Source organism: Crinia signifera, chromosome 19, assembly GCF_055691185.1.
Source record: "Crinia signifera chromosome 19, ASM5569118v1, whole genome shotgun sequence".
NCBI lineage: Eukaryota > Metazoa > Chordata > Amphibia > Anura > Myobatrachidae > Crinia > Crinia signifera.
The window spans coordinates 40,631,173-40,703,261 of record NC_139226.1 but is presented as its reverse complement, the minus strand read 5'-3'; the positions used below and the strand labels follow the sequence as shown (position 1 = coordinate 40,703,261).

Genomic DNA, 72,089 nt, shown 5'->3' with positions numbered 1-72,089 from the left:
GATGAACCTCCATCCCTTGATCCCTCAGCAGGCACATCAAAATGCAGTGCCCTCCTGTTCCTCCTCCTTGCTCTGGCATTGGTCCCAACCGGAGCATAATCCAACACCTCCTCATAATGCTGGGGAGTTATATCCATCTCCCCAGCATATACTGAACCACCCCCAGGGGGCAGCCCTGCCCGGCCTCTGCCACGCGCAGGCCTACCCCCCTGGCTGAAACAGGGCACCTGCGCTGCTCCTGACACCCTATGTTGCCCTCTGCAATATTAGAGTTTACACCCCTAGCAGCGCGAGTCCCTCGCTGCTGCTGTCCAGCACCCTGCACCGCCGCTGACCCCTGACCCCCGCCAGCCCGACGCGAACGTATAGCGCCGGGCTGACGGTGCAGAGATCCCTCCGCCGCCTACGCGCGGCCTCTTCCAGCAGCCGGCGCTCCATCACACTCAGGCCGCCCGCGAGCTGCAGCAGCCGCGGGCTGCCGTGTCACTGAGCGACGCCCGCGAGCTGACTGGGCACCTGCCGCGGGCGACTCCCTCCTCCCACGGCGCCCGCGAGTTGATCGCGCCGCAACCGTGGTCGCCATTACTCGATGCCCGTCAGCAGACATAAAGTCTGCCTCGGGGCCCGCCACCCGCGCGCTGACTGAGCATCAGCCGCGGGTGAACGCAGCCTAGCAAGCGGTGCAGGAGAGCCTGACAGGCCTCTCACCGCATCTCTACCAGGCGGACGGGTGCGCACTCGGGAAGGGACAGAAGCAGGACCAGGCCCTGCTTGCTCCCTAGCCCTTGCCCTCCCTCTCGCCCCTGAGGTAGATGGCACCCCTGCTCCCTGAAGGAAGCGAGCAGGGACACCAGCATCCCTCCTTGGCCTGGCAGACATTTTCACAGAGAAAGTAAAAGACAAGGAAAAGATAGAAAAGCTATTTAGGAGATGAAAGGTGAAGTAGGTGAGGTAAATTACCAGAAGAAATAAGAATAAAAGAAATAAAGGATAGATATAGATATAGATGGTGAAAAACAGTGATATATGGTCTCTGAATTCAACACAGTACTTATCAGTCCAACGTTTGAAATCAAAGAGGCAGAATATTCTAGAATCTCCCCTAATCCTAACCTTAACCACACCCATAACAATTCCTAACCAATAACAGCTTGATACATAACAACCAATCCGACCTTCAGAAAAACAAAACACCCCATCCCTTGTTGCCGAGGGCTTCTGGAATACATTTCATGCATAGGTCATAAAACTTATGTCACTTCATGCACACAAGGTGCACTCCATGATCTTTCTTTTCGATATTAAGAAATCTGACAGCTCTCTGAGCTCCTCAATTGAATCCATCCCACCTCCATCATCACCAGTCATACCATACCAGCAATGTGATCACCCCCACCACCTTTATCCCACCCCCCAGCCACCACCTCATCTCTCAATTTGAGGTCAAGTGAAGCAGCTATGAAATTAACTTCTTGTACACCAATACTGATCCAAGGATGGCCGGGACATACTCCCCTGTCATTTTGGGGACAGTGACAGAGTCGTATGGAACCAACAAAACAAAAATATTTGTGAGATCACCACTGAGCACTGCAAAAGCTGCTCGATAGTGGCAAATTTATTTAAGGCTGACATGAGGTCATAGGTTCCAACTGCATCTTTTGAAAGGTAATTTCTGTGCTAGAAAATTAATTTAAAGCTTATTTAATATCATCTTATGATATGGCAGCGCCGTTATATCCCGCAGTAGGTAAGTAAGCTTCTTTTCTCGATTTTGATGTCCCTGCATATTTATATGGCTCCGCTGACTCTATTTGTCTTTCAGGTGCTGTACCATCAGGCCCCTCTGGAGTTACCCCCTCACTAAAGGAAGTCTGGTCAGCCCAGAATGTATTAGCCAAATATGGCGATTCTACTGTACCACCTAATACTACATATGGTGAGTATGACCCGGCCATTCCCATCAGGGTTGCCTACCCTCCCAGAATGGCTGGGAGGTTCCCGAAAATCAGGTCCTCCTCCCAGCCCCCCAGAAAGATGGGCAACCCTCCCAGATACTGCCGGACCGCCAAGCAGACCTTTTAAAATAAGGTTGAATTAACAAATTAAGGTTTAGATACACATGTACTGTCCCTGCATTTTAAATCTCAACATCAATGCAATATCAATTTTATCAAGAATGACTATGATATCAAGGGGTAGATTTATTAAGCTCAGTGAAGTGATAAATTGTCTGGTTTTTATCACCGGCCAATCAGCTCTTACCTGTCATTTTTCAAACCAAGCCTGTAGCTTCACAGGTAGGAGCTGATTGGTCGGTGATAAAAACCAGACAGTTTATCACTTCACCGAGCTTAATAAATCTACCCCCTAATCACCAAATGCTTGCCCCAGGTGGTTTAAATAAAGACTTTGAACTGAAATGGTTCATTATATGTGAATTATGTATTTTAGAAAAAGTATTTTTTGTAAAAAAAAATGTAGTTATATATTAGAGGCAGTATTGTAATAAACATGTATATTTTTTGTATTACAAGTTAGGAGTACTTCATTGTAATGTAGGCACACATTCTAATCTATATATCTATTTTTGTATTGCAATAATCAACAACATGGCGCCGGGAGAATAAGATCATGTGCAATGTGAAAAAGAAGACTCCGCAGCCGGTACAACAACATTTCCGCTCAAAGAATGAAGGTGGAACGCTAACTGTACCGGAAGTGTAGCACTTTGGAGCGCCTATGTCACTTCTGCTTCCGGTGCGGTCGGTAAGCCTGCTAATGCTTTGAAAGCTAGTCTGCTACAGTACCTTGTGATTGCCTCTGTGTCTGTGCATGTGTGAGAGAAAGAAATGTAGTTTCACTCACTGCCAACAGATGGCAGTGTTTTGGAGACACACAAACAGACACTAGATATATATATATATAGATTATAATGTACAGGTTGAGTATCCCGTATCCGAGTATCCGTTATCCGAATTATTCCTAAAACCATACATTCCAGAAAGTGAAAAAAAAAATTTTTTTTTTGCTAAAAACTCACTGGGGACATTTGTAACAGCACTTCTGAGGACATGATATGTAACTGGCACTATATATGTGCAAGAAAATGATTGCTTGGCATTCAAATTCAATATCTGAGATAGTACACAAATTTTGTTTCATGTTTTGAAACCTTGTTTTTTGAACAAATAAAATATGTTTGTGTGTATTTTATGTGGTAATAAAATAGATTTGTGTGTATTTTATGTGTTTATACAGCATACTTGCAAGATACTTCAAAATACATCATTGAAATATTAAAATATTCCGAAATACGGAATAATCCGTTATCCAAAATTCTGCTGGTCCCGAGCATTTTGGATACGGGATTCTCAACCTGTATTTGCAATCCTATTAAATTGAATTTACATCCATAAGCGCCAGGAGTGATAGTGCTCAGACACTATCATAGTTACTGTATACATATTACATACACAATCATAGAATTTGAAACATAGAATTTGACGGCAGATAAGAACCACTTGGCCCAACTAGTCTGCCCCCTTTTTTTTTTTTTAACAGCAATACTTTTTTATTGAAAATTTTCACAGAGATGGGGTACAGAAAAAAGAAGTAGGGAGATGAAACCAAGGGGGGGTGAAGGCCACACAGGGTCCAGTATTATACATAAAAATGTAAATAATCACATGAAGCAATATAAACAGCGGTTGAACGGGATCATTACAGTTTGAACAGTTAGGATTAGGTGTCGTCAGGGGTAGTGATAGATATTGGGGAGGTAACCTGCCCCTTTTTTAAACATGTTACCTCAAACCATATTTGATCCTTATTACTTTGTAAGGATATCAATATGCCTATCCCAAGCATGTTTAAATTGCTCTACTGTATGTGCCTCTACCACCTCTGATGGGAGGCTATTCCACTTATCTACTACCCTCTCTGTGAAGTAATTCTTCCTCAAATTTCCCCTGAATCTTCCTCCCTCTTGGTTCAGTGCATGTGGTCCAAGTACAGATCCCTGTGGTACTCATGACCAATTTCTGCGCTGTTATATGTACACATTACAAGTTATTTGCTGATAAAGACAAAATGATTTCCCCATAGATCAGCACATGTATGCTGCCAGGGGTGGGTGGGCACATGGAGACTGTACATAGACTACGTCCCCTCTTAATTCTCCTCTAACCCACATACCAAGTGGAGGAACAATCTATAGCTAGATGTGGCCAAGAGGGAACACTCTGGCCCCAATGCGGAGTGTAACAAAGGCTGCGAACCATCTAAAGGACACTATCCCTACTGTGAAGCACGGGTCTGGGGCATCATTGTATGGTAATATGTCTCCATAGCAGGAGCAGGTGAAATGTCTCCTTGCCCAAGGCAGGAGGAAATGTGGATGACGTAAAAAAGCATTTTTTATAACGTGTTTTATTACTGTAAGCATCACATATCCATAAAAGAACCACATATACAGTAGGCAAAGGAGGCCTTACGCAAAAGACATATAAAGTACATTTAAAAGTCAGTAGGAATAACAAAGAAAAATAATAAAACTCTTGTATGGTTAATAATATGATCTGAAGATTTCTAATGATAAGGCGAGCTCAGGGAGGACAGAAACTTCCCGTGGAGCAGAAGGGCAAACAGGAATGATAACTGTAGGTACCCGACTGAGATGATGAACACCTAATGAATAGAATAGGGTGCAGAGGGCAGGGGAAGCTCTGCAGACACATCCCATACCTACAAGCACACATGCATTTGATAATGAGTAATCAAGAAGTATAGAAGCGTCATCAGAGAGGATTCAATGTTTATTCAGAGTCTTAGGTGTGCTGCTAAAAGTCCCATGGAAGAGCGAAGGGCCCCATAGCAACATATTGAAGGGCCCTGCCCCAATGCTTCTAGACGAAATCCTCTCTACAACAGTTGTTCATTTTATTCTCCATTATAGTGTCCTAGTTCATTTTTTCTACCATATTAGTTCCCTAGTTAATATTATACCTCATAGTAGGGATGCTAATACACAGTATTCCACAGAGTACCCCTAATTCATATTATGGCATACATACATACATACATACTGCTGACTCTGTTTGTCTTTCAGGTGCTGTAACATCAGGCCCCTCGGGAGTTACCCTCTCACTGGAGGAATTCTGGTCCGCCCAGGAAATATTAGCCGAATATGGGGAATCTACTGTACCACCTGATACTACATATAGTGATTATGACCCGGCCATTCCCATGATTACAGTTCAGTTGCATTATATCACTAGTAGCTTCTCTCAGGTTCCCCAGTTCACGGATCTGGTGACCAGGAACAGGTAGTAGCCTACATAGTGTGCGAGTCTATAGTGAGATGCATAGTGCAGCTTAGTCACAGAGTCCATGGCACTATAACGTGGCTGGGGGATAGCCGTATGAGGACACATCTATAGATGACCCTGGCTTTCTAGTTTAGGCAATGTGTATAGAGACTATTCATTGACCAAATGTGTTTTCTCTTTCATAACTGACAGAATAATATACACCGCAGTGTATGGAGGCTTTGCGGTTACTATACTGACATTGGCTGTTATCCTGTACTTATGGTAAATTACTAACAGTCTACACGTGATGTTACTGATTATATTCCCAGATATTATTATTATATTATGTAATAGACACACACAATGTGATTGGCAGGTCAGTATATATGTGTATCTATCTCCAGCCATTTCCCATGGGTAGATGTAGCATTACCTATAGTAGGCCTGTGTGCACTGTCTGGTGCCCATAGTGAATCTAAGGAAGGGAACATTTTGGTTATATAAAAGTGACATTAGGGGTATGTGTTGACATAATAACCCTTTATGACCCATTGTATGTTTCTGGTGTATGTCAGTGCTGACACTGGTAAGGTAGACAATTGAGGCCCTAACAAACCCCCCAAAATACATGTGTTTGTCATGTTTGGCACATAAACAATTGTAGCTCCTACACTAAAACATCAGCATTAGTTCTAATACGATATTATGATAGAATCTGCCAGAAAATGTTCACAGGTTTATCGTACATCTAGTAAGTAACAAGACATTGGTTCCCCCGGCACACTGAATAGTTTTAGCAACCAATCTTGAACACTACATGATAATAGAATTCAGAGATATTGGTTACATATACCTGCGCAGGTGTATGATATGCCCCCAAGCCGCGTCAAGGCTTCTCTGTATATTGGGGGTCCCTAGCGCTATATCTAGGTGCAGGGTGTGGCATCCCAAAAACTATCATAAGCTAGGAAGCCCAGTGCGGCATGCCAGTGAGATACTAAGTGTTAATAATTAGTGATAGGAAGCCGAAGCTATACATAAAGAGAGAGATAAATGAAATGTAATTAAAATAAGAGAGAGAGAGAGTGTTAGTGAGGAAAAAGTGTTAATAGAATGTAAGGGCATGCCGCACTAAAGCCACCCAGCCCAACCAGTCCAGGGGCACCACACCCCACACCACTGTTACCCTAAATTGGGTCTACAATTAGGGTCTACAATTAGTATATCTGAACTAAGAGCTACCTACCTTGGAGCAACCCCAGACTACTCCATGTGGCATATCAGGACCTGCATCTCCGCCTAATACAGGCTCCTCTCTGCCTCTCACAACATACATACAAATAGTGATAGATGCTCAAATTAGTTCAGTAAAACTTTTCAGGTGCATGCAAGGGAGGGGTTAATACTTAGTAAGTAACAAGACATTGGTTCCCCCGGCACACTGAATAGTTTTAGCAACCAATCTTGAACACTACATTATCGTACATCTAAATGGACATTGGGATTTGAATGGCAGCTGTCATCACAATACAGTATGGGCGGTATTCAATGAGCCTGATTCGCCAGGTTTTTATGGCGAATTTGTGCTGTTTGGCGAATTTCTGTCAAAAACGGTGAATCACCCTATTCAATGACCACATGGCGAATACATTTCTAGGTTTTTTTCACCATGATTCACCGAGTAGCAATCGCTATCTTTTTATGGTGAAGTGGAATGTGAACTTTTAAAATAAAGTGGTTTGTTTTTTACATTTGGTGTAAAAAAATCAGGAATTTTATTCTGAGGAGGGGCATGCTATTTTTATTCATGTGCTGTAATATATATATTTAATTTTAAAAATAATATTATAATTTTTTTTTATTTTTTTTTACACAGCATCCAGCAGGTGGCGCCAGAGCGGAGCCGCTCATTACATATTCATATATTCACTGCACGATCATTTTGATCGTGTGTAGTGAATATACGCTTGCCTGCTGGCACCCCCGGGGGGGCAGCCTGTGCTGCCTGGCACCCGGGGAGCACACCTAACCCCCCACAAAGGTCTGGGCTAGGCAGAGAGACTACCATCTCTCTGCCTGGCACCGTCCTGAGGCTCCCTGCGGCAATCGCCGCAGGAGCTCATATTCGCCAGTCAGGGGCTCGCTGCCCCTGACTCGTTGAATACCGGAGCCCGCCGGCTCCGGAACGTGGCGAATGTGCAGCGAATCCAAAAAAGGATTCGCTGCACCTCGCAGGTATTCACATTGAATACCGCCCTATATGTAATACATTTACTAATCGTGTCCATTTAAATGGATAAGGGGTCATAAAGGATAAAGAGTAATGTTAAAATGCCAACTTATACCATAAGTTGTTGTTCAATAGTCACTTGTCACTGTGTTGTGGTGATGGATCGTGTGTGTGTGTGTGGGGGGTGGAGGGGGGGGTTCTACTTCTCCTTTATACCAGGGAGACAGCATGCTGATAAGTTTGGGTGGGATCTAGCATGACTATTGGATCTGAAGGGTCCGTTCCCAGGTACAGAGTTATGGTCTATAACTAACCACTTGTTCTAATTCTTGCAGCTACAGAAGATATAAGCAGAAGGGACAAGAGACAGGAACCATATGTAAAACATCCACTAAAGATAAAACTTTTCTCTCAATAGTAAAACATGGACCCTTTAGTCTGTCCTGTGGTGTAATTATGTAGAACCAGTATATAGTTATTCTTACCTGTCTATTTGTAAAGTGCTACCACCATACATAACAAATATCTATCCCTATGTAGTAAGTGTTAGATATAAGAACAATAATACAAAAAATATTATCTACTTATTTGTCTCATTCTCTTAGATATTGAGAAATCTGACAGCTCTCTGAGTTACTCAACCGAACCCATCCCACCTCCATCATCACCAGTCATACCATACCAGCAATGTGATCACCCCCACCACCTTTATCCCACCCCCCAGCCACCGCCTCATCTCTCAATTTGAGGTCAAGTCAAGCACCTATGAAATTAACTTCTTGTACACCAATACTGATCCAAGGATGGCCGGGACATACTCCACTGTCATTTTGGGGACAGTGACAGAGTCGTATGGAACCAACAAAACAAAAATATTTGTGAGATCACCACTGAGCACTGCAGCAGCTGCTCGATAGTGGCAAATTTATTTAAGGCTGACATGAGGTCATAGGTTCCAACTGCATCTTTTGAAAGGTAATTTCTGTGCTAGAAAATTAATTTAAAGCTTATTTAATATCATCTTATGATATGGCAGCGCCGTTATATCCCGCAGTAGGTAAGTAAGCTTCTTTTCTCGATTTTGATGGCCCTGCATATTTATATGGCTCCGCTGACTCTATTTGTCTTTCAGGTGCTGTAACATCAGGCCCCTCTGGAGTTACCCCCTCACTAGAGGAAGTCTGGTCCGCCCAGAATGTATTAGCCAAATATGGCGATTCTACTGTACCACCTAATACTACATATGGTGAGTATGACCCGGCCATTCCCATCAGGTTGCCTACCCTCCCAGAATGGCTGGGAGGTTCCCGAAAATCAGGTCCTCCTTCCAGCCCCCCAGAAAGGTGGGCAACCCTCCCAGATACTGCCGGACCGCCAAGCAGACCTTTTAAAATAAGGTTGAATTAACAAATTAAGGTTTAGATACACATGTACTGTCCCTGCATTTTAAATCTCAACATCAATGCAATATCAATTTTATCAAGAATGACTATGATATTTAATCACCAAATGCTTGCCCCAGGTGGTTTAAATAAAGACTTTGAACTGAAATGGTTAGGAGTACTTCATTGTAATGTAGGCGCACATTCTAATCTATATATCTATTTTTGTATTGCAATAATCAACAAAATGGCGCCCGGAGAATAAGCTCATGTGTAATGAGAAAAGGAAGACAACAGCCGGTACAACAACATTTCCGCTCAAAGAATGAAGGTGGAACGCTAACTGTACCGGAAGTGTAGCACTTTGGAGCACATATGTCACTTCCGGTGCGGTCAGTTAGCCTGCTAATGCTTTGAAAGCTAGTCTGCTAAAGTACCGTGTGATTGCCTCTGTGTCTGTGCATGTGTGAGAGAAAGAAATGTAGTTTCACTCACTGCCAACAGATGGCAGTGTTTTGGAGACACACAAACAGACACTAAACATATATATAGATTATAATGTATTTGCAATCCTATTAAATTGAATTTACATCCATAAGCGCCAGGAGTGATAGTGCTCAGACACTATCATAGTTACTGTATACATATTACTAGAGACAGGATTATATGCAACATAAAAAGCTTGAAATATGCATGGAAAATACTTTAAATATGCATAAAAAGTGTTAAAATATGCTACATTAAATAATAAAAAAAAGTAATTTTTAACTTATTTATTTAAAAATCAGCATACAATTAGTTGCAAATAAACCTCCAAAAATAGGCCCACAGCATCTGCAGATGTCTAGTGCTGTACACAGGATTTTTTTTTTCTTCATGGCTGCTACAGCAGACTGCAGCGTCCAAAGCTCTTCTTGCATCAACTACACGGACCCTCATCTCCAGCGCCGATGGATCAAATGTCAGCATAGCGCGTGAGGGCGGTGCAGTGGAAGGCTTCCTCCCTGCGCTGCATACTCACTGTGACACGGCATTTCCTCCGCGCCGCGTGATGTCACAACCCTTCTGCAAACCTCCTCTGCTGCAGAAGTCTGTCTCTTGGCCCAAAGTCTCTGGCCAGTGGCAGGCAAAGGTTCAGGAGCTTCGTAATGGCATCTGCCCCGACTGACTTTTATCAACATGGATTTGCAGCCTAGAGCAGTGTCCAAGGTTCCCCACACTGCGCACATATTGCCCCAGCCTGCACACTCTACCACTACCTGGCCAGCAGCAGCAGGGCAAAGCAGTGCTGTGACTCGCGGGTGGGAAGAGGACGGGGCCTAAAATATGCACCATCACTAGATTTTAGGTAAAATATGCAATAACCAGTGAGAATGGGCAAAATATGCAAATGCATATGCAGATATGTAAATGCATATAATCCTGTCTCTACATATTACATACACAATCATAGAGTTTGAAACATAGAATTTGACGGCAGATAAGAACCACTTGGCCCATCTAGTCTGCCCCTTTTTTAAACATGGTACCTCAAACCATATTTGAGCCTTATTTTTTTGTAAGGATATCAATATGCCTATCCCAAGCATGTTTACATTGTTCTACTGTATTTACCTCTACCACCTCTGATGGTAGGCTATTCCACTCATCCACTACCCTTTCTGTGAAGTAATTCTTCCTCAAATTTCCCCTGAAACTTCCTCCCTCTAGTTTCAGTGCATGTGGTCCAAGTACAGATCCCTGTGGTACTCATGACCAATTTCTGCGCTGTTATATGTACACATTACAAGTTATTTGCTGATAAAGACAAAATGATTTCCCCATAGATCAGCACATGTATGCTGCCAGGGGTGGGTGGGCACATGGAGACTGTACATAGACTACGTCCCCTCTTAAATCTCCTCTAACCCACATACCAAGTGGAGGAACAATCTATAGCTAGATGTGGCCAAGAGGGAACACTCTGGCCCCAATGCGGAGTGTAACAAAGGCTGCGAACCATCTAAAGGACACTATCCCTACTGTGAAGCACGGGTCTGGGGCATCATTGTATGGTAATATGTCTCCATAGCAGGAGCAGGTGAAATGTCTCCTTGCCCAAAGCAGGAGGAAATGTGGATGACGTAAAAAAGCATTTTTTATAACGTGTTTTATTACTGCAAGCATCACATTATATCCATAAAAGAACCACATATACAGTAGGCAAAGGAGGCCTTACGCATAAACGTACCATCGGCAATCTTTATGCCATAACACTTTAATAACTTATCTAAACTTATCTAACTTAACACTACAAATAAAGAGACAGACACAAGTGCTGGCGTTTCAAATAATGAATGTCAAATTTATTAATTGACAACTATATATATTAATCTATAGAAGAGGGTGGCGGCCCTAAAGAACGGTCATAGAGAAAAGGAGGGGTAAGATGACATCACACCATTCATACATCATTGGTGTTCAACTCTCCCACGCTACCCACTCGGGCAAGTGGTGCATCCCACCCCTGTCCAAGGGGCATGGGCTACAAGCGTATCATTGACGGGAGAGCGCACCCCACTATCCTCATAACACTTCATTTGAACAAGGACCGTTCTTTACCGCCGCCAAGAAAGGATAGAAAAATAGGGAGGGAGGGTGGGGAAAACCGGACCAGAGTGCAGATCACCTGACCTCTGGCTATTCCTACAACAGGAAACTCCTCCCTACTCCCTAATTGGCTATAGCTGCAGCATCATAGCCTAAACATAAACCACAAACAAAGTGCAGGCATCTCAGACTCCTTCGGTAGTTTATGTCACCTCCAGCTTATTCAGCCATCGGTTTTCTTAAACGTACCATCGGCAATCTTTATGCCATAACACTTTAATAACTTATCTAAACTTATCTAACTTAACACTACAAATAAAGAGACAGACACAAGTGCTGGCGTTTCAAATAATGAATGTCAAATTTATTAATTGACAACTATATATATTAATCTATAGAAGAGGGTGGCGGCCCTAAAGAACGGTCATAGAGAAAAGGAGGGGTAAGATGACATCACACCATTCATACATCATTGGTGTTCAACTCTCCCACGCTACCCACTCGGGCAAGTGGTGCATCCCACCCCTGTCCAAGGGGCATGGGCTACAAGCGTATCATTGACGGGAGAGCGCACCCCACTATCCTCATAACACTTCATTTGAACAAGGACCGTTCTTTACCGCCACAAGCCAAGCCTTAGGCTGCAGCACCGCCACCCTAAACGCTCAGCACTTACTAAACAACAACACATCAACTAAAACCTCTAAACAAATCGTCCAGGAATATGGCCATTCCCTCAGGACTCAGATGGACACCGTCCGGCCTATACAGGGAACCCCGCTTATAGGTGATGGAGTCATGCCTGATGACTCCACCCTTATTAGCCAACAGGTATCGCTGCACCGCAGCATTGACCTTCCTCCGTGCGCTATCCAAGCGGGGCCCTGACCTAGCATTCCTCCAGACTCGCCTAGGAATCATTGAGGACCAAATCAGTTGGCAGCAAGGGAGCGCTTGAGCCACAATATGCAGGTCCCTGATAATAATCGACCTAAGTTCTAAGGCGGTGCATTGGCCTAGATCGTTTCCGCCCAGGTGCAAAATTAGCACCTCAGGGACTCCGAAGTCCCGCACCGACCTCAGCAAAAGGCCCCTTAGCGCTCCCCAACGCATGCCTCGCACACCCAACCATCGCACTTTCTGAGCTTTCACTCGCATACTCTCATTCAAACTGCCACACGCCATTGATGCCCAGTGGACAAAAGAGTGTCCCATCACCCACACCGTCTTGGAGTCCCTGCGACCTGAAAGATGTAAACAGGTTAGGACACATGCCATCCAAAATCACACCTCACTTAACAAACCAACCACACCGGAGAAGGCAAAGATAAAGAAACCGTAACCGACCAGACCTTGAGGCACACTGCACAGAAAACCCCCGGAGTAAACTAACCAGGACGCCATGTCAGATTGGAATTAAGCCGAATTGTGCCCCCGGGGGAAAGTGGACCACCTCAAGACTCCCGCTAAAGTGAGACGAGTACTTATGCGTCCAGTCGGTTACAGTCTTGCAGATGGAGAGACAGGCCAGGCCGAATGTATCTGCGGAACGCTGCCGAGCGCCATCGACCCAGAGACTGTATCTCTGCGTCGGATTGACCCCCAGCAGCAGCAGATGTGGCCGCCCCGATCCGGAAGGAGTGTGTACCAAACTCCCGCGGATCCAGGCCAAGAGATCCCAGGGCACGCTGCAAAACATGGCAGAACTGGTATTTTGTCAATGAAGAGCCGTCTTCATGCATTAACCATGCCCCAGGGCGGTCAGGACGCAGCAGGGCGTAGGCGCTTGCCATCACCACTGGGCAAATCCCTTCCACCAGGCACGGTTGCAGTGACAGCCATTGGCCTCTCCCAGTCTGATCCGTCTTGGAACGTCTTACCCGGCACCAAACCAAATCGCCCTGTATCAATACATCCTCTAACAACAGAGGAGAAGGTCGATGCCTCGACGGGGCTACCAGCTCGCCGACCCTGAAAGCTCCATGGAATGCCATGGCATATGCCAAGCGAAACAGTCGGACCTCATATTCAGAGTGACATACATCCCAAACCGCCCCCAATAAGGGAGGCAGCAGGGACACGTCAATGGGCCTTCTGCTATCTGGAGCCACAGGGGAAGCGCGCCGCCAGCCCCTCAGGGCCCGAGACACAAGAAAAGACCGGCCGGGGTCCGATCTCCCATACAGCGATGAGAAGAACGACACGCCGGCCAACAGCCGTCTCACGGCTGACACAGTCCGCCCTCCGGAGTACAAACTCCACACAAACGCAAGCATGGCTTCGCCCGGGGCCTTACCTTGCTGTGACGCGGACATTCTGAATTGTTCCCATTCCAGCCAGCCAGCTTGGTAACAACGCAGCGTCCTGGGAGCAATAGCCCGCATGGCTAGTTCCTCCATGCCGGCCTGATGACCTGCCAAACATAAGGAGGACACGGCTCACCAACCAAATCCGCTCCCGGAGCTAGGGACCGGAACCTAGCCCAGTCACGCCTGGACAGGGCGTCGGCCACCGAGTTGTCCACCCCGGGAACGTGCCTGGCCACAAAATGCAGGTTAAGCCGCAGACATACCAATACAAGGCGAGAGAGCAGGCGCACCACAGGGAGAGAAGAAGAGCTCTGTCTGTTGATGGCCTGCACCACCCCCAGGTTATCACACCAGAAGGTGATGCAGGCATCACGTAGGCGGTCGCCCCACAGTTCCAGGGCCACCACAATAGGGAACAGCTCCAGGAGAAGCATGTTCCTGGTGAGCCCCTCCTGTGCCCATTCCTCCGGCCAGGTCTCCGCGCACCAAGAGCCGTGCAGGAAGGCTCCAAAGCCTATTCCCCCGGCCGCATCGGTGTATAGCTGCAATTCCTCGCTGTACCGCGGAGGGCTAGGCCACAGCAACACACCGTTGAAGTCGCGGAGGAAAACATCCCAAACTCTAAGATCCCTTTTGAGCTCAGCATTCAGGCGGACAAAGAATTGGGGCCTATCTGGACCCGCCATGGCCAGTTCCAGTTTTCGACAGAAAAACCCTCCCCATGGGGATAACCCGGCAGGCGAAGTGAAACAGGCCCAGTAGGGACTGTAGCTGGCGTACCCGGAGTTTGCCGAAGGCCAGGGACTGGGAGATCGCCCCTTGTAGCCGTGCAAGCTTATCAAGGGGCAACCTGCAGCACCCGGCCCGCGTGTCAATCTCAATGCCCAAGAATGAAAGGCATTCAGTAGGCCCCTCTGTCTTGTCCTCCGCGACAGGGACTCCGAAATGTAAGAACAGCTGCTGCATTGCGCTCAGGAGAGCCCCGCAACGCGGGGAATCAGCCGGGCCTACGCACAGGAAGTCGTCCAAATAATGGGCGACCCCCGGCTCGCCCGTATACTCCGTGACACACCAATGCAGGAAGCTGCTAAAACACTCGAAGTAGGCGCAGGACACCGAGCAGCCCATAGGCAGGCAACGGTCTACATAATAACCTGAAGGCAGCTTAAAACCCATGAACCTAAAGGAGTCCGGGTGCAGGGGCAGCAGTCGGAATGCCGACTCGATGTCAACCTTGCCTAGCAGGGCCCGCCCCCCGAAGCCGCGCACAATAGCTAAAGCCTCCTCGAAGGATTGGTACCGTACATGACACAACTCCATAGGAATTGCATCATTCACGGACAATCCAGGTGGGTGGGACAGATGCTGTATCAGGCGAAACTTGCCTGTCTCTTTCTTGGGGACTACTCCAATAGGTGACAGTACCAAACCCTGAACCGGAGGTTCAGGAAATGGGCCCACCATCCTACCCAATTTTACCTCCTTCTCGACCTTCTCCAGGACGACTTGGGGCATGTCGATTGCTGACTTCAGGTTTCTCGGGGACCCGGACGCCACCTCCCCTTGAATGGGGAGGAGGAATCCTTGCGAGAAACCCGCGGCCAGAAACTGCGCTTCATCCCGGAGGGGGTAACGCCCCAGCCAACTGGCTAGGCGGTCGCCCCTCACGGGGGACGGGGCCTTACTGTGGAGGAGCAGGGGCTGGGTTGGCCCCGGCATTTTGCCTGGGAGCCCCCCCAGCCTGTTTGCCACGCGTGCACTCCTTAACCGGGTGTCCTCCCCAGCACTTTGAGCATTGGTGACGAAACTTACAGCGGGAACCCGCTGCGCATCCTGCCCCGTTGTAAGCAAAGCATCTGCCCGCTGACTGCCCCCCTCCAGGGCCCCCGCGAAAGGACGAGGGGGCCCTGCGTGGGGCAGACGCGGGTGTTGAAACCACCGGAGCCGGGGCGGCGGAGGTCGAAACCGACGGTTTCTTACCCATCCACACCTCGACATCCTTAGCGCCAAGGGCCATGATCTCACAACCCGACTGCTTCCGCCGGAATTGCTCGTCATAAGCCCGCCAGACGTTCTCACCGTCGTCCATATACATGGCGTGCATCATATGGATGTATCTAATCACATTCATATGCTCCTGGGGTCTGGTCTCCAAGTAGCATGCAGCAAACATAAACAGCCCCACTTGCCACCTCTGATATGTGCAGTAGGCTGCCTCGCCAATCCCCCCTTTGCGCTTTGCCTCGCGGTAATCTTTCTCATCTTGCGCAGTCATAGTAAAGAAGCTGACGTATCTGCCCTCCCTTATCCTATCCCTTACGCTGCGCCTGAGGCCTCTTAGTACTGCCGTATTCTCGCAGTGGACCACCTGCCCCCTAGGAAACAACGGGGAGCCCGAGTCGCCACTGGAGGACTGCGAGCGCCTCCGGTGTCTCCTAGAGCGTCTGTGCCTGTGCCTGGATCTGCGTCCCCCCTCCTCGCCGGAGGTCACGGACTCTGACCCCGAGGAGGAGGATGTACGGGAATACCTGCGCCTGCGCTTCTTGCGTGCTCTGGCTGACCCACCTGACACAGCTCCCGCTGTAGCCGCACCTGCTGTTCCGGAGGGACCAGCCACCTCTGACGGCCCGGCAATGGCCTCCTCTGCCTGGTGCTGCGATGGTGTCGGCACGATTGCGTCCCTTGGCGGTGCGGAAGCCATATTCGCGAAAGGCGTGCCCAGAGCTGCCAGCACGTGTGCCGCAGGGTCCCGGATAGAAGGAACAGAAGGGAGGACAGTAGTGGCTAGATTCCCAGGCCCTGTCTGTACCGGTTGCTGACCCGCCCTCGGCGTCAGCATCGCTACCAGCTGCCGCACCACTGCCATATCTACCTCTGTGGAGGGTGCTTGCGCAACTCCAGGGGACACTGCCTCTGCAGCCGTGGCTGAAATAGCCTGCGCTGCCTGTGATAGCCTGACGCGCTGGGATAGCAAGCGCGCCCTAGAGAGCCACCCGCTCCTTGCCCTCCTTAAGGGAGTCATGGGGGACCCCGTGGAGGGGTGGCCCTGTGTGGGCAATGTAGGACGGGCTGACTGAGCAGGAGAGCCCCTGTGCTGTGTCCCAGGACCCGCAGCTCGCGTCCGGCGGCCATCTTGGATGGGCGCGGATGCACCTGTGACTGCTGCTGCGGGACCCTGCGACCGCGTGCGCCTGCCCCGCTGACTACCTCCGCCAGGGGTGCCTCCGCTACCCCGGGCGGGAGCGCTACTCGCTCTATCAGTTTGCGGCCTAGCACCGCGCGCCGCTGCGTCATCAGCCGATGACGCGGATCTCGCGCCCCGCCGCTGTGGACCCGCTCTCGCCGCCGCTCTGCCTCCCCGCCCGGCCTGCGTGACGCTAGTCGTTGGGGGATCAGAGGGGGAGCCGGGCTGTGCAAAACGGGAGGGAGGGTGGATGTTTCTCCGCGGGCGCGGCATGGCTAGGCCTGGCAGCAGCAGCGTTACACTATCTGGCACCAAATCCCCCAAGGAGCAGCCTGACAGAAGAGAAAGAGGTATGTGGAAGGCAAAGGGAGAGAAGTAGCTTTGACAGTAGAAGGAATAAGTGAGGATGACAGAGGAATAAGTACAGGAGAGAGTCTGAAACCAACCTGCTCCTTGGAAAACCGGACCAGAGTGCAGATCACCTGACCTCTGGCTATTCCTACAACAGGAAACTCCTCCCTACTCCCTAATTGGCTATAGCTGCAGCATCATAGCCTAAACATAAACCACAAACAAAGTGCAGGCATCTCAGACTCCTTCGGTAGTTTATGTCACCTCCAGCTTATTCAGCCATCGGTTTTCTAAAGACATATAAAGTACATTTAAAGGTCAGTAGGAATAACAAAGAAAAATAATAAAACTCTTGTATGGTTAATAATATGATCTGAAGATTTCTGATGATAAGGCGAGCTCAGGGAGGACAGAAACTTCCCGTGGAGCAGAAGGGCAAACAGGAATGATAACTGTAGGTACCCGACTGAGATGATGAACACCTAATGAATAGAATAGGGTGCAGAGGGCAGGGGAAGCTCTGCAGACACATCCCATACCTACAAGCACACATGCATTTGACAATGAGTAATCAAGAAGTATAGAAGCGTCCAGTGGTGCAAGTACGAAGGCGCGCACCGAAAAATGGGCGTGGTTAGGGGCGTGGTCATGACACAAGGGGGAGTGGCTACAAGACAAATATGTGCCAGATATGCCCCCATAATGCCACACAATTGCCCCCACAGTGCTAGATATGCCTCCACAATGCCACACATGCCCCCCACAGTGCTAGTTATGCCCCCCAGTGCCAGATATGCCCCCACAGTGCTAGTTATGCCCCCACAGTGCCACACATGCCCCCACAGTGCTAGTTATGCCCCTGGTGCCAGATATGCCCCCACAGTGCCACACATATGCACCCAGTGCCAGATATCATATGCCCCCAGTGCCAGATATCATATGCCCCCACAGTGCCACACATATGCACCCAGTGCCAGATATCATATGCCCCCAGTGCCACACATATGCCCCCAGTGCCACACATATGCCCCCATTGCCACACATATACCCCAAGTGCGGCATTTGAAGTGCCACACATAAACAGTTGCAGTACAGCGAGCAACTCACTGTGTCAGGTCCTAGGTCCTGTATCCTCTCCGATGCTGTGTCCAGTCCTGTGTCCTGTCCGGTCTGTTCCTCCTCTAGTCCCCTGCCGCCGCTGCATGTTTCTGGGGAGGGGAACGCATCTCGCGTCTCTCCTGCCCCACATCTATCTCGCGGGCTGGCTCCTGATTGGCTGCCAGCCCGCGAGCACTGATTGGCTGACAGCCGACTGTGTCACAGTGACACAGGGAGGGGAAGGAGAGACGAGCAATGCGCTCCCCTCCCCTCCGAAGGCAATCAGCTGTGGCGGGGCGGCGGAGGCCACGCCCCCCGCCACTTCCATATGCGCGCATGCGCATTACAGGTATATTTGGCTATTTCTTATGGCGGTACGGGGTACCGGCAATATATCTTTTACCGGTACGCCGTACCACCCCGTACCGCCATACCTGCACCCCTGGAAGCGTCATCAGAGAGGATTCAATGTTTATTCAGAGTCTTAGGTGTGCTGCTAAAAGTCCCATGGGAGAGCAAAGGGCCCCATAGCAACATATTGAAGGGCCCAGCCCCAATGCTTCTAGACTAAATCCTCTATGCAACAGTTGTTCATTTTATTCTCCATTATAGTGTCCTAGTTAATTTTTTCTACCATATTAGTTCCCTAGTTAATATTATACCTCATAGTAGGGATGCTAATACATAGTATTCCACAGAGTATCCCTAATTCATATTATGGCATACATACATACATACTGCTGACTCTGTTTGTCTTTCAGGTGCTGTAACATCAGGCCCCTCGAGAGTTACCCTCTCACTGGAGGAATTCTGGTCCGCCCAGGAAATATTAGCCAAATATGGGGAATCTACTGTACCATCTGATACTACATATATACTATATAGTGATTATGACCCGGCCATTCCCATGATTACAGTTCAGTTGCATTATATCACTAGTAGCTGCTCTCAGGTTCCCCAGTACACGGATCTGGTGACCAGGAACAGGTAGTAGCCTACATAGTGTGTGAGTCTATAGTGAGATGCATAGTGCAGCTTAGTCACAGAGTCCATGGCACTATAACGTGGCTGGGGGATAGCCGTATGTGGACACATCTATAGATGGCCCTGGCTTTCTAGTTTAGGCAATGCGTATAGAGACTATTCATTGACCAAATGTGTTTTCTCTTTCATAACTGACAGAATAATATACACCGCAGTGTATGGAGGCTTTGCGGTTACTATACTGACATTGGCTGTTATCCTGTACTTATGGTAAATTACTAACAGTCTACACGTGATGTTACTGATTATATTCCCAGATATTATTATTATATTATGTAATAGACACACACAATGTGATTGGCAGGTCAGTGTATATGTGTATCTATCTCCAGCCATTTCCCATGGGTAGATGTAGCATTACCTATAGTAGGCCTGTGTGTAATGTCTGGTGCCCATAGTGAATCTAAGGAAGGGAACATTTTGGTTATATAAAAGTGACATTAGGGGTATGTGTTGACATAATAACCCTTTATGACCCATTGTATGTTTCTGGTGTATGTCAGTGCTGACACTGGTAAGGTAGACAATTGAGGCCCTAACAAACCCCCCAAAATATATGTGTTTGTCATTTTTGGCACATAAACAATTGTAGCTCCTACACTAAAACATCAGCATTAGTTCTAATACGATATTATGATAGAATCTGCCAGAAAATGTTCACAGGTTTATCGTACATCTAGTAAGTAACAAGACATTGGTTCCCCCGGCACACTGAATAGTTTTAGCAACCAATCTTGAACACTACATGATAATAGAATTCAGAGATATTGGTTACATATACCTGCGCAGGTGTATGATATGCCCCCAAGCCGCGTCAAGGCTTCTCTGTATATTGGGGGTCCCTAGCGCTATATCTAGGTGCAGGGTGTGGCACCCCAAAAACTATCATAAGCTAGGAGGCCCAGTGCGGCATGCCAGTGAGATACTAAGTGTTAATAATTAGTGATAGGAAGCCGAAGCTATACATAAAGAGAGAGATAAATTAAATGTAATTAAAATAGGAGAGAGAGAGTGTTAGTGAGGAAAAAGTGTTAATAGAATGTAAGGGCATGCCGCACTAAAGCCACCCAGCCCAACCAGTCCAGAGGCACCACACCCCACACCACTGTTACCCTAAATTGGGTCTACAATTAGTCAGCAAGGAGCCACATGATAATGGCTCCTTACTTGGTATATCTGAACTAAGAGCTACCTACCTTGGAGCAACCCCAGACTACTCCATGTGGCATATCAAGACCTGCATCTCCGCCTAATGCAAGCTCCTCTCTGCCTCTCACAACATACATACAGATAGTGATAGATGCTCAAATTAGTTCATTAAAACTTTTCAGGTGCATGCAAGGGAGGGGTTAATACTTAGTACGTAACAAGACATTGGTTCCCCCGGCACACTGAATAGTTTTAGCAACCAATCTTGAACACTACATTATCGTACATCTAAATGGACATTGGGATTTGAATGGCAGCTGTCATCACAATACAGTATATGTAATACATTTACTAATCGTGTCCATTTAAATGGATAAGGGGTCATAAAGGATAAAGAGTAATGTTAAAATGCCAACTTATACCATAAGTTGTTGTTCAATAGTCACTTGTCACTGTGTTGTGGTGATGGATCGTGTGTGTGTGTGTGGGGGGGGGGGGGGGGGGAGGGGGGTTCTGCTTCTCCTTTATACCAGGGAGACAGCATGCTGATAAGTTTGGGTGGGATCTAGCATGACTATTGGACCTGAAGGGTCCGTTCCCAGGTACAGAGTTATGGTCTATAACTAACCACTTGTTCTAATTCTTGCAGCTACAGAAGATATAAGCAGAAGGGACAAGAGACAGGAACCATATGTAAAACATCCACTAAAGATAAAACTTTTCTCTCAATAGTAAAAAATGGACCCTTTAGTCTGTCCTGTGGTGTAATTATGTAGAACCAGTATATAGTTATTCTTACCTGTCTATTTGTAAAGTGCTACCACCGTACATAACAAATATCTATCCCTATGTAGTAAGTGTTAGATATAAGAACAATAATACAAAAAATATTATCTACTTATTTGTCTCATTCTTTTAGATATTAAGAAATCTGACAGCTCTCTGAGCTCCTCAATTGAATCCATCCCACCTCCATCATCACCAGTCATACCATACCAGCAATGTGATCACCCCCACCACCTTTATCCCACCCCCCAGCCACCACCTCATCTCTCAATTTGAGGTCAAGTCAAGCACCTATGAAATTAACTTCTTGTACACCAATACTGATCCAAGGATGGCCGGGACATACTCCCCTGTCATTTTAGGGACAGTGACAGAGTCGTATGGAACCAACAAAACAAAAATATTTGTGAGATCACCACTGAGCACTGCAGCAGCTGCTCGATAGTGGCAAATTTATTTAAGGCTGACATGAGGTCATAGGTTCCAACTGCATCTTTTGAAAGGTAATTTCTGTGCTAGAAAATTAATTTAAAGCTTATTTAATATCATCTTATGATATGGCAGCACCGTTATATCCCGCAGTAGGTAAGTAAGCTTCTTTTCTCGATTTTGATGGCCCTGCATATTTATATGGCTCCGCTGACTCTATTTGTCTTTCAGGTGCTGTAACATCTGGCCCCTCTGGAGTTACCCCCTCACTAGAGGAAGTCTGGTCCGCCCAGAATGTATTAGCCAAATATGGCGATTCTACTGTACCACCTAATACTACATATGGTGAGTATGACCCGGCCATTCCCATCAGGGTTGCCTACCCTCCCAGAATGGCTGGGAGGTTCCCGAAAATCAGGTCCTCCTTCCAGCCCCCCAGAAAGATGGGCAACCCTCCCGGATACTGCCGGACCGCCAAGCAGACCTTTTAAAATAAGGTTGAATTAACAAATTAAGGTTTAGATACACATGTACTGTCCCTGCATTTTAAATCTCAACATCAATGCAATATCAATTTTATCAAGAATGACTGATATTTAATCACCAAATGCTTGCCCCAGGTGGTTTAAATAAAGACTTTGAACTGAAATGGTTCATGTAGGTAATTTCTTAAATTATATATTAGAGGCAGTATTGTAATAAACATGTATATTTTTTGTATTACAAGTTAGGAGTACTTCATTGTAATGTAGGCACACATTCTAATCTATATATCTATTTTTGTATTGCAATAATCAACAACATGGCGCCCGGAGAATAAGATCAGTGCAATGTGAAAAAGAAGACTCCGCAGCCGGTACAACAACATTTCCGCTCAAAGAATGAAGGTGGAACGCTAACTGTACCGGAAGTGTAGCACTTTGGAGCGCATATGTCACTTCTGCTTCCGGTGCGGTCGGTAAGCCTGCTAATGCTTTGAAAGCTAGTCTGCTACAGTACCTTGTGATTCCCTCTGTGTCTGTGCATGTGTGAGAGAAAGAAATGTAGTTTCACTCACTGCCAACAGATGGCAGTGTTTTGGAGACACACAAACAGACACTAGATATATATATATATATAGATTATAATGTATTTGCAATCCTATTAAATTGAATTTACATCCATAAGCGCCAGGAGTGATAGTGCTCAGACACTATCATAGTTACTGTATACATATTACATACACAATCATAGAATTTGAAACATAGAATTTGACGGCAGATAAGAACCACTTGGCCCAACTAGTCTGCCCCTTTTTTTTTTTTTTAACAGCAATACATTTTTATTGAAAATTTTCACAGAGATGGGGTACAGAAAAAAGAAGTAGGGAGATGAAACCAAGGGTGGGTGAAGGCCACACAGGGTCCAGTATTATACATAAAAATGTAAATAATCACATGAAGCAATATAAACAGCGGTTGAACGGGATCATTACAGTTTGAACAGTTAGGATTAGGTGTCGTCAGGGGTAGTGATAGATATTGGGGAGGTAACCTGCCCCTTTTTTAAACATGTTACCTCAAACCATATTTGATCCTTATTATTTTGTAAGGATATCAATATGCCTATCCCAAGCATGTTTAAATTGCTCTACTGTATGTGCCTCTACCACCTCTGATGGGAGGCTATTCCACTTATCTACTACCCTCTCTGTGAAGTAATTCTTCCTCAAATTTCCCCTGAATCTTCCTCCCTCTTGGTTCAGTGCATGTGGTCCAAGTACAGATCCCTGTGGTCATGACCAATTTCTGCGCTGTTATATGTACACATTACAAGTTATTTGCTGATAAAGACAAAATGATTTCCCCATAGATCAGCACAGGTATGCTGCCAGGGGTGGGTGGGCACATGGAGACTGTACATAGACTACGTCCCCTCTTAATTCTCCTCTAACCCACATACCAAGTGGAGGAACAATCTATAGCTAGATGTGGCCAAGAGAGAACACTCTGGCCCCAATGCGGAGTGTAACAAAGGCTGCAAATCATCTAAAGGACACTATCCCTACTGTGAAGCACGGGTCTGGGGCATCATTGTATGGTAATATGTCTCCATAGCAGGAGCAGGTGAAATGTCTCCTTGCCCAAGGCAGGAGGAAATGTGGATGACGTAAAAAAGCATTTTTTATAACGTGTTTTATTACTGTAAGCATCACATTATATCCATAAAAGAACCACATATACAGTAGGCAAAGGAGGCCTTATGCAAAAGACATATAAAGTACATTTAAAAGTCAGTAGGAATAACAAAGAAAAATAATAAAACTCTTGTATGGTTAATAATATGATCTGAAGATTTCTAATGATAAGGCGAGCTCAGGGAGGACAGAAACTTCCCGTGGAGCAGAAGGGCAAACAGGAATGATAACTGTAGGTACCCGACTGAGATGATGAACACCTAATGAATAGAATAGGGTGCAGAGGGCAGGGGAAGCTCTGCAGACACATCCCATACCTACAAGCACACATGCATTTGATAATGAGTAATCAAGAAGTATAGAAGCGTCATCAGAGAGGATTCAATGTTTATTCAGAGTCTTAGGTGTGCTGCTAAAAGTCCCATGGAAGAGCGAAGGGCCCCATAGCAACATATTGAAGGGCCCAGCCCCAATGCTTCTAGACTAAATCCTCTCTGCAACAGTTGTTCATTTTATGCCCCATTATAGTGTCCTAGTTCATTTTTTCTACCATATTAGTTCCCTAGTTAATATTATACCTCATAGTAGGGATGCTAATACATAGTATTCCACAGAGTACCCCTAATTCATATTATGGCATACATACATACATACTGCTGACTCTGTTTGTCTTTCAGGTGCTGTAACATCAGGCCCCTCGGGAGTTACCCTCTCACTGGAGGAATTCTGGTCCGCCCAGGAAATATTAGCCGAATATGGGGAATCTACTGTACCATCTGATACTACATATAGTGAGTATGACCCGGCCATTCCCATGAATACAGTTCAGGGTTGCACTGTATCACTAGTAGCTGCTCTCAGGTTCCCCAGTTCACGGATCTGGTGACCAGGAACAGGTAGTAGCCTACATAGTGTGCGAGTCTATAGTGAGATGCATAGTGCAGCTTAGTCACAGAGTCCATGGCACTATAACGTGGCTGGGGGATAGCCGTATGTGGACCCATCTATAGATGACCCTGGCTTTCTAGTTTAGGCAATGTGTATAGAGACTATTCATTGACCAAATGTGTTTTCTCTTTCATAACTGACAGAATAATATACACCGCAGTGTATGGAGGCTTTGCGGTTACTATACTGACATTGGCTGTTATCCTGTACTTATGGTAAATTACTAACAGTCTACACGTGATGTTACTGATTATATTCCCAGATATTATTATTATTATATTATGTAATAGACACACACAATGTGATTGGCAGGTCAGTGTATATGTGTATCTATCTCCAGCCATTTCCCATGGGAAGATGTAGCATTACCTATAGTAGGCTTGTGTGTAATGTCTGGTGCCCATAGTGAATCTAAGGAAGGGAACATTTTGGTTATATAAAAGTGACATTAGGGGTATGTGTTGACATAATAACCCTTTATGACCCATTGTATGTTTCTGGTGTATGTCAGTGCTGACACTGGTAAGGTAGACAATTGAGGCCCTAACAAACCCCCCAAAATATATGTGTTTGTCATTTTTGGCAAATAAACAATTGTAGCTCCTACACTAAAACATCAGCATTAGTTCTAATACGATATTATGATAGAATCTGCCAGAAAATGTTCACAGATTTATCGTACATCTAGTAAGTAACAAGACATTGGTTCCCCCGGCACACTGAATAGTTTTAGCAACCAATCTTGAACACTACATGATAATAGAATTCAGAGATATTGGTTACATATACCTGCGCAGGTGTATGATATGCCCCCAAGCCGCGTCAAGGCTTCTCTGTATATTGGGGGTCCCTAGCGCTATATCTAGGTGCAGGGTGTGGCACCCCAAAAACCATCATAAGCTAGGAGGCCCAGTGCGGCATGCCAGTGAGATACTAAGTGTTAATAATTAGTGATAGGAAGCCGAAGCTATACATAAAGAGAGAGATAAATGAAATGTAATTAAAATAAGAGAGAGAGTGTGTTAGTGAGGAAAAAGTGTTAATAGAATGTAAGGGCATGCCGCACTAAAGCCACCCAGCCCAACCAGTCCAGAGGCACCACACCCCACACCACTGTTACCCTAAATTGGGTCTACAATTAGTCAGCAAGGAGCCACATGATAATGGCTCCTTACTTGGTATATCTGAACTAAGAGCTACCTACCTTGGAGCAACCCCAGACTACTCCATGTGGCATATCAAGACCTGCATCTCCGCCTAATGCAAGCTCCTCTCTGCCTCCCACAACATACATACAGATAGTGATAGCTGCTCAAATTAGTTCATTAAAACTTTTCAGGTGCATGCAAGGGAGGGGTTAATACTTAGTAAGTAACAAGACATTGGTTCCCCCGGCACACTGAATAGTTTTAGTAACCAATCTTGAACACTACATTATCGTACATCTAAATGGACATTGGGATTTGAATGGCAGCTGTCATCACAATACAGTATATGTAATACATTTACTAATCGTGTCCATTTAAATGGATAAGCGGTCATAAAGGATAAAGAGTAATGTTAAAATGCCAACTTATACCATAAGTTGTTGTTCAATAGTCACTTGTCACTGTGTTGTGGTGATGGATCGTGTGTGTGTGTGTGTGTGTGTGGGGTGGAGGGGGGGTTCTACTTCTCCTTTATACCAGGGAGACAGCATGCTGATAAGTTTGGGTGGGATCTAGCATGACTATTGGATCTGAAGGGTCCGTTCCCAGGTACAGAGTTATGGTCTATAACTAACCACTTGTTCTAATTCTTGCAGCTGCAGAAGATATAAGCAGGAGGGACAAGAGACAGGAACCGTATGTAAAACATCCACTGGAGATAAAACTTTTCTCTCAATAGTAAAAAATGGACCCTTTAGTCTGTCCTGTGGTGTCATTATGTAGAACCAGTATATAGTTATTCTTACCTGTCTATTTGTAAAGTGCTACCACCGTACATAACATATATCTATCCCTATGTAGTAAGTGTTAGATATAAGAACAATAATACAAAAAATATTTTCTACTTATTTGTCTCATTCTTTTAGATATTAAGAAATCTGACAGCTCTCTGAGCTCCTCAACCGAATCCATCCCACCTCCATCATCACCAGTCATACCATACCAGCAATGTGATCACCCCCACCACCTTTATCCCACCCCCCAGCCACCGCCTCATCTCTCAATTTGAGGTCAAGTCAAGCACCTATGAAATTAACTTCTTGTACACCAATACTGATCCAAGGATGGCCGGGACATACTCACCTGTTATTTTGGGGACAGTGAGAGTCGTATGGAACCAACAAAACAAAAATATTTGTGAGATCACCACTGAGCACTGCAGCAGCTGCTCGATAGTGGCAAATTTATTTAAGGCTGACATGAGGTCATAGGTTCCAACTGCATCTGTTGAAAGGTAATTTCTATGCTAGAAAATTAATTTAAAGCTTATTTAATATCATCTTATGATATGGCAGCGCCGTTATATCCCGCAGTAGGTAAGTAAGCTTCTTTTTTCTATTTTGATGGCCCTGCATATTTATATGGCTCCGCTGACTCTATTTGTCTTTCAGGTGCTGTAACATTTGGCCCCTCTGGAGTTACCCCCTCACTAGAGGAAGTCTGGTCAGCCCAGAATGTATTAGCCAAATATGGCGATTCTACTGTACCACCTAATACTACATATGGTGAGTATGACCCGGCCATTCACATCAGGGTTGCCTACCCTCCCAGAATGGCTGGGAGGTTCCCGAAAATCAGGTCCTCCTCCCAGCCCCCCAGAAAGATGGGCAACCCTCCCAAATACTGCCGGACCGCCAAGCAGACCTTTTAAAATAAGGTTTAATTAACAAATTAAGGTTTAGATACACATGTACTGTCCCTGCATTTTAAATCTCAACATCAATGCAATATCAATTTTATCAAGAATAACTATGATATTTAATCACCAAATGCTTGCCCCAGGTGGTTTAAATAAAGACTTTGAACTGAAATGGTTCATGTAGGTAATTTCTTAAATTATATATTAGAGGCAGTATTGTAATAAACATGTATATTTTTTGTATAACAAGTTAGGAGTACTTCATTGTAATGTAGGCGCACATTCTAATCTATATATCTATTTTTGTATTGCAATAATCAACAAAATGGCGCCCGGAGAATAAGATCAGTGCAATGAGAAAAAGAAGACTCTGCAGCCGGTACAACAACATTTCCGCTCAAAGAATGAAGGTGGAACGCTAACTGTACCGGAAGTGTAGCACTTTGGAGCACATATGTCACTTCTGCTTCCGGTGCGGTCGGTAAGCCTGCTAATGCTTTGAAAGCTAGTCTGCTACAGTACCTTGTGATTGCCTCTGTGTCTGTGCATGTGTGAGAGAAAGAAATGTAGTTTCACTCACTGCCAACAGATGGCAGTGTTTTGGAGACACACAAACAGACACTAGATATATATATATCTATATATTTATCTATATCTAGGGATTGGGGACAGGAACGGACAGAAAGGGGAAGAGGCTGAGCAGATCATTTATTTACCAGTATATAAATAGATATTCTAGAATAAGCTGCTGTAAAAACACACATATTAACACACATGGTAAATTTGATTACCACACCTCTACGACTATCAAACAATTCAATTGGAAAAAGTATTATGCGGTAATTTTGGCTAATAGCCATGGCAAATGAAGGAGCAGGGGGGATGTACCCCAAAGATGTACAAACAATATTTAATAACACATACAGATGAATAAAGATGGGAAAAGAAAAACATTTGGGACTCTTAAAATGTTTCAAATGGCTGCATTTTTTTTTCTATAAAAATGAAGAAGTAAAAACTGTATTTTTTTTTCAAGCAAGCTAGTTTAATTTGCAGTGCACATAAATGCATTTAAATAGATTTTTTTTGTCATTTGAATCCACTTATAAAAATGTATTTTAAAAACACCTGTACCCTCCATTTAATATGCCATATACCTGTACCACATTTTTTTAACACATTATTCTGCACTTTGCAAAATATATCTCCAAAAATGACATATAATTATTGGACAAATTAAGCTAAATAGAACTAGTAGGTGCCCAATTAAACATTGGGGGGTTTTCCAGTGGTCCTGAACAAAAGGAGTTCCGGGCCGGCACCAATTCTTACAAGTAGCTTACAATTTATTAAATGTCTTTAATGGAACATTGAGGCAATTCGTAATCATAATTAATGATTAATAAATTGTTAAATATAGGACCAATTCCAAATAATTAATAATAATTAATTTGATAAATAACAATTAATAAAAATGCCCCACGGAGATGCAGTACATATGTTTTATGTTTTGGATGCAACTAGCAAAATGCCCACTAGATGGAGCCATTGCAACAGTAGCACTTCTGCATCAGTGACCTAAGAATGACCTGCAAAAATTAAATTATACTTTCATATTTGACACATTATCATTATGTGATCTGATAATAACTGATGTTTTCGTGATCTTTTTTTTTTCTTTTTTTAAAGACTTTATTATCAGTAGTGCTGTGTGCTTGTCAATTTACAGTAACTCTTTGTTTTCTCAGATAAACTTACAAGGGAGTGCCCCGGAGCCAGTGACAAGGTGAAAGCTGGCAGAAAGCCATACAGTTACATTAAACTGAAACTCTGGGAAAGCAACACGACCCGAAAAAACAATGGGAGGAGAAACCCCGATTAAGGAGCCTATTCACTCTGACGCTTCTTAGAAGAGCTGTATTATGAGGTTTGATGAATAGAGATCAGGTAAAGACAAACCTCCCACACTACAAATGAGATTACCTGTTGTGCTGTTGATACTCCTCCTGAGCTGAACCAGCCCTGCTCCTGCTCAGTCACCGCTGCTTCTGCCCTCAAGACAGAGCTTCTATATCCATCAGCACCTAATGACCTTTTCTGCCCCCCTTATTGCCCTGTGACCTGTACACCTTGTACCCAGCTGTGGGCATGTGTTGCTGAATACCTGCCAGGATGTACCACACACCAACCCTGCCATTCTCCATTCTCTCCAGCCTCACAGCTGAGATGGGCAGCAGTGCCAGCCAGGCAGTGCTAACAGGTGAGACCGATCAGATATGGATCTTTACTGTCATGTAACCTCTAATCTGTACTCGGGATCTGTTTTGTATCTACTGGGTGGTTGTTTTACTATTGCTTTATAGTTGTATTGTTATGTTTTTTATATCTAGTTTGTTGTGTTCAGTGTTGTTTTCTGTTATTATTTCTATTCAGTGTTTATCAAATATAAAAAAGACCGCATAAGGTTTCTTCTGGTTTAGACCAGGGGCCCTCAAACTCTCTAGGACCCCATCAGACAATAAAAATAATGACAGGACCCCAGCAAGTTACCGCAGAAGTTCATCACATCACATGTGAAGTCAGCCAGGCAGAACATGCATGGCAGCATTGTGCAGGCACAAAGTGATGGGAGGAGTCTAATATAACAGACAGTTCAACAGACTTTTCAGACTCCTTGAATCACTGAGATTAGAGAAGTCATCAACCTGATGGTCAGCAACATGGAGTCACGACCCCATGCTGAGAAGGTTGGACTCACTTTGGGGTCAGGACCCACAGTTTGAGAACCGCTGGTTTAGAACATCCCTGGTACAGAAATGAAAAGATATTAAAGTGACAATGCCACTTCTCGAAGCAGTGTACGTCCATTTGATCCACCTTGAGCTGTTCAGAACCATTCCAGGTGGCAGGATTGCATGCGATACATCAAATGTGGTCCTTTCACATGTGATGTATCGCATGCAACCCCATTACCTGCTGCCAGGGGGGGTTCTGAGTCAGAGGTCGTATTTTCAAGTCGGTCCTACCTCTGATTCCAATCCAATGTGTATGGGGCCGTGCATTGGATCGGATTTCAAACACATTGGATTTGGGCCGATTTCACGCGATTTATCAGCCTGATCCATCGGAATCTGCAAAATTGTCCCAAACCGGACTAGTGTATGGGGCTTTAAATTCTGGTGCCTCAGGTAATGTTCAAATTGGGGAGGGGGGTTTGTGGGAGGAAGGTTTTGTTTCGGTTTACTCTTACTTGTTTCTTTACAATAGCATTATAGTTACCGCTTGCATTACTATGTGTTCTGGATGTGTGTGATGTTCCTAACCTTTGTTTGCTTTATTTGACTATATTTAGAGTTTTCCTCCTTCCAAAATTCCTGGGACCACTCAGAGTATGGTTATGGAGCCAATGACATAGATTTACCATTTTTGGCTTATCTCACCTCCACTGATTATTCCTCGGGGGATTCAGACACTTGTAACGTGATTGACAGCACCAGTAACAGTGACACACTCCCTCAGTTTACAGGTCAGTAGAAGGGTTTATTATAGACAGTGGATGAAAGGCATTAGTGACGGTAGATTTGTGAAGTACAATGAGTGTATTGTTTGTGTGTTAATGGTGGTCTGCAGATAGTCCTTTTCAGGGACAGTCTGAGTATTGTGTCACAACGAGGTGGGGAGAGGGGAAAGAAATGATAGTGAGAATAGAATGGCGGGGAGGCTCTTGTTGTATATAGGGGGTTAGTCAGAGCTGATTACTGTTCGAATTTGCAAGATGATCGATTATTTAACGGTTTGAACTACATTTCTAAATCTGATGTGGTTCAAAGATTGAACTAGTGTAGATGGCTTGTCAGTCTTCTAGGTAACAGTAAAGCTCCAATATACAGAGTGCAGAATAATGGAGTCATACATAGGGGACAGTGAAATTAAGAGGTTCAGTTGTCCAGCCCCCTACTTCCATCCATTGTCTGTTTAAGAAGTTCAGTTCCCCAGCCCAGACTCCGTTATCTGCCCAGACTTTCTCCTGGGCCTTTCCCCAAGGACGTCCCTAACTTAAGGCCCCCATACACTATGCGATTTTGGGACGATTTAATCCGATTTCGGCACTTTGGGCGATAACCGGGTGAAATCGGACCAAAATCGCAGGAGTGTGACATCTGATCCGATCCGATGCGCGGTCCCGTGCGCATCAGATCGGATCAGGGAGGTCGGACGGTCAGCACATAAGATCACGTCCGACCTCCCTGTTAGCTGGCGGCGCCGGTGAGTGCTGACCTGGGCGGGCGGTGTGGTCAGCAGCAGCGCTCATCAGGGCGACGCCGGAGCGGGCAGCGGGTCCTGACTGTTTAACTAGCTGGCGGCGCCGGTGTGTGATGACCTGGCCGGGCGCTGTGATCATTCACAGATATCATTCAGCAGCGCCGCGGGATGGATGGGGCCGGGCAGTACAGTGGCGGGTATTAGATTTTTAAAACACCTGTCAAATAACTAGCCATTCCCTGATTGGCTGAGAGCTCTCAGCCAATCAAAGAACGGCTAGTCATTTGACAGGTGTTTTAAAAATCTAATACCCGCCAGTCCGCCACTGCCCGGCCCCGTCCGTCCCGCAGTGCTGCTGAATGATATCTGTGAATGATCACAGCGCCCGGCCAGGTCATCACACACCGGCGCCGCCAGCTAGTTAAACCGCCAGGACCCGCTGCCCGCTCCGGCGTCCCCCTGATGAGCGCTGCTGCTGACCACACCTCCCGGCCAGGTCAGCGCTCAGTACCCCCGCTGCCCGCCCCACTGCTCCCCATGAAGAAGATCACCGCTGGCCCCATGCCCCTCACCGCCCGCCCCCTGCTCCTCACCGCCCACCCCCTGCTCCCCGTAACATGTGATAAATCGCAAGCGATTTATCACATGTAAAATTTGGCTCATCAAGTGCCAAATTGTAGGTGAGCCTCCCGGGGAGCTGAAGGGCGGCTCAGAGGAGAATTGGGTCCGACTTGTCCTAAGGACAAGTCGGCCTAATGTATGGGGGCCTTTAGGTGCTTATTCAGACCTGATAGCACCGCTGCAATCTCACAGGCAGGGTGAAAATAGAACAACTGCACTTGACTGCGGCTTATTACAAGCACAAGGCCATCCTACAATAAAATCCAAAAAATCACAGGAAGCTGGCATTTGAGGGTGGTAACCCTCCATTTTCTGGGATTGTCAGGAAAAATGCAGGCGTGCCCCAGCATTTCAGGAAAGGCGCATAACGGGTCCAGCCACTATCAGCCTGTTTCTATCACACTGGCAGAGTAAGTCCTGGGCTACACACAGACTGCACACACACTGGGAAGTCATTATATGGTGAGGGGCATGGCCATGTGTGTGAGAGGAAGTCATGTGACTCCAGCCCTGGCCACTATCAGCCTGTTTCTATCACACTGGCAGAGTATGCAAATCGGATTGTACAATTTGCATACGATTTGCATCCAATCCAAATCGTTTTGGTGTGTACCCAGCATAAGTCCTGGGCTACACACAGACTGCACACACACTTGGAAAATAAATTGATGGCGAGAGATTGCAAATGGATTTGCTGCTTATTGCAGGGCTGCAAAAATTTTCCAAGTTTATCGCAACCTTGTACAGGGCAGGATTTCACTCTGGCTGGGCGGCGATTACCTGATCGCGGGGCTCTGCAAAGTAGCAGCCTAGCGATCTGGTCTGAATAACCCCCTTAAACCAAAATCACTTTAATGTAATATTGATTTGCTCTTTTGATTGACAAAGTTCCCTGATTAGAAATCCTTGCATATGAAATCCAGAAGGCTCCATAAGTTATTAGAAATTGGTTAAAGTTCAACATACAGTATAACAAAACTACAAATGTTTTCTGTTCCCAAATATTTATATTTACCTGTACGGTGAAGGGCTAAAACCACCTGGCTGTTAATTATTATACGTAATCATTATGATGAGTTCAGGCAGTAGACTGTTCTATCGTTGCCCAGCATCTCTTATACAGGCTATACATGTCTGCTCTTCCTGAGAGCTTCACCGTCTGTTTGCCAGTCCTTGTAAATGTAACAGGTGTTGTCTTGTGTGTGCTTCATCCATCATAAAACCTGGAGATGATTTGATTTAATTAATATTTTGTTCATCAAATTGTAAGTTTAGATCCTTCCTATCTACATTTTGGCCCTTATTCTGCTTGGTGCGGCCGGAGCCGCATATGCGGCTCCGACCGTGCAGGCGAATCCCCGCCTTCCATACGGATCGCCACGGCCGTCCGTACGCGGACATGTGGCGGTCCGGATGAAAATGGCGGGGGATACGCCTCCACCATCTTGGAGCAGCCCCCTGCATTCGATGGTCGCCGACCATCGAAGGCAGGGCCGCACGCTCCACCAGCTCCCGCACCCATAGACCTCACGGACACTTGTCCGTGTGAAAGCATGTATGGGGGCGGGCAGCTGACATCCGGCGATGTCAGATGCCCGCCCCCAACACATGCGTCACAGCCTCATTACCATGCGTACGCCCCGCGTTTGCATGGGAACGCCCATGAAACGCGGGGCGTATGCATAGGGAAATGAGGCTAAGTAGCCCCTCACGCCCCTATCCACCCCCTTTGCGGCGGTAAAAAAAAATGTGCGGCGATTTCGCCTGCACATGCGCAGAGTGCCCTCTGCACATGCGCAGAGCGAAAACATCGGCGGAACGGCCGCAAGCGGCCGTTACCGCTTAGATCAGAATAAGGGCCATTGATAGGTCATTAGCCATTTTGTCCACCATATATACTGTAGTCTCATGTCCCACTCCTTGTCTCTCCAGCCTCATGTCCCACTCCATGTCTCTACAGCCTCATGTCGCACTGTGTCTCTACAGCCTCATGTCACACTGTGTCTCTCCAGCCTCATGTCTCACTCCGTGTTCCTACAGCCTCATGTCACACTGTGTCTCCAGCCTCATGTCCCACCGTGTCTCTCCAGCCTTATGTCTCAATGTGTCTCTCCAGCCTCATGTCCTACTGTGTCTCTCCAGCCTCATGTCCCACCGTGTCTCTCCAGCCTCATGTCTCAATGTGTCTCTCCAGCCTCATGTCCCACTCAGTGTCTCTCCAGCCTAATCTCTCATCTGTATCTCTCTGGCTTCATTTTGTACTGCATCTCTCTCCAGCCTCATATCCCGCCTACCTACTATGCCCTCTCCATCTCACTCTATCATCAGCCCCCCCCCCCCCCCCCCAATCTCTGTCCCTTCCAGCCCTTTTTTATCTCTTTCTCTCTAGTATCAGTCAGGGGGTGGGTGCAAAGCTGTGCAGGGAATGGGTGGGAGTGCTGCTGTTGAGAAGGTAATTGGAGGTTTGCAGAAGGTTGCATTCAAGGGGGTTGCTGTGTGATGCATAAAGCATTTTAGTGGCCTCTGTACAATACAGATAGCAATGTACAGTATAATATAGTGGCCTTCTTACAATACACACATTCTAATGACCTCTATATAGAGAGCAACTCTAGTAATCTCTCTCTCTCGCCATTTGTCAGAGAATATGAATGATAATGCACAAACTTTTCTTTCACTCATGGTTAGTGGTTGGGTGAAGCCATTTATTGTCAAACAACTGTGTTTCCTCTTTTTAAATCATAATGACAACACAAACTACCCAAATGACCCTGATCAAAAGTTTACATACCCTGGAGATTTTGGAATGATAACATGCGCACAAGTTGACACAAACGGGTTTAAAATGGCTACTAAAGGTAACCATCCTCACCTGTGATCTGTTTGCTTGTAATCAGTGTGTGTGTGTGTGTAAAAGGTCAGTGAGTTTCTGGTCTCCTGAAAGACCCTTGCATCTTTCATCCAGTGCTGCACTGACATATCTGGATTCTGAGTCATGGGGAAGTAAAAAAAACTGTCAAAGGATCTGCGTGAAAAGGTAATTGAACTGTATAAAACAAGAAAAGGATATAAAAAGATATCCAAGCAATTGAGAATGCCAATCAGCAGTGTTCAAACTCTAATTAAGAAGTGGAAAATGAGGGATTCTGTGGAAACCAAATCACGGTCAGGTAGACCAACAAAAATTTCAGCCACAACTACCAGGAAAATTGTTCGGGATGAAAACAAAAATCCACAAATAACTTCAGCTGATATACAGGACTCTCTGAAAAAAAAGTGGTGTGGTTGTTTCAAGATGCACAATAAGGAGGCATTTGAAGAAAACTGGGCTGCATGGACGAGTCGCCAGAAGAAAGCAATTACTAAGCAAATGCCACAAAGCATCCCGCTTACAGCACAGAGACAGGCCTCAAAACTTTTGGAACAAAATCATTTGGAGTGATGAGACCAAAATGTTACTTTTTGGCCACAACCACGTTACATTTGGAGAGAAGTCAACAATGCCTACTGTGAAACACGGTGGTGGATCGCTGATGTTTTGGGGATGTGTGAGCTACAAAGGCACTGAAAACTTGGTCAACATGGAAGGCAAGATGAATGTAGCATGTTATCAGAAATAACTGGAGGAAAATTTGCACTCATCAGCACGCAAGCTGCACATGGGATGTACTTGGACTTTCCAACATGACAATGATCCAAAACACAAGGCCAAGTCGACCTGTCATTGGCTACAGTAGAATAAACTAGTGAAGGTTCTGGAGTGGCCATCTCAGTCTCCTGACCCCAATATCATTGAGCCACTCTGGGGAGATCTCAAAGATGCAGTTCATGCAAGACAGACCAAGAATTTACAGGAACTGGAGGCTTTTTGCCAAGAAGAATGGGCAGCAGCTTTACCCTCTGAGAAAATAAAGATCCTCATCCACAACTACCACAAAATACTTCAAGCTGTCATTGATGTTAAAGGGGGAAATACAGGGTATTAAGAACAGGGCTGTGTAAACTTTTGATCAGGGTCATTTGGGTAGTTTCTGTTATCATTATGATTTAAAAAGAGGAAACACAGTTGTTTGACAATAAATGGCTTCACCCAACCACTAACCATGAGTGAAAGAAAAGTTTGTGAAGAAGAGTTATCATTCATATTCTCTGACAAATGGCCAGAAAATCACAAATTCTGCTAGGGTATGTAAACTTATAAGCACAATTGTATATACAAGGCTAACTACTAACCTCTATAAGGTAAAGAACCACCACTGACCGCTAGAGGCCACTCGACAGACCAAATTACTCCTTTGTGTGCTAGAAGACAAAGTAAAAGCAATTTTTGCAGGGCCACTGATCTGTTTCAAACTTGCTGGTTATAGGATAGGTAGCTGTAAAGACAGAGATTGGAGGTAGGAGCAGCTGGGACTGGGGGGTGGCGTGGAGAGTTTGTGGGCTAAAACCTGTCACAGCTCAAAGTGAAAGTAAAAACTGTCACAGCTCAAAGTGAAAGTAAATTGTAGAAGCCATCCCTTTGACAGGCTTTTAACTAGTCTCTATATACTGTAATACAGAGAACATTCTGATAACCTCTATACCAGTGGTTCCCAAACTGTGTGCCGTGGCTCCCTGGGGTGCCTCAGGACACTTGCAGGGGTGCCTCGGGTTGGTCGTCCAGGACCAATTCAAATTATTTATGCTCAATTATTTCTGGACTAAACCAGTGTTGGTGGCTGTCAATCATAAAATGTGTACTATCAGAAGCAAATACTGCCCTTTACCACGTAACTGAACCTAAGAAGGACATATAGACACAATCTACTTAATTTGATATATATTTTTTGGGGCCTAGGGTGCCGTAGAAAAATTCTGATACTCTATGGTGCCGTGATTAGAAAAAGATTGGGAACCCCTGCTCTATACATTAGAGACAGTATTCTAATGACCCCTGTACAATACCACCAGCATTCTAAATACACCCATGCATTACAGATAATTCTAATGAAATATACTAGAAAAATGCAGAAAGAACTACAGTGATCTTTATTCAATACACATAGCATTCAAATTACCTCTATACAATACACACATCATTCTAGTGCCTGATCTACAATACAGAGGGCATTCTAGTGACTGGCATCCAATAGATATAGTATTTTAATGTCCATTATATTTGTCTATGTCTTTTGGATTGTGCAACACTGTGTTTTAGGTCTTGGTACAGTCCTTTCATGCAAATTAATTAAGTAAAAGTTAATAAACAACACAAACAGAATCATTATAAACAATAGAAATGGCAAAATGTTACTAATAGGTAAATGTTACCGAAACAAATGTAGGTACTTATGTAGTATCTGGACGCCCGATTAAAAAATCGGGTCCATCGCATCACATCGCATGCGACCAAATCGCATGCGATGCGATGGACCCGATTTTTCCATAGGATTCAATGTTAAAATGGACTGAGTCCATTTTAACATAGGATTCTATGGGAAAAAGGGTCCTTTTGATTTCCCCACTATCCAACTACGCATGGAGTTGGATATAAACCTGTGGCGAGCGTAGCGAGCCACCGAGCCCGAAGCGTGGCAAGCGCAGCGAGCCCCGCGAGGGGATGCAGAATACTTTTTAACGAATCCGCGTCCCCTCGCTGCGCTCGCCACGCTTCGGGCTTGGTGGCTCGCTACGCTCGCCACAGGTTTATATCCAACTCCATGCGTAGTTGGATAGTGGGGAAATGAAAAGGACCCTTTTTCCCATAGAATCCTATGGAAAATCGGGTGCATCGCATGTGATTTGGTCGGATGCGATGCGATAATCGGGCGTCCAGATACTACATAAGTACCCAAATGTAATATGAATGGATCCATATAAAGGAAAAGTGTATCTGCAACCCAGCTATTGAGGGGTTAAACGGTTTCCCATAACAATGAAAGAAATAAGAAAAGCCGTTGGTATATAATATATATAAAAACAATTCATGGCTCCATACCTGCCTGTTTACAATTAATATGTCACCTACTCACAGACCTGTTGGCCACAGTGACAACACACAGAAGGAATTTGGATCAACAGGTTTTACAGGAGAAGACAAAGTCTCAGGCTCCAGTTTGTGGTGAGTAGAATAACACATTGCTGCAATGTGAGGGTATGTTTGGAAATGACTGATCTATATCCACTCATGTTTAGCCGTTTCGTTCTTGTTTAACTATTGCTGGTCTGTGCTCAGGCGTTACTGGCGTGGAATTTTCCCAATGATGGGAAGTGACTATTTAACAAGTAGACATTCCCCACAGTTAAACAGACTTTCTTGTTGTTGGCAGGGCTGCCATCAGAAAATGTGGGGCCCAGGACTGACAAAATAGGAAGCCCCCCGCCCCCTCCCCCTTTAGTAATGATTTTATTACCTGTCCTTTTTAATCACCACCAGTCCACTCCATGGGGCAGTGCAAGGGCGGGCCGTGGTGTTTGGGCTGCACGTTTGCTGTCACTGTGCAGCTCCTCTCTTCAGAGTTCAGTCCCACTCCCCAGACTCGTAACTGTGACAGAGAGACAGACGCGCAGCGTCAGCCCCTCATCCATCATTACACCGCACGGTGGTGGGGGCTTCCTGCAGGTGCGCCCTGTCTACTGAAAATGAACTCGGAGCCGCCGCGCTCCAGCCGGCCACCCCACTGGGCTCTGTATATGTGTGGCAGGGTGGGCTGCATACTAACCACAGCCTGCATGAGGGGGCGGGGGGGGCTGACCGCTGTGCTGGTACAGTGTAGTCACGTGAAGGGGTTGGGAGTGCTGGGTATAGAGCTGCACTACCCTCTGTCAGAGCGGCGGGGCCTGGGACAGTTGTCCCCATAGCACCCCCCTGTCGGTGGCCCTGGTTGTTAGCATATATTTAATTACTTTTAAAACTAATTGTGGGCACTCTTGTTACTACCTCTCCCCCTTTCTCCTTCATCCCCCATATGGCTGAAAACCTCCATGCATAGTGGCAGGCTGGCAGCACAGATATTGGTGGTGTTTCAATGCCAATGGGGCTGGTTCCTGATATCATTCCTCAGTAGCAAGTATGTGTCCTGAACTTGTGTTATAGAGTGACTTGTCCACTGGTGTGATTAACTGAGGGCAATGTTATTGCTACTGTATCAGTATATGTAATTTACCAGGCAAAAATACATTGGGGTAGATCATGGTAAGTGGTGCAACCAATCAGATTTTGACTTTCATTTTCTAGGATGTAGAGATATGACAGCTATAGTAGAATCTGATTGGTTATGCTAGGGGAAAAAGCACCACTTTTTGTTTTTAGAAGCGATATTAAATCTACTCCATTTAGTCATCTCATTTACGTATGTCCTGGATGCATAAAGTACAGCTAAGATCAAGGGCCTTATTTTGGTTCATTCTTTCTGACAAAATCCTTCTTAGATGGACAAAACCATGTGCACTGCAGGGGGGGCAGATGTAACATGTGCAGAGAGAATTAGATTTGGGTGAGTAATTTTGTTTCTGTGCAGGGAAAATACTGACTGCTTTATTTTTACACTGCAATATAGATCTCACTTTGAAGTAAAACCCCACCCAAATCTAATTCTCTCTGCACATGTTACATCTTCCCCACCTGCAGTGCACATGGTTTTGCCCATCTAAGAAGGATTTTGTCAGAAAGAATGAACAGATACAATAATCTACATGGAGCCAAATGACAAACGCATAGAAAAAATGATGGCTGAATAAGCACAGAGGTGGCATAAACCACTGAAGGGTTCTGGGATGCTGTCACTTTAGTTAGCAGGTTAATAGGTGCTATGTGATATGGTGAGAAAGGGTGAGCCAATGGGGGTATAGGGGGAGGAGTAGGCAGGCTAGGAGAGACCAGGAAGTAGTGTGATCTGCCTCTTTGTGAAGTTCCCCTCCCTCCCATCCCTATGTCTTTTGCTTTTTGAGGCGGTAAAGAACAGTCATTTGTGTATATGTAGTAGTATGTAGATAGTGGGTGCGCTCTCCCGACATCGATTGTCATTAGCCCATACTCCTCGATGGAGATGGCTACACCACCTGCACGGGTGGATTGTGATGTTACCCCTTCTTCCCCTGACCGTTCTGTAGTGCCGCCACCATCTATAGTTAATAGTCAAGTTGTCAATTATAAAATTTGACATTAATTTTAAAACGCCAGCAAAGGTTTAAGTTTATTAAAGTGTAAGCATAAAGATACCCGATGGTGAGTTTATAGAAAACCTCAGGCAGAGTTACAGTAGGTAACAGAGGTACTGTAAGATGTTCCAAAACAGGCATGGATTTCTTACTAAATTTAGGAACCATTGTTTTTTAATGAATTTATTAGCAGGCCTTTGTAGGTACATCAAAGGGAATATGTCATTATAGCTGCAGGGATAAGAAGTTTGTTTAGTTACTTGACCATAAGATATTTCAAGGTCATAGTGAGCTGTATGCCTAGACTGCAGGTACTGCAAGCTTAATCCTTATAGCATGTTATAATGGGATGTTCTGTATTTACATGTCAGCTGCAGGGATGGATTTAGGGGTCAGGCCGCCCCTAGGCACAGGGATGGGACATCAACCAGCGGCAAGAATTGTGTCTCTCCCCGCTCGCCTTCTCGGGTAGGAAAAGATTTCAGAGGCAGCGCTGATCCAAAGACACAATTAAAAATGTATTATTTAAATAACAATCTATACAATTATTACACAAATACTGGCCGGTACTACAGCATAAAAAACTAATTTTTAAAAAATTAGTATTAATTCACTACAATAAGCACCATATCCGTTTTTACTCCAGCTCTCTGTATTTCTTAATTTATATTGATTAGTAAGCAGATGTTAGGAATGAACAATTAGCTCTCTCACAGCTTAGTCCATGTTAGTGTGTTAAGTAGCATGCATGCTTTCAATATTAGGGAAATACTCAGTTATTTGTAAAATACAGAAAGATGAATAATGCTCAATTGAGCTATAACCTGCCCGCCTCTGGCTCAGTCACTCATTTAGAATGGGGGGATCTCCCGGCTGTTGATTCCCTGCTGTATGCAAAACAGCCTTCATCAACAGCCGGGAGATCCCCCCATTCTAAATGAGTGACTGAGCCAGAGGCGGGCAGGTTATAGCTCAATTGAGCATTATTCATCTTTCTGTGTTTTACAAATAACTGAGTATTTCCCTAATATTGAAAGCATGCATGCTACTTAACACACTAACATGGACTAAGCTGTGAGAGAGCTAATTGTTCATGCCTAACATCTGCTTACTAATCAATATAAATTAAGGGTACTTGTGAGTTATCCGGGCTCCCGATTTTTTGATTGTATGCCTTAAGTTAAGGCATACAATCCGATGCGATGCGATATCGCATCGCATCGCATCCGACCATCGGATGCGATGACCCGATTTTTCCATAGGAATCAATGTTAAAATGATTCCTATGGAAAAAGGGGTCCTTTTCATACCCCTACTATCCAAGTGGGCATGGAGTTGGATATAAACCTGTGGCGAGCGTAGCGAGCCACCGAGCCCGAAGCGTGGCGAGCGAACGGTATTCCGTGTCCCCTCGCGGGGCTCGCTACGCTCGCCACGCTTCGGGCTCGGTGGCTCGCTACGCTCGCCACAGGTTTATATCCAACTCCATGCCCACTTGGATAGTAGGGGTATGAAAAGGACCCCTTTTTCCCATTGAATTCCATGTTAAAATGGACTCAGTCCATTTTAACATTGATTCCTATGGAAAAATCGGGTCATCGCATCGCATCGCATCCGATGGTCGCATGCGATGCGATGCGATGTCCCGATCCGACCCGATTTTAAAATCGGACGCCCGGATAACTCACAAGTACCAAATTAAGAAATACAGAGAGCTGGAGTAAAAACGGATATGGTGCTTATTGTAGTGAATTAATACTAATTTTTAAAAAATTAGTTTTTTATGCTGTAGTACCGGCCAGTATTTGTGTAATAATTGTATAGATTGTTATTTAAATAATACATTTTTAATTGTGTATTTGGATCAGCGCTGCCTCTGAAATCTTTTCTTCCTTTTGGCTTATCTAAGGGGCAGGGGTGTCCCCTTGTCGGAGACAGCAGCAGATTCAAGTACATAGAATTGCGCTCTGCCACTCTTGCTTCTTCTCGGGTAGGAGTGCAGGGGAGGAGAGAGCTGCCGCCAATGCCCACCCCACACTCAGCTGATGCAGTCTGATCCAGCGTGCACTGCCCGGGATTACCAGGCTGCACACACCCCTACTCTCCCCGCCACCACTCCCCTCTTCGCCGCCCGCAGACATGGGTGGACTGTGTCCAGCGAGGAGGATCGGATGTATTCTGCGGGGAGGGCGATCGCCCCCTTCGCCTCCTCCAGGATCTGTCCCTGGTTACACAGGCAGTGCAGCAGTGACACACACAGCGCTGCTGGCTGCTCATGCTCACACTTCCTGCTTCCCAGGAGGAACATGCCTTCTGATAGGGTGGCAGCATCCCACTCCTGATTGACCCTTGCATAACTCACTGCTGCTCGCTCAGCGATTGGTCACAGTCAGCCTGCCGCCCTGTGATAGGTGCCTCCCCTAGGCCCCATGGCTCACGGGCCTAGTGACAAATCCGGCCCTGGTCAGCTGATGAGTATAAAGTGTAATAAGCTTGTTAAGGTGATTAAGGGGTTGTACCATAAACAACACCCCCATACTCTGTTATACCACTTTCATATTGACATCGCAGGTCCAGCCTAGATTACACCGTAGGCTGAACCTGGGTTATTGCCGAGGCTTCTCTTCTGTCTGCACTTGAAGAGGACATTGTGAACTGGTTCCTTCCAAGGACCAACACACTAACTACTCGGTTTAAATTCCTGGGTCACTCTACCCGGGTTATTTTTTGGGGACCCTTTCAGACCAAGTAGCGACCCTGGTCAACCCACCAATAACCTAAATTTTTGCATGGGTGTGAAAGGGGCAATACCGACATTAGCATCTGTCCTGTCTAGGTTCTGTAGAGTATGTTTGAATCACAATGTCCTAGAGCATCAGCATTTGTTACATGACACCCCTAGGCCAAAAGCTATTGAGAAATTAAAATTTTAATAAATTGTGCGTGTGTCTTCTTTAGGTTCAGTTATATGGTGACAGGGTTGTGTTTCTGGTTGTTCTCTGGGTTTTGCTTATAGCCTTAACCGTGAATAATTAGATTTTGGTCTGGACCACCAACCCACTACCCCAATATGCACTACGCCAGTGCCTTGTGCCAGTGTACCCAGTTTGGGCTATGTTTTCGGTGGCAGGGTTTTTATAAATGCAAACCAAGTGAAAGGTTTGGATTAAGCGACAAGCACAAGTACAGTATTGATATTTGGACACTGACGTCAGATAGGTGTTGGAGTTGCTGAACTTTGCTCTAATCAGTATATCAGGTGTAAAACACTTTTGTCTTCGTCCCAAATAATATAAATGTTTTTTATCAGTGTTCAAAAACAGTTTGCCTTTAGTTATTTGTTTTTTCACCTGAGAGAAACTAGGTTGAATTACATTTCTAAGGTCAGGGAGTTTAAGTTCACAGTATCGTCTGCATACCACCAGACAGAAGCTGTATTTAAGGCTCTTTGTAGCTCCTGGATGAATAAACATCAGAGTTTTATAGGGACCTACAAGTAATAACTATGAGGCTATTGATGGAACCATATGCAAACACATTCCTGATAAATGGGAGATCAATAACCGTACTGCATGTATAGGAAAATGGTGAGTGGCGTTGTGACTAGATACAATATATACAGGGCAGCCGAGAGGCGTGACCTAATCGTCGGGGGGGGGGGGGGGGGGGCGAGCCACCTCCCATAATTGATGAGCCTGCTATCAGCGCAGCACATGCTATAGAGTTGTTTACTGCTACCCGGAAGGGGAGGGGGTCGAACCAGGGCCTCCGCCAGGCCACTAAAGGTGAGGTTAAGGTTTAGGTTGGGTTAGTCAAGGTAGGGATTCTCTATATCTCGGATTATACTGGAATCGCGGTAAGTGGCCCAGTTTCTGGGAATAGTGATGGTTTAGTCACCTGCCTACAGCAGCATCAGGAGTGTCAGGTAGAAACTCACGGCCAGGTCATTGAGGTACTTGCTGACTAGAATAGCCCTCCTCGGGGGAGCCAGGTCGGCTATTTGGGGTGCATGGCATGGCAAAAAGGGTGGTGCATGAGTCCATAACAGCGTGATCTATCACCAAATAGTGTGGCACCTCTGCCACACATAATTCATAGATTATTGCATTGGGAAGTGAGGGCGTTGTGCATCATACACATACAGTACTAGTTACAAGTTAGTTAAAATCACGGCGCCTGCAGTGTATTTTCACTTTGAGCTGTGACAGTTTTTAGCCAACACAAACTCTCCACCTCACCCCCAGTCCGTATCTGCTCCTACCTCCAATCTCTGTTTTCACAGCTCCCTCTCTCCATGAGCAGGATGCACTAAAGTGATTACACTAAAGCCCCTCCGCCCGGGCCCCGCTGCATAGAGAATCGCCACCCTATAGAAGCTTATGGGCTTCTCTCCGCAGCACTGTGATGGATCAATCACGGATCCCTCCTCGCATGCCTGTGGCCGGCGCCGTCAAGAGCAAGAGCTGTTCTTTGCATTAGTAATCACATATCTTAGTGCATATGCGATTATGATGAATGTGGATCAGTGTCCCTTCAAAATTGCTTTCACTTTCTGTTATGACATATTTTAGCACACAAAAGAGTAATTTGGTCTGTTGGGTTGTGTCTAGTGGTCAGTGGAGGTACTTCCCCTTATAGAGGTGAGGAGTAGTTTAATATATATATATATATATATATATATATATATATATATATATATATATATATATATATATATATATATATATATATATATATATATATAGAGAAAGAGAGAGAGAGAAATATATACATACATTATACACACGTGTAAGAAGGCAAGTGGCAAATCACAGACTGAGGGTTGCATAGAGGGAAATGCAGGATTGCCAACAACATTGTGTAGTAACTTTAGTCTCCTATCAAATTAAAGGGACAATATATTTTCCAACTATTACATTTCACATATAGGGGGGATGTATGAAGCAGCATTATGGGGGAGAAGTGGTATCAGGGCAGGTTACCGATACCTGATAATGACAGCTGGCATATTAATACATTTGGATGATATGGATGTCAGCTACTCCATGATATTGTGAGGAAGCGGGACTCGATAATCTAGTACATCTCCCCCATAATACATTGTTAATAATTATAATTGATTAAAGTGTGTCATCTAGGGTTTTGTTAAAGGAATCAATTAAGACCCAAGTCATCTTTAAGCAATAATTTTAATGGCTGATTACCCCACCTAATAAACGAGGGAATAATATCTACCATTTGATATCTTAATGATGATTGTGTATGTGATACATTAGCAAAATGGCAGCCAACGGCTGTTTACTGTTTACGTAACAGTTGGAGGTATAGAGTAATCTAATGGTGTGTACACACGGTACTTTTTGCCTTCCGATGTTGACGATATAGTTGTGATTCCGATCCAATTCCGATGCGCGTTCACGTATCGCAAGGCAGAAAGTCTTGTCTGCCTTGACTATATACAGTGCAGATCTGCACTATATAGTCAGACTTGTATGCAAATCGGATGTGCCTTGCGATCTGATTCCGATTTGATCTGATCAGATCTTGGATAGGATCTTAAGGCACATCTGACCGTGTGAACACACCTTAAATGCATCTGTGAGTCTTCATTTTTGGGTTATGAGAACACTATGAATGCAACCCTTTCTACACAATATTTGTTTATCTGTACCAGGGCTTAAAGTGGTCATGGGAAGGTGGGGGAACTTATTTTCCTATGCCACCTAATTAATTCTCTCCCCTCCCCCATTAGGCGGAGGCAGGGCCAGTGGTAGAGTTTTTGGCACCCCCTGCAAACTAAAATGCTTTTCTGTGACAATTACTGTGCAGGGCCAATGTGGAGGTTAAGATGTTCCACCTCACCCACCCCCCCCCCCCCCCACTCACACACACTTTAACCCCTGATCTCTAGCCAATAAGTAGTTGCCAGTATAATTGTAGGGACACAGGTAACCTTAATCCTGCTATACAATAACCACACTAGTAGCTGTCACGTTTTCAGTGTTTTGATTCTTAAAATACCAGACAGCCAGAAGAGTCAAAACATATATTCAAACTTGTATGTGTCATACTATCTATATGAAGACACCAAATCATTTCTTTACGCACCACCGTTGGTTAAAATAATAAAAAAATCATGTAATGAGATCTGTGATGTGAATCAGTTGTGTTTATGTGGTAAATTCAACATTTTGAGTTTATTTTCTGTCAGGAATGTCTGTCCCAGTGATGCAGTGATGGCTGTGTATGTTCCTGTGACCAGTGTGTCTCTGTCAGAGCTGGTACTGCTTACATATGTGGAGTGATACAGCTATGGCTTTGTGATTAGGTTCAAATTACAGTGGGAAGTAGATCAGGCCTGTCATGTGATCTAATGTGTCCAATCATGTTGCAGCACCAGACTGTCCCATCACCATGGCAACTACTGTTAACAAGTGTATTGATGCAACCAGTACATACAATAATGCACCATTTTGCTTGATTTACATACAATTGGCTTAAGCAAAATATCGCACTTTGCAATAGTCATTATATTATACACCTTATCCATGCAACTTTTAACACTCTAAGCCCTATATTCATAAACCCTTTATAATTCAGCTTTTTTAGAACTCTTAACCCTTACTCTATTTATCAATAATAAATTGGTATATTATGCTATAGGGCAATAATGTCCACTTCTCCGTGATTTTGTGGGAAAGCGGGACCTGATAATTAAAAAACATTATTTATATTTTAGTACATCTCCCCCCATAATTCATTATTAATCATTTTAATAGATTAAAGTGTGTCATCTAGGGTTTTGTTAAAGGAACCAATTAAGACCAAAGCGGTCTTTAAGTCCTTTAGGGGTAAATGTACCTAGCCTAAAAATCCACTCTGTTTCCATATGCAATAAGTATAATGGTCAATTACCCCACTTAAAACACTGTAAAGTTCCTCCCCTCAGCAGCAGCAGCACACACCTACAGCATGTGCTGTGCTGTTGCAGGCTCAGCATGATCTCTCACACTGTCAGTGAGACGCTCATGCTGAGCCTGCTATCAGCGCAGCACATGCTATAGAGTTGTGTATTGCTGCCCGGGAGGGAAGGGGTCGGACCAGGGCCTCCGCCGGGCCACTCCAGCAAGCCCGAGCCCGGGTAATTAATGTTTAATCTTCTTTGGATCCCACTGTTTGTGGAGCATCATTGGCTAAATAGGGACACCACAACCCAATTGGGAATTGTACATATTGGGTACCAGCATTAAGAAGGAATAACAAAGGAGACACAGTATTGAACCTTGACTATAAGTCCCTTTATTACAGGGTTTCATCTAATAGATGGTAGACCCATTACTGAATTGACTTCCCATCAAGTCCTAAAGTAAATTAAGAAAGCCTACTCAACAGCACCAGATAAACCCTTATAAAGCCTATTAAAGATTTGTTTAAACGTATAAACATTTACACTCCTAGTTAAAAGCTTGTTAAAATCACGGCTTCTGCAGTGTACTTTCACTTTGAGCTGTGACAGTTTTTAGCCAACACAAACTCTCCACCTCACCCCCAGTCCGTATCTGCTCCTACCTCCAATCTCTGTCTTCACAGCTCCCCTCTCTCCATGGGCAGGATGCACTAAAGTGATTACACTAAAGCTCCTCCGCCCGGGCCCCGCTGCATAGAGAATCGCCACCCTATAGAAGCGTATGGGCTTCTCTCCGCAGCACTGTGATGGATCAATCACGGATCCCTCCTCGCATGCCCGTGGCCAGCGCTGTCAAGAGCAAGAGCTGTTCTTTGCATTAATAATCACATATCTTAGTGCATATGCGATTATTATGAATGTGGATCAGTGTCCCTTTAAAATTGCTTTCACTTTCTGTTATGACATATTTAAGCACACAAAGGAGTAATTTGGTCTGTTGAGTTGTGTCTAGTGGTCAGTGGAGGTACTTCCCCTTTCCCCTTATAGAGGTGAGGAGTAGTTATATATATATATATATATATATATATATATATATATATAAACAAATACATAAATACATACATTATACACACGTGTAAGAAGGCAAGTGGCAAATCACAGACTGAGGGTTGCATAGAGGGAAATGCAGGATTGCCAACAACATTGTGTAGTAACTTTAGTCTCCTATCAAATTAAAGGGACAATATATTTTCCAACTATTACATTTCACATATAGGGGGGATGTATGAAGCAGCATTATGGGGGAGAAGTGGCATCAGGGCAGGTTACCGATACCTGATAATGACAGCTGGCATATTTATACATTTGGATGATATGGATGTCCGCCACTCCGTGATATTGTGAGGAAGCAGGACTCGATAATTTAGTACATCTCCCCCATAATACATTGTTAATAATTATAATTGATTAAAGTGTGTCATCTAGGGTTTTGTTAAAGAAATCAATTAAGACCCAAGTCATCTTTAAGCAATAATTTTAATGGCTGATTACCCCACCTAATAGACGAGGGAATAATATCTATCTTTTGATATCTTAATGATGATTGTGTATGTGATACATTAGCAAAATGGCAGCCAACGGCTGTTTACTGTTTACGTAACAGTTGGAGGTATGGAGTAATCTAATGGTGTGTACACACGGTACTTTTTGCCTTCCGATGTTGACGATATAGTTGTGATTCCGATCCAATTCCGATGCGCGTTCACGTATCGCAAGCCAGAAAGTCTCGTCTGCCTTGACTATATATAGTGCAGATCTGCACTATATAGTCAGACTTGTATGCAAATCGGAAGTGCCTTGCGATCTGATTCCGATTTGATCTGATCAGATCTTGGATAGGATCTTAAGGCACATCTGACCGTGTGAACACACCTTAAATGCATCTGTGAGTCTTCATTTTTGGGTTATGAGAACACTGTGAATGCCACCCTTTCTATACAATATTTGTTTATCTGTACCAGGGCTTAAAGTGGTCATGGGAAGGTGGGGGAACTTATTTTCCTATGCCACCTAATTACCTCTCTCCCCTTCCCCCATTAGGCGGAGGCAGGGCCAGTGGTAGAGTTTTTGGCACCCTCACCCCCTGCAAACTAAAATGCTTTTCTGTGACAATTACTGTGCAGGGCCAATGTGGAGGTTAAGATGTTCCACCTCCCCATTAAGATGTTCCACCCCTCCCCCCCCCACTCACACACACTTTAACCCCTGATCTCTACCCAATAAGTAGTTGCCAGTATAATCGTAGGGCCACAGGTAACCTTAATCCTGCTATACAATAACCACACTAGTAGCTGTCACGTTTTCAGTGTTTTGATTCTTAAAATACCAGACAGCCAGAAGAGTCAAAACATATGTGTCATACTATATATCAAGATACCAAATCATTTCTTTACGCACCACCATTGGTTAAAATAATAAAAAAAATCATGTAATGAGATCTGTGATGTGAATCAGTTGTGTTTATGTGGTAAATTCAACATTTTGAGTTTATTTTCTGTCAGGAATGTCTGTCCCAGTGATGCAGTGATGGCTGTGTGTGTTCCTGTGACCAGTGTGTGTGTGTGTGTCAGAGCTGGTACTGCTTACATATGTGGAGTGATACAGCTATGGCTTTGTGATTAGGTTCAAATTACAGTGGGAAGTAGTCAAGGCCTGTCATGTGATCTAATGTGTCCAATCATGTTGTTGCAGCACCAGACTGTCCCATCACCATGGCAACTACTGTAAACAAGTGTATTGATGCAACCAGTACATACAATAATGCACTATTTTGCTTGATTAACATACAATTGGCTTAAGCATAATATTGCACTTTGCAATAACATACCCTCCAACAAAGGCGTAACTACCATAGGTGCAAGGGGTGCAGCTGCTATGGGGCCCAGAGCTGAAGGGGGCCCATCTTTTCTGTCGAAGTATATGTTTTACATACATTTATCACCATCAGTTGCTAAATAGGGGGCCCTTACAAAATTTTGCTATGGGGCCCACGAATATCTAGGTACGCCTCTGCCCTCCAACATGACCCATTCCATTCGGTACACAATGCTCTGTTCCTGGACGTCCCTGGTAATGTATGATTGTCATCACCTGTGTTGAAAAACCCATCTCTTCTATTACCTAGCTCCACACAGGTGATGGCAATCATACATTACCAGGGACGTCCAGGAACAGAGCATTGTGTACCGAATGGAATGTGTCATGTTGGAGGGTATGCAATAGTCATTATATTATACACCTTATCCATGCAACTTTTAACATTCCAAGCCCTATATTCATAAACCCTTTATAATTCAGCTTTTTAAGAACTCATAACCCTTACTCTATTTATCAATAATAAATTGGTATATTGTGCTAAAGGGCAATAATGTCCACTACTCTGTGATATTGTGGGAAAGCGGGACCTGATAATTAGAAAACATTATTTATATTTTAGTACATCTCCCCCATAATTCATTATTAATAATCATAATAGATTAAAGTGTGCCATCTAGGGTTTTGTTAAATGAACCAATTAAGACCCAAGCAGTCTTTAAGTCCTTTACGGGTAAATGTACCTAGCCTAAAAATCCACTCTGTTTCCATATGCAATAATTATAATAGTCAATTACCCCACTTAAAAGAGAGGGGAATGTGATCTATCATCCAATATCTTAATAATGATAGTATAAACATGGCTGCCACTGTCTGCTCACTGTTCCCTGTCAATATTGCTGTCCTGTTAGCTGCCCATAGGTCAGGACAGCAGTACCCACCAGGGACGTGCAGTCAGGGGAGGTAGAGCCTCCCCTTTCATAATGATGAAAATAATACAAAGGAGATATATTTATATATCTTTTTTTATTATTTTCATAATTTCTACCTCTCCGGCTGCCTCCCAACCTCTTACACTTCTGCATGTGAGGGTGGGGGGCAGCGGGGGGTGGGTAGGGGAGGGCAGGTGGCGGGGTGCAGCAATGGGCTGTAAAAGCCCATTGAAAATTAATGGGGAAGCGGCACTTATACTGATGCCGCAATGACAGGGGCACCAGTATGAATGCACGCCCCCAGATGTGATTGGGCCAGCGGATCCAGTGCTGGATCCGCTGTCCTATCATACACATGCAGGGCCCACCTGGAGAGGATGCAGCAGCGCGGCCAGCGGGAGACCGGCGCTGCTGCGAGAAAGCCACAGCCGAGGAGAGGACTGTTCGCCGCCACCTAGGAGAGGACAGGTGAGTCCGGGGAGGGGGGGGGGGGGGAGAGACCTGTGCTGTGCCCGCTCGCGGCAGTGCGGTGGGGGGAAAGAGGCTGCCGCATGTACCCGCTGCTGCCTGTGCCCGCTCGCGGCGGGGGGGAGTAGGCTCCCACATGTACCGCGGCAGTGCGGGAGTAGGCTCCCGCATGTACCCCCTGCTGCCGGTGCCCGCAGTGCGGGGAGGTGAGTGCCTCCCCAGGCAATGTCCTCACCGCACGTCACTGGTATCCACAGGTAACAGTGAGCAGCCAGTGGCCGCCATTTTGCTAATGTTTCAAATATACTATCATCATTAAGATATCGAATGATAGATCATTCACGCCACTATTAGGTAGAGATGAGTGCCGGGGCCGAATATTTGGATTTGGCTTTGTCAAGCGGCGGTGAAAAGCTTTAGATTTTGATTTCTTTCAAAAGTGGTTTAAAAAAAATGCGTTTTTTGTCCCTAGAGTAATATTAACCTCAATAGCATTAATTTTTCAGCCCTTTCCAGACAAATTTGACCACTTTACAGCTCACAATGTTGTTTTCATTCAGCAAGCAGGCTGGGTATTAACACAGTATCAGTTTGTTGAATTGGGGTGCAGTACACACAAACAACAAAAAAGAGCAAAGTATTTTCTTGGTTTATTATTTTTTTATGCACAGCTTGTATAACACTGCATGGAGGCAGAACAGTCCCACACGGAACTTCTGACAGTATAGTATGGGTGCAGTACACACAAACAATAAAGAGAATTATAAATAGAGTAAGGGTTATGTGTTCTAAAAAAGCTGAATTATAAAGGGTTTATGAATATAGGGCTTGGAGGGTTAAAACTTGCATGGATAAGGTGTATAATATAATGATTATTGCAAAGTGCGATATTATGCTTAATACAATTGTATGTAAATCAAGTAAAATGGTGCATTATTGTATAGATTGCAGCGATACACTTGTTTACCATGGTGATATGACAGTCTGGTAACGCAGACATGATGGTGGAAGTGATGTCTAATGCACAGTAGCTATTCTGCAAATAGTGCTGCCACAAAATGTATGCATCTGTATAATAGCAAAAAGCTGAAGGAATGTAGGGACAACTGAAGTGTATCACTCATTAAATAATGGGTGTACTGGTGGACTTTGCACATTGGATGATTGTTAGCCAAATGACGGGGCACACAGAGTGACCAGCAGACAAACACTGGGACTGGGAACAAGCCCTGTGGTTATAAATGGCTACTGGATGCCTGGGAGTGGGAAGATGTATTTGGTCCCACAAAAGGGCAACAGTGCATCATATTTCTGATAATCTGAATCTGGGTACAATTCAGATGGGTGCTCAACAAATAGAACACCGTTGGGCAAAATATTTGTGATTTTCTAACATGAGATTTAACTACGGTACCTCCAAACCTCATTTTTCACAGGACTGCCCCGCGTACCGCCCGGGGCCGGCAGTGTCCGACGGAGGGGGGAAGAGCAGTCGGGAGTCCCCCCAGCCTGAAGGGAATAGACGCTGTGCACATGCACACAGCGTCTATTCAGTGACGCAGAGGGTGAAAAACGGGGGGCATGGCATGATAGCACCCTCATTTGCACCTTTTTGGGGGCGCACACGGCTCCGCCGCGTGAGTGTCCCTCTTCCACAGATGAAGACGTTGGGAGGTATGGATTTAGAGCGATTTTGAAAATTTTCCAAAAATCGCGATGTTAACCCTGATGTTTTATTGGGGGAAACTGGATACCCCTTTTGGTGTGTGGCTGTTCTTGATGTTGTTGCACTTGACACAGCTGTGGCCATCGTGTGTAAATTTGCCTAATATTGGTAATTGTGTACAGTACACTGATTGCTTATACCCTTTATCTAATACCCAATGAAAATGCAGCCAGTAAATGATAATATTAACCTACATCTATTCCTGTGCAGACCCTCCAATAATGTTGCACTAATGGTGTGTACATACGGTGAGATTCCTTTGCTATTCGACTAATGGTGTGTACACACGGTACAATTTGACATTCAATTTTGACTACATAGTCAAAATTGAATTGGTATCACATATACATCGTATGGAGATAGATGTTTTGTATCCCGATGCGATGCTGAGGCACTCTCCCGTTCAGCTGAAATCGAAAAGCCAAATAGACAGGTCAGCAATGACTATATAGTGCAAATCTAAAGCTGATTGTATGTAAATAGAACAGAGATAGCAAAGATTGCATAGCACTCGAATCTTAAGTCGAATAGCAAGGGAATCTCACAGTGTGTGCACACCATTAGATTCGAGTGCTATGCAATCTTTGCTATCTCTGTTCTATTTACATACAATTCATACAATCTGCATTAGATTTGCACTATATAGTCATTGCTGCCCTGTCTATTTGGCTTTTCGATTCCAGAGGAACGGGAGCGCACATCGGCATCAAATAGGGATAGAAATCTTAAAAACATAGGGTAAAATGCACCGTGTGTACACACCATAAGACTAATGGGGCCTACACACAGGGCGATTTGCCTAGGGTTCTGAGTGATGCTAGATCACTCAGAAAGATGGCTCGGCACACAACGATGTGTCAGTCATCTGTGCTGAGCGATCTCCTGTGAGAACACTGGCCCTGCGCGGTGATATTAGTAGATTCATCCAGCATGTTGGATATTAATCGTCAGGTGATAGCAATGCGCGGGGCGTCGCTATCACTATGGCCCTACACACGGAGTGATGTAAGGGCATTTTCTAATTGATCTAGTGAGATCGCTTAGAAAATGCCCTGATATTGCCCCGTTTGTAGACCCCCACAAGTTTATGTCACACCGGCTTCCAGGGCAAATTGCAGCTCTGTTCCTAGCTTAGGAGAGCATTCAGTCACTGAGTAAACCAGCTTACAGCAGTGGGACTGCAGAAGATAAACCTGTAACCACTGAGTCACCCAGACTCCTGGGGGCTGGTAATCCAATATGGACTCTTCTATGGAATCAGGACAAATGCTGTCTGTAAGCTATAGCAGGGTTTCACTATGGCTTAGGGGTAAAGGGTGGGAAATGCTGCTACACTATTATTTTTGCATAGAAATAACTATCTCCATCTTGACTTTTGTACAGAAAGAGAGACCAGTTTATCCGACCAGAAACCATGTCAAGCGGTTCGGAAAGAGAGAACCCGGAAAGGTCCCAGAGGAAGCAGAGCAAGTGAGTGTCAGCTGGGAGGGAATTCCCATCCACTGCAAATATGACAATCCCATATACTCAGAGCAAACTGTAATCTAGTGATGTCCTGTGATGTCAATATAGAGTATTGCTGCTCAGCAGAGTATGAAGCTAGAACATTTCATATAGCCTGTTGGGTTAAGGTCCATACACACTGGGCGACTATGCCCAGCGTGTATGGACAGCAATGATCGCTATCATCAATGTGGGGAAAGCCGCTCAATGCATACACATTGAGCCACTTTCCCCTGCCGTCAGTGGGAAGAGGACTGCTTTGCATAGTGCAGCGCTATGCAAAGCCACTCATCTGCTGGTATTACCAGCAGATGAGCGGTTTTCCCAGCGATGATGCGGGAGCGCGCAGCAGCGCTCATCGCCGGGACATACACACTGGGCGGCTTTGAGCTGAAAGACGCTCAAACATGCTGTTTTGAGCGACTTTCAGCTCAAAGTCGCCCAGTCTGTATGGGCCTTTACAATGAGTTGACATTCCACTTCCCAGATAAAGGAGTGGTTTTGATACTCCTAACAATAAGTTCCTCCCACTGCAGTGGTGGAACTTATTGGGTATGAACCAGGTCAAAAATATAATTTGACACCCCCCCCTCCAAGTTCACAATATGTAACATGGCAGTGGGTGACACAGAGAGGCAAAGAGAGGCAAAGTGTGACAGTGAGAGGCAGTATGTAACAGTGAGAGACAAAGGGTGACAGGGGGAGACAGGGTCTGATAGGAAGAAGCAGAGGGTGGCAGGGAGAGGCAGGGGAGGCAGAGTGTGAAAAGGAAAAACAGTGGGTGACAGGGTCCGCAGTGTGCTGCACCAATGGTAGTTCTGCCTCTGCTGACAAAGGCTGATTAATGGAAATGACCTGCATGCTGCCATGGCTCCATGATTTCTGTACTTAGGTGAGATGGGGTGTGGTATGATTCACCGACAGTCGGGATCCCGACAGTCATTATCCCGACGTCGGGATCCCGACTGCCTGGTCTCAGACAGCGTGCCCAGCGCAACAAAGACCCTTGCGGGCTCGCTGCGCTCGCCACGCTGCGGGCACAGTGGCTAGCTATGCTCGCCACCTATTCTATTCTCCCTCTATGGGGGTCGTGGACCCCCACGAGAGAAAATAGCCGACCGCCGTCGGGAACCCGGCCGTCAGTGTTTTAACAGTCGGGATCCCGACATCGGGTTAATGACTGTTGGGATCCCGACTGACGGGACCCCGTCCGGCAGCCAGTGAGATGTATTACACCTCCTGAAGAGTGGGGGAGCTGCTTGTAGCAATCAATCAGCTTCTACTTATTATTTGATAGAATATACTTGAGAAATGCTAGCTAGAATATGATTGGTAGCAATGGGTACCCCGTAGCACCCATAGAGTACAGGAGATCTCGTCAGGTCACAAAGATCTTGTAATGCAGCTACGGGGGAGTTCGGTAATCTGCAGTGGCTGATATTTTACATGCTGACTGAGGAGATCTCACACAAGCTTCCTGTTTTCAAAAAGTATTATTTAATAAAGCTTTGTTAATAGAAAAAATAGTTATTTATCTTTTCACTATGCTGTCTCTGCTTGTCCAGGTAGTAACCCGCTGTGACACTTATTAAGGTCATTAATGTAGTAAAAAAAAAAAATAGATAGCTTATTGGGTTAAACAGCTCTATTGTATGTGGTCTAAAAATGAGGCATCAAATACCCCCCCACAAAGGGTTAACCGGTGCAGTCCAGATAAGTTGGCCATATAATTATAGTTCCAGGGGAATCACAGAGGATTCGGCTCAGTAATAGCAGTGTCTACCCCCTTGCATACCACTGAATGTCAGTATACTTGTAGTAGACAAGGCTTCTCTGGAGGGTGGGCACAGTCCAGATCAGGTCTGGGAGGGGCTCATGAATGAAAACATCCAATTTGGAAGGTTACTTGATGCAGCCGCTTCTTATACAGCACGGCCTTCCACTATGTACGCATCACCCTGTAAGTTAATAAGGAATAGGATCGGAATGGGATCTGCTACATATCTTTACATAACGTGATAACTCGGAACTAGAGACGGTCTAGTGGTTGCTAATGCTGACATAAATTATGGACTAAAGGGGCCTGCATACGTGGAGATGTGCTGAGCATTCTGAGCACAGAACGCTCAACAAGATCGCTCAGTACACATCGATGTGTCAGCGCTGTGTGCTGAGCGATGTGTCAGGGCCGGTGTTCTCTGGTGAGAACACTGACCCTGACCGGCGATTAACTAGATTTATCCAGCATGCTGGATATTAATCACCGGGCGATAGTGACGCGCAGGTCCGCACATCACTATCACTATGGTCCCTACACACAGAGCGATGTAGGGGCATATTCTAAGCAATTTACTGAGATCACTTAGAAAACGCCCCTAAATCGCTTCGTGTGTAGGCGCCATTATGTTTGCAACAAGAACAGGGACCACTGCCTACATACTGTATATAATGCATATCACAAGTAATGAAACTGTTGAGTGGAGTTGGGATCATTTGGTCTACAGCATGATGGTCGACACCATTAGGTCGACATGGGAAAGGGTCGACTGGTCTAGGTCGAAAGGTCATTAGTTCGACAATGTCTATGTCGACAGTCAAAAGGTCGACATGGGGTTTTCCCACAGTTTTTTTTACCTGTATGTCAACACAGTCGACATGGACACAGTTTCAAGTGCACCGCATACCCTCACATCGCTTGCTATGCAGGAAAAAAACAGTTTGTATCCCAATTGCACACTGAATGAGAAAAGAACTACATATTAATCAGATAATACAGAGATCTTGGTTGCATATATCTGCAGATATAGGGCTAAGCCCCCAGGCCGTGCGTCAAGACCTCTCTGTCACTGGGGGTCCCTAATACTGGGTGTGGGCCTCCAACATGCCGACACAGGCTGAGTACTCCAGGGCAGCACACAAATGAAAATTAGTAAGGGTTAATAAGAAGTACATAAGTGCTATGTAGGGAAGTGAAGGTGGGATTAAAATACAAAATATATACAATGTGATAGGAAAAATAAGTTAATAAAGTGTTAGGGTGTGCTAACCTGGAGCAGACCAGCCCTACCAACACAGGGGGCACCACATTCCCAAACCCATCCCATAAGCAATAACATATATGTCTGGGCTTAATAGCCCAGTGTAAGGCCACATGATAATGGCTTATAACGTCTGAGAGCCAGCTTACCTGGAGATACCCCTGGCTTCTCCAATGGCACTCAGGTGTCAGCAATCCCTCCTAATGCTGACCCATCTATGCCTCTCAACTGCACAACTCTTTTGTTGGTAAGCTGCTCAATCAGAGGTGTGTCATTCAGGTGCCAACAGGGAGGGGTAAATCTGGTTCACTGTTAACCAGATTTACCCCTCCCTGTTGGCACCTGAATGACACACCTCTGATTGAGCAGCTTACCAACAAAAGAGTTGTGTCGCTTGCTATGCATCAGGCACGGTGCCTCTCTGCGCCCGGCACACTTTTTTATTCTCCCACCACGCCCTAGTGGATAGTATGGCATGAAATACCGCCTGTCGGCACATGTCGGCTCAAAAAAATGTGAAAAACCCCATGTCGACCTTGACATTGTCGAACTAATGACCGGTCGACCTAGAACCATGTCAACCTTTTCCTATGTCGACCTAGACCCATGTCGACCTTTTCCATGTCGACCTAATGGTGTTGACCTAATGACTGTCGACCATATGACCGCATCCCGTTGAGTGTACATAATATTATGTCACACATTTTGACACACCAGCTATCTGTTATTATAGCTATATTTCCAGTGAGTTATCCGAGCCGGTCTTGTCCGCCTATTTAGGGCCATACTGCGGCGGCAGGATGTAGGGTACTTATTACAGTTTTGCTAAGTGCCATTTTTCTCTATCTTGTCAGAACACAGTGTGCACCTGTGGGAATTTGTGCGTGACCTGCTGCTGAGTCCCCAGAAGAACCAGGAAGCCGTCCGCTGGGAGAACCGCAAAGAAGGGACATTCCGCGTCGTTAGGTCGGACATGTTTGCGCAGCTATGGGGAGAGCAGAAAAAGAACAAGTGTATGAACTACGAGAAGTTAAGTCGGGCTCTGAGGTAAGAGCGTAAGGTGTCTAGAACCAGAGGTTTATTAGTGACCAGTACTCTTCATCCATATATGAGATATAATGTACCTCATATTGCATCCATATGTAATATAGGGCCTTATTCGAGTTCACTCTTTCTGACAAAATCCTTCTTAGATGGACAAAACCATGTGCACTGCAGGGGGGCAGATGTAACATGTGCAGATAGAAATAGATTTGGTGATTTTTTGGTGATTCTTTGCAGGGTAAATACTGGTTGCTTTATTTTAACACTGCAATATAGATCTCACTTTGAAGTAAAACCCCACCCAAATCTAATTAGATCTGCACAAGTTACATCTGCCCCCCTGCAGTGCACATTGTTTTGTCCATCTAAGAAGGATTTTGTCTGAAAGAGTGAACTCGAATAAGGCCCATACTTACTAAGGCATCCTGTGCCCAGGCACAAACTCCTAGGTAAAGCTGGGTACACATATATACAATTGTCGGGCCGTTCTTTCGTTCTGGGTCGGACAGCCGTTCAATTGTATATGTGTGTACACTATCCCGTACGAGCGATAAACAGCAAAAAACTGTCTTGACCGTCCATACTCGGTCGGTCGACGGTTCTTTGCTGTTTAATGTTCATCCGACAGGACAGCCCCATATCGGAACAAAAGTGCAGTGTGTACGCACGTTCGACCGATATGCTGCCGTCCTTGCGACTTTACTGCCAAAGATGGCGTTCCATAGCTGCATCATCTCTGGCAGGGTGGAAAAATAGAAGAAAAACTATTGTCTTTTACTGTGGAACTATGAGTCCCAGCAAGCCTCCCCCACATGCTGGGACTTGGAGAACCACAAGTCCCAGCATGCGGGGCATTAAAGGGCACGCTGGAACTTGTAGTTCCACAGGAAAAAAAAGTCAAATAAACACACTGACACACAATAAAAATAAATCTTTATTACATCCAAAGCCCATACATACTGATACTTACCTATCTTGAGCCCGTCGGTAGGTCCCTGGGTCCGGTGCCTTGGTTCCGGGGTTGGTCCGGGGCTCCAGGGCTGAAGAGTCCGGGATCCTGGATCCGAAAAAATCCATGGGGAACCTGTGGAAGGAAATCCTACTCACCCAGGTCCTCTGGCGACGATCTCCTCATCTTCTCCGTCTCCGCCGCCGGTACATGCTTGGAATGAAAGGCGCAGAGATGTTTAATCTTCCATGCCTCTCATCCAAGTGATTCTATTAGCCGAGCTCCTGATTGGCCACTAGGCGGCCAATAGAATCATTTGGATGAGAGGCGCTGAAGAAGAAACATCTCTGCGCATCTCAAAGTCCATTGGGTACCGGCGGCTGATGCGGCGCATACGGAGAAGATGAGGAGATCGTCGCCAGAGGACCCACCGACGGGATCAGGCTTGCTGGGACTCATAGTTCCACAGTAAAAGACAATAGTTTTTCTTCTATTTTTTTACACTGAATCAGCCCGGTGGCCACCGCACAGGGTCACCGGGGACAGCACCAGGCTTCAGCCTGGTAAGGTAAGTCCTGGAGGTCCCCTGGCCAGGCTGACCGGTCAGAGGGCTGAATGCTTTGGCCGCGGGACCTTATATAATAAGTGTCCACTGGCTGTGGAATTACCCTGCTGGCTGGTTTGGCCTGGGGCTGGTTCTTAAAATACGGGGGACCCCTAGTCATTTTGTCCCCCGTATTTTGGGAACCAGCCCTGGGTCTGGTTTAAAAAAAAATCAGCAAAGCCCTATTTGTCGGGTTTCCTGATTTTTTAATACCAGCCCCGGCTCTTCAGCATGGTGCTGGTTTCGCCGTTTTTTTTTTTTTAATGGGTGACTAAAATTACTAACCCAGCCCATTATGATAATTTGGTCACATATGACGTGTCATTAGCCAGTGTACAGTGGTACAATCTTTTTCTTGCGACTGTTTGGACGGGAGTACATCGGACGTTGTAAGTAAAATTGTACAGGTGTGTACGCGCGTGATCGGCTGTTGTTTGTGGTTGGTCCGACGGGTGTACGGTCGGTCCAGCGGTCGCAAGAAACAGGGATTGTATATATGTGTACCCAGTTTAACGTCTCATAGACAGGGTCCTTACATTGGGCCTGACTCAGAGATGTGCAAAACCATGCTGCGCTGCAGGTGGGGCAGATGTAACATGTGCAGAGAGAATTAGATTTGGGTGAGTTATTTTGTTTCTGTGCAGAGTAAATACGGCTTTATTCTTACACTGAAATTTAGATTTCTATTTGAACACACCCCACCCAAATGTAACTCTCTCTGCACATGTTACATCTGCCCCACCTGCTGTGCACATGGTTTTGTCCATTTGAGAAGGAATTTGCCTTTGCGTGTGAACCAGAATAAGGGCCACTGTGTAGTAGAGCTGCCATCTTCATTAATTCAGAGACAGTCCTGACATCTGCAAACGTACGACACAAATGACTGGTCAACTTGGATTAACAGAGTCCCCATAACACTAACATGTTGGTAGACATATTTATGAACAGTATTCTAGATGCTTTGCCGTTTGGTGATAAATCGAGTCCCAACGCACAGTGCAAAGCATTCACGCCCAAATCCAGGGGCCGTGTAAACAGGCCTGTGGTGAACTCATACACCAGGTGGTGTGGGTGTGTTTATTGCCATTCCAGTGCACTGCAGCAGAGTACTAACACTGAAGTCAAGTCTGAGTAAGTGTATTAACCCCTTCCTGACACAGCATGTTTTTGCCTTCCTGACAGAGCCCTTTTTTTCAAATCTGACAGGTATCACTTAAGTGGGGATAACTTTTTTTTGCTTTTACTTATCCCAGTGATTTTGAGATTGTTTTTTCGTGACACATTGTACTTCAAGTTAGTGGTAAATTTTCGTCGATACAGTCTGTGTTTTTTTGTGAAAAATACCAAAATGTCGGAAAAAAATGGAAAATTTAGCAATTTGCAAAATGTTAAATTTTCTGCTTGTGAGACAAATAATCATACCACTCAAAATAGTTAATAACTAACATAGACCATATGTCTACTTTATGTTTCCATCATTATTTCAACTTCCTTTTAATTTTTTTGGACACATCATTATTTAAACTTCCTTTTAATTTTTTTGGACACTAGGAGGCTTACAATATGAATAGCAAATTTTCAAATTTTCAAGAAAATTTCAAACACTGATTTTTTTTAGGGACCAGTTCAGTTCTGATGTGACTTTGAGGGACTTGTATGTGAGACACCCCCATAAATGATGCCATTTCAAAAACTGCACCCCTCACAGTATTCAAAACAGCATTTTGGAAGTTTGTTAACCCTTTAGGTGTTTCACAGGAATTAAAACAAAGTGTAGGTGAAATTTCAAAATTTCATTTTTTTTGCAGATTTGCAATTTTAATACATTTTTCTAAGGAACACAGTACATTTTACTAGAGAAATGTGACTAAAAATTGATTCCCCCAATTCTTTTGTTTTCATAAATATCCTATATGTGGCCCTAGTGTGCACGTTGACCAAACCACAGGCTTCATAATAGAAGGAGCACCTACTTGATTTTGGAGCCTCCTTTTTATGAGATTATTTTTTAGGCACCATGTAGGTTTCTAGGCACCATAAGATGCTAAAAGTTAGGAACCCCCCCACAAGTGACCCCATTTTGCAAACTACACCCCTCAGGGAATTTATCTAGGGGTATAGTGTACATTTCAAACCCCCAGGGGTTTCACCAATTGTGGTACAACTGGGCAGTGAAAATGAAAAATTACATTTTTTACACAAAAATGCAGTTCTGGCTCAAAATTTTTCATTTTCACAAGGAATGAAGGAGACAAAGCACCCCAAAATCTGTGCCCCAATTTCTCCCGAGTACGGCAATGCCTCACATGTGACCAAAAAATACCAGTTGGGTGCATGGCAGGACTCAGAAGGGAAGGAGTGATATTTGGATTTTGCAGCACAGATTCTGGTGGAATGTTGGTGGGTGCTATGTCGCATTAGCAAGACCCCCAAAGCACCAATACAGTGGAACCCCCCCACAAGTGACCCCATTTTGCAAACTACACCCCTCAGGGAATTCATCTAGGGGTATAGTGTACATTTCAAACCCCCAGGGGTTTCACCAATTTTGATACAACTGGGCAGTGAAAATGAAAAATTACATTTTTTTACACAAAAATGCAGTTCTGGCTCCAAATTTTTCATTTTCACAAGGAATGAAGGAGACAAAGCACCCCAAAATCTGTGCACCAATTTCTCCCGAGTATGGCAATGCCTCACATGTGACCAAAAAATACCAGTTGGGTGCATGGCAGGACTCAGAAGGGAAGGAGTGATTTTTGGATTTTGCAGCTCAGATTCTGGTGGAATGTTGGTGGGTGCTATGTCGCATTAGCAAGACCCCCGAAGCACCAATACAGTGGAACCCCCCCACAAGTGACCCCATTTTGCAAACTACACCCCTCAGGGAATTCATCTAGGGGTATAGTGTACATTTCAAACCCCCAGGGGTTTCACCAATTTTGATACAACTGGGCAGTGAAAATGAAAAATTACATTTTTTTACACAAAAATGCAGTTCTGGCTCCAAATTTGTCATTTTCACAAGGAATGAAGGAGACAAAGCACCCCAAAATCTGTGCCCCGATTTCTCCCGAGTACGGCAATGCCTCACATGTGACCAAAAAATACCAGTTGGGTGCATGGCAGGACTCAGAAGGGAAGGAGTGATTTTTGGATTTTGCAGCTCAGATTCTGGTGGAATTTTGGTGGGTGCTATGTCGCATTAGCAAGACCCCCGAAGCACCAATACAGTGGAACCCCCCCACAAGTGACCCCATTTTGCAAACTACACCCCTCAGGGAATTCATCTAGGGGTATAGTGTACATTTCAAACCCCCAGGGGTTTCACCAATTTTGATACAACTGGGCAGTGAAAATGAAAAATTACATTTTTTTACACAAAAATGCAGTTCTGGCTCCAAATTTGTCATTTTCACAAGGAATGAAGGAGACAAAGCACCCCAAAATCTGTGCCCCGATTTCTCCCGAGTATGGCAATGCCTCACATGTGACCAAAAAATACCAGTTGGGTGCATGGCAGGACTCAGAAGGGAAGGAGTGATTTTTGGATTTTGCAGCTCAGATTCTGGTGGAATGTTGGTGGGTGCTATGTCGCATTAGCAAGACCCCCGAAGCACCAATACAGTGGAAGCCCCCCACAAGTGACCCCATTTTGCAAACTACACCCCTCTGGGAATTCATCTAGGGGTATAATGTACATTTCAAACCCCCAGGGGTTTCACCAATTGTGGTACAACTGGGCAGTGAAAATGAAAAATTAAATTTTTTACACAAAAATGCAGTTCTGGCTCAAAATTTTTCATTTTCAGAAGGTATGAAGGAGAAAAAGCACCCCAAAATCTGTGCCCCAATTTCTCCCGAGTACGGCAATGCTTCATGTGTGACCAAAAAATGGCAGGACTCAGAAGGGAAGGAGTGATATTTGGATTTTGCAGCTCAGATTCTGGTGGAATTTTGGTGGGTGCTATGTCGCATTAGCAAGACCCCCGAAGCACCAATACAGTGGAACCCCCCCACAAGTGACCCCATTTTGCAAACTACACCCCTCAGGGAATTCATCTAGGGGTATAGTGTACATTTCAAACCCCCAGGGGTTTCACCAATTTTGATACAACTGGGCAGTGAAAATGAAAAGTTACATTTTTTTTACACAAAAATGCAGTTCTGGCTCAAAATTTTTCATTTTCATAAGGTATGAAGGAGAAAAAGCACCCCAAAATCTGTGCCCCAATTTCTCCCGAGTACGGCAATGCTTCATGTGTGACCAAAAAATGGCAGGACTCAGAAGGGAAGGAGTGATATTTGGATTTTGCAGCTCAGATTCTGGTGGAATTTTGGTGGGTGCTATGTCGCATTAGCAAGACCCCCGAAGCACCAATACAGTGGAACCCCCCCACAAGTGACCCCATTTTGCAAACTACACCCCTCAGGGAATTCATCTAGGGGTATAGTGTACATTTCAAACCCCCAGGGGTTTCACCAATTTTGATACAACTGGGCAGTGAAAATGAAAAATTACATTTTTTTTACATAAAAATGCAGTTCTGGCTCAAAATTTTTCATTTTCAGAAGGTATGAAGGAGAAAAAGCACCCCAAAATCTGTGCCCCAATTTCTCCCGAGTACGGCAATTCCTCACATGTGACCAAAAAATACCAGTTGGGTGCATGGCAGGACTCAGAAGGGAAGGAGTGATTTTTGGATTTTGCGGCTCAGATTCTGGTGGAATGAATGGTGGGTGCTATGTGGCATTAGCAAGACCCCCGAAGCACGGTGAAATTATGAACCTAATAATCCATAGATGTGTGGTATATTTTAAAACACTCCTTTATACATAGGCCGGGTTTGTCGGGGCAAGTGTCACACTGGAAAATAGTTTGCTTTCTTATTCCCTTTTTATAGCAAACTTTGCACCTTTTTTGTGTCCTGCCCTTTTTTCCAGTGGAGGGGATTTCATCAGGAAAATGCTGCCCTGGTACAATACGGGGGCCAGTACTAGAAGTACTGGGGCCCTCTGCCTGCTGGTTCCCAAATATTAGGCCCTTTATGACTTCCTCTTGAAAGTGCATAAATGTCCCCCTCTGGCTGGTAGAACGGAATAGCACGTAAGCGTTATACAGTGCCATCTGGATGATATACACGGCCAGCTTCTTGTACCAGATCTTTGTTTTCCGCAGGGGACTGTATGGCTTCAGTACCTGATCTGAAAGATCCACTCCGCCCATGTACCTATTGTAATCCAGGATACAATTAGGTTTTGAGGTGTGGGTACTGGTACCTCGTACAGGGACGGAGGTGGTACTGTCTCCGTGAATTGTTGTCAGTATAAGGACATCCCTCTTGTCCTTATATTTGACCAACAACATATTTTCGGTGCATATTCCCCTGCTTTCACCCCTTCTCATTACTTGGGCAATGTGCGTTTTTGGGAGGCCTCTTTGGTTCTTGCGCACAGTACCGCAAGCTGCTGTACCTCTTGAACCAAGGGCCTTAAACAGGGGGATGCTGGTGTAAAAGTTATCCACATAGAGGTGATAACCTTTATCCAGGAAGGGGTGCACTAAATCCCAGACAATTTTTCCACTAACACCTACGAGGGAGGGGGGGCATTCTGGCGGTTCAATTCTTGAATCCTTCCCTTCATATACCTTAAATTTGTGGGTGTACCCTGAGGTGCTTTCACACAGCTTATACATTTTTATGCCATACCTTGCCCTCTTACTGGGAAGGTACTGGCGGAATTTAACCCTTCCTTTAAAATGTATAAGGGACTCGTCTATGCAAATGAATTTATCTGGGATGTACATCTCTTCAAATTTGGCACTGAAGTGATCAATGACCGGCCTGACTTTGAATAGCCGGTCAAAGGTGGGATCATCTCTGGGTGGGCACTGTGCATTATCGTTGTAATGCAAAAATTTAAGGATTAACTCAAAACGATTCCGGGTCATGGCCATACGGTAAAGTGGGGTGCTGTACAGAACATCTGTACTCCAATATTGCCTAATTTCTGGCTTTTTTACTATGCCCATATGAAACACCAGACCCCAAAACGTCATCATCTCTACTGCATCTACAGGGGTCCACCTAGCAAATGATGACGTGGGGTTTTGAGCAATAAACTGCTGGGCATATAAATTAGTTTGGTCCACCATTAAATTTATAAAATCATCAGAGAAAAATAATTTGAAAAAGTCAATTTCTCTGAGACCTGTTGAATCAAATTGGATTCCTGGGATGGCCAAAAACTCAGGAACCTGGGGCTCAAAATTGTCTGGTGGTGGGGTCCATACGAGATCAATTATTGGGGGGGGGTCTCAGCTGCTCTACGGGGGCGTCTTTGAGGGGGTCCCTCATCACTAGAGGAGGAAGAGGAGCTTAAGATGAATCCTTCAAATTCCCCGCTTGCCTCACTGGCTGTGTCAGAGTCAGAGGCAAGCATGGCATATGCCTCCTCCGCTGAATACATTCTTCTGGATGACTGGGATGACATTTGGGATGCCATTTTTATTTTTGTGTTTCTGGTAGTGAAATGTTTCAACACGTGTATAGTGTAGGGGGGGTACAAACTTTATTTCAATGTAGTGTGTAGTGTGTATGTAGTGCAGAAAAAAAAAAAAAAAGGTCCTGCGCCAAAAATTGAGCACAGATGTTGGTCAGTAACGTCCATCACTGAACAGCGCTCAAAGGCAACAGGAATTTGATCAAAAAAAAAAAAAAAAAAAGATCAACCCTGTGCCGAAAAAGCTGATCAGTGATGTACGTCACTGATCAGCGCACAGTGGCCACAGGACACCCACAAAATCACAGTGTGTGTAAAAAAAAAATTAAAAAAAGACCCCACAGCACCCTCAAAAAAAAAAAAAAGGTGATCACTGATGCGACACTGATTACCAGTGAGGGGCAGCAGGTGCACAACCTTTGGTGCAACTGACAGTGCAACTGGCAGCAACTGACAGGTATACTGTATATAAAAAAAAAAACCTGCACCCCTAAAAAGTTGCTGATCAGCACAGATATACTGATCAGCACAAAAGGGGGGGTAGCAGACACAAAATATAGCACTCTCTATCACTCTCTGTCACTATCTCTCTCTATCTATCTCTCTATCTCTCACTATCTATCACTCTATGACACTGCAGCAGCAGCACTGACAGTTATATATATATAAAAAAAAAACCTGCAGCCCCAAAAAGGGGGGGTAGCAGACACAAAATATAGCACTCTCTATCACTATCTCTCTATCTCTCACTATCTATCACTATCTATCACTCTATGACACTGCAGCAGCAGCACTGACAGTTATATATATAAAAAAAAACCCTGCAGCCCCAAAAAGGGGGGGTAGCAGACACAAAATATAGCACTCTCTATCACTATCTCTCTATCTCTCACTATCTATCACTCTATGACACTGCAGCAGCAGCACTGACAGTTATATATATAAAAAAAAAAACCTGCACCCCCAAAAAGGGGGGGTAGCAGACACAAAATATAGCACTCTCTGTCACTATCTCTCTATCTCTCTCTCTATCACACTGCAGCAGCAGCAGGAAGTCACAAGAAGTCAGATCCAGGAAGCATCCAGCACGCTACAAGCAGTGATCAGGTGATCAGGTAAGGTATTTGCAAGGATCAGGTAAGTATTTGCAAGGATCAGGTCAGTATCACGGCAGATAGGCACGGTGACCGCTCTGCACGCAATTCCAGACCGGAATGGCGTCTGCAGCGCAGTCACCGTTAGTTTAAATGTCGCGCCTTGGCTGTGATTGGTCCATGGGTCCCACGGACCAATCACAGCCTTGGGGGCAGGTGGGGTGAGGTGTCGTCGTCACCGATGACCCCCTCATGCCCCCTGACGCCCGGCGGTGATTGACACCTGTGTTACCGAGCGTCTGATTCGCTGGTAACACAGGAAAACGCTGTGAATGGCTGTTCACACTGAACAGCCAATCACAGCGATCGCCGACGGGGGGGCGGCATCGCAGCCCCCCCTGGGCATGCAGGGACATGTCTGCTGTCAGGGACAGCAGACATCGTCCCTCTGTCACTGCGTCTCTAGACGCAGTGACAGTTTAAAGCAGGCATGTCCAACGTTGGCCCTCCAGATGTTGTGAAACTACACATCCCAGCATGCTATGCAATAGTTTTAGCATTCTCTAATAGCAAAACTGGCAAAGCATGCTGGGATGTGTAGTTTCACAACATCTGGAGGGCCAACGTTGGACATGCCTGGTTTAAAGACATGACGTACATTTATGTCATGTGTCGGGAAGTACATCCCGACCATGACGTAAATGTACGTCAAATGTCGGGAAGGGGTTAAACAGAAAGCGCACTTCTCCTGCACGGTGGTCAGTGATTGCTTAGAGACCATTGTCACTCGTAGCGTAAACAGGTGACAAACAGCAACAGTAACAGGGAGACCTTCCAACTATAATACATGAGTTGTCAGCACAGCAGAATGACATCTATTGAAACCAAGGGCACAATGGGGCTTGTTGTTCCACAGGAGCTGGAGAGCCGTCGGATTTTCCTACCACTTATAGATCATTAAAGCTAATGTCAGATTACCTGTTCCAGAACTCTTATATTATTACAACGTAATAAGCCTGTTATAGAATACTAGGAGAATTCTAAGCGATGAATTATGACACTTGTTACTTTGTTCCAGACACTACTACAAGTCAGGCATTCTAGAACGCGTGGACGGGAGGCTGACGTACAAGTTTGGGAAGAAGGCGCACGGATGGAAGGAGGAGTCACCTGTACAGCTCACTTTGTTACCGCAGGAGTGATGTGAAAGTATGGGAGACTGCCATGTGCAGCATGAACTGGGCATCTTACTTATGTCAGCGATATACTGCAGGTGGAGTGCTCCTAAGTGATACCATGCCCTTTTGCGCACTCCAGTGAGGCAGGAGTGTGGGACAATCCAACTATGCTCAGGACAACATGTACAAGTAATTCTCTGCGGCAGAAGAACTTTTTATTTGTATATGAAGACTGTTTTGGGGGTAGTGGTGGTTTCTGTGTGCAGGACACACACCTGTGTAATTTCTATGAAGTACAAAATATTAGCTAGGTTCTCTACTCTAAGAGTCCCCAAGCTCAATACCTTCCCCCCCACACACCACCAAAACACACCCTGCCTACCTCTCTAGACTGTTTGCCAATGTTATAGTCATTTTGGTACTTATGTATTATCTGGGCTCCCATGTTAAATGCACCCCATTTTTTCATACTCCTACTATCTGACTACGCATGGAGTTGATTTTATATAGTGTGGCGAGCGCAGCGAGCCACCGTGCCCGAAGCGTGGCGAGCGGACGCGGTCTCATAAGAAAACCGGGAGCCCAGATATTACATAAGTACCGTCATTTTCTGTTTCTATAGTCTTACACCATGTGCCTCACTTATTGCATTGTCCACCCTATACCAATGTAGAAAACAGGTCACCTTTGAGGCCTGGTCACATGCAGCATTTACTACCGTGCTTAGTACAATACTTCAGGTAGGTGGGTATTAAGAAAATGGCTGCCCTTCACATTATCAACAAACATGGCTGCCAAAGCCCTTTCCTCAGACCATGTTAAACCTGCAGGCAAATATTAATGCAGGCAGGGAGAGACCAGCAGTATGACATGCAGAATGCAAAGACTGCTATCAAGCGCCTTCATTTTCTGAGCAATAAAAGTATTTTGTACAAAAAGCCTTTGTAATGAGGTAAAGCAAGGTTTGCCCAACTCGGCCATCGCAGTACCCCAGCAGTCCACCTTTCAAGGATATCCATGCTGAAGCACATAATGATTGAGGCACTATTTACTTGCAGGCATAAGTAAACCTGGACTGTTAGGATGCGGAATATGGGAACCTCAGGAGTTTAAAAAAATACTTCTCTAAGCAAGTTAGAGGCTGCAATTTTGTCTAGGATGTTAGCGGAGCGGATAGCTCTGCCATGGACCTAACTGTGTGTGGTCATTAAATATTATATTGTGCCTTAATTGGATGGAATTGACAATTAATCATAAATGGATATGTTTCGCCTCAATAACTGCTGGTTTTATGAACAGAATAGCTGTATCCTTATTGCTTGACTAGGCTCACCAGGGTGAATGGTGTGGTAACGTGTGAGCTCATAGGGCAGTATTCAATGAGAAAATTCTCCGTGCATGGCGAGCGTTTTATTTCACTCGCCATGCACTCTCCGTGTTTTTGCGGAGATTCTCCATGTTTGGAGATTCTCCGTTACGGCACTTTATCCACTATTCAATGTGGCTGATGCTCGCCGCCACTAGCGGCGAGTCTTAACCCCTGCAGCGGACGAGCGTCCGTGGCAGGGAGCTTTCAGGGAGCCGGGGGACGGAAGCAGCCAGAGAGATTAAAGTCTCCCTGGCTGCTCCAGAGGAATGTGGAGGGGAGGTGGGCTCCCCGGGACCCAGGCAGCACAGGCTGCGCCCCCCCCCAATAGCCAGCGGGGGACCCAGTATTCACTGCACCCGATCGTGCATATTAACGATCGGGTGCAGTGAATATATGAATATCTAATGAGTGGCTCGAGCGCTCCGGCCCCCTGCTGCCTGCACTGTGTAAAAAATAAATAAAAAAATAAATGTTTTTTTTATTTTTTATTAAATATATATTCATGTGCTATAAGCACATGAATACAAATAACATGCCCCTTCACAGAAAAAAAAAACCTGATTTTTTGACACCAAAATTAAAAAAAAAAAACCTTTTAGTTTAAAAGTTCACATTCCAGCTCTCCATCAAAAGATGGAGAATTGCTACACGGAGAGAGACGGAGAAAATCACTTAGAAAGACGGAGAATATTTCACATTGAATAGGGTTGCTCGCTTTTGGAGAGCAAAATGCTCCGTCTAAGGCGAACAAAGCACAAATTCTCCATAAAACGCGGAGAATTTTTCTCATTGAATACTGCCCATAGTGTTGGATTAGTTTAAAATGCATGAGAGTAATGTAATGGTTAAATGTAAATTTGGCTTAACCCTTTGAGTGCCAACAGCTCCGTGAGAGATGTTTACAATAGCCGCTAAAAATCCCAGCGTCGCTCACATTTGTTATATAAATTCAAAAAAAAAAAGAAATGTTGTAAAAAAAGATATTTCCTATATAAGGTGAACATTACAGGGCATTGAGGAATGCAAGCGTTTGCTTGGCCAT

At 45.1% G+C, this 72,089-nt stretch overlaps 1 protein-coding gene across 2 annotated transcripts; it reads left to right on the top strand.

The window, feature by feature from the left end:
- Positions 1-29,469: 29,469 nt before the first annotated feature.
- Positions 29,470-70,908, top strand: LOC146042440 (uncharacterized). Of its 2 annotated transcripts, XM_083162430.1 has the most exons (6): positions 29,470-30,094; positions 31,187-31,360; positions 38,732-38,818; positions 55,148-55,234; positions 59,160-59,352; positions 69,579-70,908. In XM_083162430.1, exons 1-6 carry the CDS (start codon positions 30,007-30,009, stop codon positions 69,700-69,702), a joined length of 753 nt encoding a protein of 250 aa, XP_083018556.1. In that variant the 5' UTR covers positions 29,470-30,006; the 3' UTR covers positions 69,703-70,908. The 2 variants fall into 2 exon arrangements, with proteins under 2 accessions (XP_083018556.1, XP_083018557.1); XM_083162431.1 differs by lacking the exon at positions 38,732-38,818.
- Positions 70,909-72,089: the final 1,181 nt, after the last annotated feature.

Excerpts from the sequence above, each read along its gene's own strand:
- LOC146042440 (XM_083162430.1), top strand. The coding sequence starts at position 30,007 with ATGTACCACACACCAACCCTGCCATTCTCCATTCTCTCCAGCCTCACA. Across the intron at positions 31,361-38,731 it reads CACACTCCCTCAGTTTACAG|ACCTGTTGGCCACAGTGACA; the intron begins GTCAGTAGAAGG and ends ACCTACTCACAG. Across the intron at positions 55,235-59,159 it reads TCCCAGAGGAAGCAGAGCAA|AACACAGTGTGCACCTGTGG; the intron begins GTGAGTGTCAGC and ends CTATCTTGTCAG.